This window comes from Suricata suricatta, chromosome 4 (assembly GCF_006229205.1).
Source record: "Suricata suricatta isolate VVHF042 chromosome 4, meerkat_22Aug2017_6uvM2_HiC, whole genome shotgun sequence".
NCBI classification, from domain to species: Eukaryota; Metazoa; Chordata; class Mammalia; order Carnivora; family Herpestidae; genus Suricata; species Suricata suricatta.
In genome coordinates, this window is record NC_043703.1 from 135,897,056 (window position 1) to 135,969,144 (window position 72,089).

The following is a 72,089-nucleotide window of genomic DNA, read 5'->3' on the forward strand; positions in this document are numbered from 1 at the left end:
CCCAAACACAAAATGTTACAACTGATGAGAGTCTTAAAACTTCCCAAAGTTCCTAATTAGTTTCTAATTCTAGCTTTACTACTAACTCACCATCCAGCTTCTTTTCACCTAAGTTCTTAAAGGGGCCACCAAAACCACTGACTGTGACTGACACACATATCTGTGTAACTACAGGGCTATTAGAAAAAAAGAAAAAGAAAGGAAAGAAAGGAAGGAAGGAAGGAAGGAAGGAAGGAAAGAGGAAAGGAGGAGACAGTTTTGAGCCTGGATTTCCCATTTATCACGTAGAGCATGTCTCTGGGATAGAAATATTGGGGTCTCCCCATTGGCTCCTGAGAATCCACCTCTGTTTGTCAGAGAGCACCCATTCATCCACCATTTCTAAAGATTTCAACTACCTGGTCCCCCTCATGCTTTCCTGGAGAGATGTGTATTGCAGAAAGCGACTCCTAGGGACAATGACTTAACCCACAGCAGGAAGAGGTCCCACTGCCTTGCCAAGTTTTGAAGTCCTGGGTCACTGAGAGACTGAAGTTTCCATGCAAATGCAACTGCTGATAATGACGAGGATGAGCTCGGTGTGGAAAAGTGGAAAAGTTGCCTTCATGATCGCTATGAGCCTCTCTATCAAATAGAAGCGACTAAGGGACAGAGAATAAACACATCCATATGAGCACAGGAGTACTATGGTAAGATCATTTAGTTTGTAGTTCAACACTGCTATGGACTAAACTAAGCAAGTGGGGGGGGGGCGGGCAGAAAGAAACCCAAAGTACCTGTTCCTTCCTTCCAGGAAGGGATTGCCACCCCCCACTGTCCACACAGCCCACCAGGCAGTTGCAAAGCCAGGAGACTCAAAGAGAATTGCATAGTTTTTCTTCCATCTGTCACATCCTTCCTAGCTTCTTCTACCCAGTTCCCAGAACACAGGCAATCTCCAGTCAACCCACGCCATGGTCAAGGTGGCCACAGCCTGCAAGGGCCTGGAGGTTAGTAAAAGAGTCTGCCACCTAGCAGCCTTCTACTATTTGTGTTAAGATCCTCTCCACTTATTTCTGGCACAGAGCTCTTCCTCTTCCTTCCCTGGGCCCTTTTGCAGATGATAAAAATGCAAGATAATAAAAGGAGACACTCTGGACCAGGAGAAGGAACACCTAGTCTAGACTTCTTCCTGAGCCAACTAGGACGGGAACAAATCTCTTACCTGGCCTGACCTTTATCAGACGGCTCCTAATTTGTCAAATTGGGATAACAATCAGGAGCACAGTTTACAGCTGCACCCACTTATACTTAAGGGGTTAAACGTGCCGCTCTGGAGTCGCAGGCTTTGAATCTGAGTCTCAGCTCGCCCACTTCCTCGGTAGGTAACCTTGGATTAGTCTCTTGACCCCTGTATGCTTAGGTTTCCTCCTTGGCACAGCTGGGTAATAACATTGTTGTGTTAATGAACTGAAACAATGAACCTGGGAATTACATGCGATAAAGAGTATAAAGTTGTTAGCGTGGTGCCGGAGTAAAAACACAGTGTGTGGTAACCATTTGCATTGCCATCATCGTCACCATCCTCGATGGAGACAGAGGAAGGTGAAAGGGGGTTCAGGTCCCCCTGAGAGGAATCAAATGCTATCATACTATTATTAACTTAGTTTTGATTGCCAGTTCCCAGGTTGATTGCCGTTTCTGAGGTAAAACCACTCTTTCGTCTCTTTGGGGAGCTAATGGGATCTAAGAAATGGACATTTTGCCCTCAAATTCTCCGTGGATTTAGAACAAAAGAAACCTGCAAAGCTCTGATAAATGTGGAACAAAAATCAGAGGTTGGCTCTTTCTTCTCTGAATCTTGTGCATCTCCTAGTGGTGATCTCTTAGCATAACTCTGTGAGCTCTTTCATTGGAAGGAAGTAACCAGAGGAGTCATTCAGAGTTCTAGGGCAACACACCGAGTTTTCAGTTGGGGTTTTTTTCCAGCATTAGTGAGATATAATTGGCATATAACAGTGTGTAAGTTTAAGGTGTACAATGTAACAGTTTGCTGCCCCTTTATATTGCAAAATGCTGACCACAGTAAGGTTAGTTAACACACCCTTCATCTCCCATAACTACCATTTTGTTTTGCCCGTTGTTACGGTGACAACATTAAAGGTCTACTCTCACAGCAGCTTTCAAGTATACAATATAGTGTTGTTAGGTACAGTCACCACGCTGTACAATAGATCCCTAGAACTTAATCATTCCCTAACTGAAAGCCTGTATGCCCTGACCAACATCCCACCCCACCCCCACCCCCGTTTCCCCCAACCCTCTGCCCCAGGCAGCCACCAGTCTACTCTCTGTTTCTAGGAGTCCAATGTTTCTAGATTGCGTATGTAAATGAGATTATACGTCATTTGCTTTCTCTTTCTGGCTTATATCACTTAACATAATGCCTTCAAGGTCTATGATGTCACAAATGTCAGGATTTCCTTCTTTTTATGGCTGAGTAATATTCATATTATACGAAAAAATATATCTTTATCATTCATCAATGAGTATATGGTTGTTTCCATGTCTTGGCTATTGTAAATAACACTGCAGTGTCAAGGACATTCTTCCCTATGGTTTATTCTAGGAATTTTATGGTTTCAGATCTTATATCAAGTCTTTAATCCATTTTGAATTAATTTTTTTGCATATGGTGTTACATAGCAGTCCAGTTTCATCCTTCTGCATGAGACAATCCAGTTTTCTCAGCACCATTTATTGAAGACTATGCTTTCCCCATTCTTGGCTCCTCTGTCAAATACTAATTAACCATACATGCATGGGTTTATTTCTGGCCTCTCTAATCCTTTCCATTGGTCTGTGTGTCTGTTTTTATGCCAGTACCAGACTTTTCTGATTACTATAGCTTTGTAATATAGTTTGAAATCAGGAAGTGTGTTGCCTCTAGCTTTGGACTTCTTTCTCAAGACTGGTTTGGCGAGTCTAGACCTTTTCTGGTCCCATACAAACTTTAGGATTCTTTTTTCTATTTCTATAAAAAATGTCACTGCAATTTTGATAAATTTTGATAAATAAAAATGAATCTATAGATGGCATTAGGTAGTATGGACATCTTAACAATATTAACTTGATCCATACATATGGAGTTATTTGTCTTCAATTACTTTCATCAATTCAAGATACTTTCCTGCTAAAGGGCTAGATCTTAAATCAAGCTTACCTATAAGGGGATATCAAGGAAACTGTGGGCCAGTGAAATCTCACCTCCAGCCTTGTGGGTGCAAGACACAGTGTGTTTTGTGTAGCTTGAAGGAAAACTGACTAACAGTTTCTAGGGCCCTATTGCTGTCTCCCACCCTAATTCATCCCCAGATCCTTTCCCAGGCATCCTCAGAGCCCTGAGAGACATTAACTCAAAGAGCTAAGAACCTAGCCTTTCACATGTGGGCTCCATCCCCTAGTCGGCATATCCCTTAGAGAATATAGTCTCCAACACAGATGTACATATATTGCTGTCAAGCTCTCTAACTATCTTATCCACACTGTACAAAGATGTCCTTGACAGTGCTTCCAGCTATGTCTGATGGAAAAAATATATAAACCTCTGTACTGTCACATGACGGAATATTGTATGCAGCCATTTTAAAGTTTTAAAGAACTTGCTGTAACATGGAAAGTGTTTATGCTATAACAAAGTGTGTAAGGCAGGAACAATGTTTGTGTATGTAGTATAATCACAACAATGTTGGGGCACCTGGGTAGGTCAGTCGGTTAAGCGTCCAACTTCAGCTCAGGTCATGATCTCACGGTTCATGGGTTCTAGCCCTGTGTCAGGCTCTGTGCTGACAGCTTGGAGTCTGGAGCCTGCATCAGATTCTGTGTCTCCCTCTGTCTCTCTCTGCCCCTCCCCTGCCTACGCTCTGGCTCTCTCTCTCTCTCTCTCTCTCAAGAATTAATCAACATTTTTTAAATATTAAAAAAATCACAACAATGTTAACAATGTAAAGAAAGGAGTCTCGCAGGAAATGTACTGAACTATTAATCAAAGTTTTCTCTGGAACATAATATGTGAAGTCATTATTTTCTCTTTCTTTATATATTTTTTCTATATTTTTATTCAAATTTTTCTGATTACAACGCATGAATTTCTTAATAAAAAATAATAAGATAGATTCAGACTTTAAAAGGAACCAAGAAGACAACATTGGAGGCTCCTAGACTTCCCTCCTCCAGTGGCCACACCAAAAGTACAGCTACACGTGGAGTGATTCCTTCTGACTTGAAAATACCAACAGTGTGACACCAGAAATTAATTATAAGAAAAAAACTGGAAAATTCACAAATATATAGAGACTAAGCAACATGTTCCTGCACAATCAATGGATTAAAAAAGAAATCAACAGGGATCTCAAAAAATATATTGATTCACAGGAGACTATAGATGCTGGTGGGGATGTGGAGAAACGGGCACCCTCCTACACTGTTGGTGGGAATGTAAACTGGTGCAGCCGCTCTGGAAAACAGTGTGGAGTTTCCTCAAAAAATTAACAATAGAACTCCCCTATGACCCAGCAATAGCACTGCTAGGGATTTACCCAAGGGATAGAGGAGTGCTGATGCATAGGAGCACATGTACCCCAATGTTCATAGCGGCACTTTCTACAATAGCCAAATCATGGAAAGAACCTAAATGTCTATCAACTGATGAATGGATCAAGAAGATGTGGTTTATCTATACAATGGAGTATTACATGGGAATAAGGAAGAATGAAATCTGGCCATTTTCAGCAACGTGGATAGACCTTGAGGGTGTCAAGCCAAGTGAAATAAGTCAGGCAGAGGACAGATACCATATGTTTTCACTCTTAAGTATAACAGAAGAAACTTAACAGAGGACTTTGGGGGAGGGGAAAGGGGAAAAATAGTTGGGGAGAGGGAGGGAGGCAAACCATGAGAGACTCTTAAATACTGAGAATAAACTGAGGGCTGATGGGGGAGGGGGAGAGGGAAAGGGGGGTGAGGGGCATGGAGGAAGGCACTTGTGGGGATGAACACTGGGTGTTATATGGAAACCAACTTGACAATAAACTATAAAAGAAAAAATAATTTAAAAAATATATTGATTCAAATGAAAAACCAAAACCGATGAGATGCAGCAAAAAGCATTTCCAAGAGGGAAATTTAGAGCAATACATGCCAGTGGTAAGAAAACAAGAAAGAAAGATCGTATGTCTCATAGAACTAGAAAAACAACAAACCTAGCCCAAAGTGGGTAGAAGATGAACTAGGTATGATTTTAAAACAAGTTCCATTAACCCGGAAGCACAAAGCTCTTAGATGAAGTTATACGGGTAAAAATATTATTAAAACAAGTCAGTGGGTTGTCATTCCCATTGGAAACTAGGTCATTTGGCCATTAAAGGATAGAAGAAGAGGAAGGAAGTTAAGAACAGTCCTGACCTCTTCCAGGCTGCTTGCCGCTGGCAGTGGTATGTGTTTGAGTGCCCCAGCACCATGAACCCCATGATGAGAAAACAGCCATATCTTTGCCTACCAGGTGAACAGGATGGATTCCAAACTAAGAAAGCGTCCATAAAGTAGGGCACTCTTCCCACTACCCTGACTCAGAGCCCGGAGGACACTCCGGAAAAGGTCAGTCCTGGAGTAAAATAATTTTGATGTGAACCCAGACTGGATATGCCTGATCCCAAACTCTCTTGCCCACAGTAGGGCCACAAGCCCTCCTGAAGGACAATAAATATGGTCAAAGTACACTGTTTAAAAATTAAAATTAAAAAGTTAATAAATTGTAAAATTAAAATAAACTAAACTTGTTCTCCCATCAAGTTATTATAACTTTCTTTTTACCACTCACTTTTTAAAAACTTGGTCTATGCTGATTCTTCCTCACTAGCGATTCCCAGGGGGGATATTTAAGAAATTTAACAACGGAGATGGCCATTGGAGTGGAGCATGCACCAAGGAGCCTTGCAGAGCTGATGTGGCTCTGTGGGGGGCGCTTCCCTCCCCCACTTGCAAACAAAGCTTCTAGACCTCTACAAGTTGAATTAATAAAAATATTCCATTTAAGCAATGTGATCGTGGGTCACGTGTGCGCACCTTCTCCCTTCCCTAATTCCTCACAGTATTTTTTCAGGTCTTCAAGTTTGTGTCCTGATTTGGAAAGTCTAAGGATCCTCACCCCACTCCATTCTCATGCTTTATGGCCCACCTCCCATTCCCAGTCTGGAAATCCAGAATCATTGTGTGACTTCTCCTTCTCTCCTCCCAAGAAACTGCAGGACGGCAGTTCTTATCAGTTGAGTCGTGTCCCCTCAAAAGATATGTTGACATCTTAACCCCCAGTATCTCAGAATGACCTTACTTGGAAATTGCAGACACAATTAGTTAAGATGAATTCCTAGTGGAGCAGAGTGGGCCCCTGCTCCAATATGACTGCTGCCTTTATAAGAAGAGTGAAATTTGAACAGAGACTCTGAGGGAAGATAGCAACACAGGCAGAGATTGGAATGATGCTACCGTAAGCCAAGGAACACCTGGAGCTACCAGAAGCTTCAAGAAGCAACAATCTCCCCCTGGAGAGTTCAGAGGGATCATGGCTCTACCAACTCTTTGATTTCAGGCTCCCAAGCCTCCAGAACAGAATCTCTGTTGGTTTAAGTTACTTGGCTTGTGGCTCTGGCTACAGCAGTCCCAGCAAACCTCTATAGCAGCCATCTCGAATTCTCTCACACCAGTCACCCTACTAGCAGAGCCCTTCACAATGTCACAACAAAGATTGAACCTTGGTTCTTCTGCTTCCTTTTGTGGCTAGCTGCTTCTTCCCAATTCGACTGAGCTATCTTTTCTCACCTTCAGTCTCCCATAGGGCCTCCCTTCCCCACACAAAAGCTGTCTGAGAGAATCACCCTTTCGCATCTTAAAAACCAACATAGGGGCACTTGGGTGGCTCAGTTGGTTAGACGTCCAGCTTTGGCTCAGGTCATGATGTTACAGTTTGTGGGTTCAAGCCCCGCATCAGGCTCTGTGCTGAAGGTGGGGCCTGCTTGGGATTCTTCCTCTCCCTCTCTCTCTGCCTCTCCCCTACTTGTGATCTGTCTCTCCTCTCTCTCAAAAATAAACATTACAAGTAAAACGAATATAGACATTAAAATGAAAGTCTATTTTTGAATTAGGAGATGACAGATTTGAAAGTTTTTTTTGTGAACTTCTTAGCAGCACATTTCATCTCATCCTGGGGTACTTTATTTGAGGGAACAAAGCCAAATGTACTTCTGCCTTAGAAACTTAGCTAGCTAATAGCTCTGGAGAGATTTCATTCTAGTTCATTTCTACTTGTATTTTATTCAGTATTTCCACCAAACAATTTAGACGTGTTCTGGGCATGATTTCACATAAGACAAAATTTGCAAATTTAAGAAGAAGAAGTTCACGGGGCAGCTGGGTGGCTCAGTTGGTTAAGCGGCCGGCTTCGGCTCAGGTCATGATCTCACGGTTCGTGGGTTCAAGCCCCATGTCGGACTCTGTGCTGACAGCTGGCTCAGAGCCTGGAGCCTGCTTCAGATTCTGTGTCTCCCTCTCTCTCTGACCCTCCTCTGCTTGTGCTGTCTCTCTCTGTCTCTCAAAAATAAATAAAAGACATAAAAAATTAAAAAAAAAGTTCAGCTATTACTGGCTATAAATGATATGTAAACTCTGATAACCTTATTATTAAAGGTTAGTTTGCCTTTATCAACAATATACTAGAGTTGATAATTACAAATTTGCAAATAAAATCAATACCAATGGTCTCCAAATTGTTTTAATTACTCTCCCATCAGTTTAAAAAAAAACAGTTTTGGGATGCCTGGTTCACTCAGTTGGTGAAGCATCTGACTTCAGCTCAGGTCATGGTTTAGTGGTTTGAGTTCAAGCCCCACATCAGGCTCTGTGCTGACAACTCAGAGCCTGGAGCCTTCTTCAGATTCTGTGTCTCCCTTTTATCTCTGCCCCTCCCCTGCTCACTCTCTCTCTCTCTCTCAAAAATAAACATTAACATTTTTTTAAGTTTGTGTAGGCACTCACTCTATGTATATTACTTATAAAATATAAGCATGTGTAGTTTACATTAAAACATACTAAACTCTGAATTTTTAAAGGATGAAATTAAAAATTAAATATAAATAATGGGTTTTTTGTTTTCACATAGGCCATCTTGAGATCCTCACTTTGGACACCACTAGCTTACATAATGTATATGGTATCAGTAAATTATAAAATCCTGAGTTACTTCAGCAGTAATATAAGGATGCCTGGAGGTATTCAAGAGGTGTCATAGAACTGGGCTATGGGGAATCCTTTTCAGGCCCTATTACTCTTATCTCACTTACACAAAACCTTTCCCAACATCGTAGGACCAGTTAACAGGTCAACAAGTACATAAATGGTCAGAACAGATATTTCGCCAACAGAGAATAAATATTTGAGCCAATGATGAGTTGAGAAGAGCAAACCTTAAATTTTGGAATGACATGGATGTGTACCAATAGAAATAATAGAAAAATAACCATATATTGGGAGGCAATATGTAACAGTTAAGGCTCTGGTGTTAGTTAGAGCAGGTTGAGAGGACAGGATGAGTCAAGAATGCTAAGTCATTTCTTTCTTTTCTTTTCTTTTTTTAGTTTATTTATTTATTTTGAGAGAGAAAGAGAGCAAGTGAAAGAGTAGAGGAGGGGCAGAGAGAGATAGAGAATCCCAAACAGACTCTGCACTGACAGTGAAGATGCGGGGCTCGAACTCACAAATGGTGAGATCATGACGTGAGCTGAGATCAAGAGTTGGACACTTAACTGACTGAGCTACCCAGGTGCCCTGTTAAGCTATTTCTTAATTTTAAATCCTTAATACACCCACAAAGTGGAAATTCATATGATTTCTTATATGATTTTTACAAGACCCTGGGTAAATGCCTATTTGGTACATCTTTCTGGATTTGGTATGGATTTTCTCCAGATATCAGTAAGACCATGGGTAAAAGACTTACTTGAGCAATTACATTCTGGAATAAGGAGTCTTCATTGCTGCTCTGATTTATTGAGTGCCTGCTAAGCACTTTACAGATGTTACCCCACCCAACATCTTAGGGGCTCTTTTCTCATCTGCAAACAGTAATAACCACTGTCACAAATAACTCCTCCAGAACTGCCATACAGCAATTAGGCCCCAAGGACAGGATTCCAGGCCAGGGCAGATAAATCCAGTGGGCTTCCCCACTCCTCTTCTGTCGGGAAGAGAGACTGCCTCCTTCCACTTGAGCACAGAAAAGACATCAAACTGTCTTGTCAGCAACCCTAATTACTCCATTAAATCTTCTTTCCTATTTGGCAAGTCAGATAGGACAAAAAATCATTAAGCAATGGGTTACCCCATTCTTGTTTTTATCCTCATCAGCCTCAGATAAGGAGGTGCCTGCTGGAAGGAGCATTGGAGGGGTGTTTATGAGAAGGGCATCCAAAATCTTAACTGCTATCAAAAGAGACATTCTTGAACCTCTTTGCTGTGAGTTCAAGACTGACCAGGTTATTGCTGACATCACTCTCCAAACTGATTATATTGTGATCTTATTTTATTTTACTATATGGATACTACTAGACAGTTTATGGAAGAAATGAACCATTGAGTTGGAGTGCTAAAGATTTTCCCTCAGTTTAATGATTTAAAGCTGAAGCTAGGAAACAGGGTGAGGGTAGGGAGCAAGTCATTTTAAACATCCTGGGCATTAGGGACTAACTGAATAATAAAGGGGGACTTATTCTTATCCAGTGTTATTATAGTGTTATGCAATATTTTTATGAAAAAAAAATTATTGGGGTTTGAAAGGACCCAATAAACCACACTCTCTCTTCTGCCAGAGTTCTGGATTTATAGAGAATGACAAAGGAGTAAAGCAGGGGGAGATCATATTAGCGTCTCTATTATTAATAGAGGTGATGTTGAACAGTGACAGTTTTGCTCCAAAAGGCTCTCAAATAAGCCCTACAAGTTCCATCCACTAAATTGATCCCAATGCCACTTCATCCTAGGTCGAACATTCACTTCCTATTCTATTTTCTGTTTTAAATTAGTCTGTCCACATCATCCAGAATACCCTACCAGCAGTTCTGCAAAAAATAGAACTAACATCATAAAAACATTCCAATGATTATATGCTAAATGTCCTGTGTATAAATTTAAGCCTGCCTACTGTAAGATTTCTAAAGAGACATTAAAATCCTCAAATTAGGTCCCATTATAAATCTAAGACTTAAAAAAGGAAAATTCCAAATGGATTCAAGTATAAAATTAAATTCACTTTCCCTTGTATATTGAAAAGCCTAACTCTCTAAAACTTCTCTTTATGGCAGTATAGGACTAGGTATCATGAACAGCTCCCCTAATAAAAAGCACTTACTAATGCTGAAAAAAATACACAAAGTATTTCTTTCTTTTTTTTATGTTTTTTATTTATTTTTGAGAGAGAGAGAGACAGCACGAGCAGGGGAGGATCAAAGAGAGAGGGAGACACAGAATCCGAAGCAGGCTCCAGTCTCTGAGCTGGCTGTCAGCACAGAGCCCGACGTGGGGCTCAAACCCACGAACCTTGAGATCATGACCTGAGCCGAAGCTAGAAGCAGGATGCTTAACCGACTGAGCCACCCAGGCTCCCCCGCAAAGTATTTCTTTAAGTGCCTAGCAGTTGAGCTGGCAAGAAAGTGCTGGAAATCCTTTAAGGCCAAAGTTGTTTTTTAAGAAAAAATTATAAATCCAGCAAGATAACTAAATATTGAAGACCCCCACCCCCCACCCCCTGGGATCTACTGATCTCTGGAAATTTGCAACTTGAGTTTCAGTGATCCATTGGCAACAAAGCTTATGGCCTGGGGAAAATAGATGCCGGATGAATGACAACTGAAGAAGGATGGCCCCTATAAGATGATATTTTTAGAGAAAGAAAAGCAATAACTCACAAAGATAGACTATAAAGAACCTTGACTCTTAGTTATGAATCTAAAGGGGAAAAGGCATATTCTTTGAGAACTTTTATCCATAAACTGACCCCCAACTTGGTTTAGACTGGAATTTACAGTATGCATGTGGCCAAAACACATCCAAGTTGCAAATTTAAAGTCGTCCCAAATTGGCAGTGCCACCAGTTACACAAAAGAACCAAATATAAATCCTCCCTGAAGGAATGCAACATAATCTAGCTCTCAAAGAATTTTTACAACTTAGAGTTCTCAAGGACATGAGCTCATACTTAAAAATCACCAACAAATATAAAAATAAAGTCAAGAAAACAAGCCTATATGATTGAGAGTTGATAGAAAAAAACAAACCACTGATTCATATCCACAATTAATGCAGGTATTAGAATTAACAGATATAAAATACAAATTATGTTAAATATGCTTAATGAAATGAACAAGTCTGAAATTATAATTAAATAAAAAAGGCTAAGCATTCTTGAAAATAAAATGGCTATTGGAATGCCTGGGTGTCTCAGTAAGTAAAGTGTCTGACTCCTGATTTTGGCTCAGCGTTCCTCATGATTTCCGGGTTCGTGAGATCAAGCCCCTACACTGGCCTCTGTGCTGACAGTGAGGAACCTGCTTGGTATTCTCCCCTCCTCTCTCTCAACCCCTCCTGCAATTATGCACGCTCTCTCTCTCTCTCTCTCTCTCAAAATAAATAAATAAACATTAAAAAAAATAAGATGGCTACTACCTAAAGGGCAAGAGATAACTAATGCAGGCAAGTATACAGAGAAAAGGGGGCCCTTTTCTTGTTGGTGGGAATGTTAACTGGTATAGCCACTATGGAAAATGGAATGGAGGTTCCTCAAAATATTAACATAGAATTACTATATGACCCAGAAATCTCACTGCTATAAATCTATCCAAAAGGAATGAAAACAGATATCATAAAAGCTACCTGCCCTTCCAAGTTCATTGCAGGATTATTCACAATAGCCAAGACATGGAAACAACCTGAGCATCCACTGACTGATGAGTGTATACGTGTGTGTGTGTGTGTGTGTGTGTGTTTATACATATACATATACATACACATATGTGAATATTATTCAGTCATCCAAAAGGGAAATACTATTGCAAAATACATTTGCAACAATATGGGTGGAGTTTGAAGGCATTATACTAAGTAAAATAAGGTAGAAGAGAAGGCTAAATATTATTTCTCTTATATGTGAATCTAAAAAAGCCAAACTCAGAGAAACAGAGAGTAGAATGATGGTTGTATGACTGACTCTTGAACAACATGGAGGTTAGGAATACCAACCCCTCTGTCGTCAAAAATCGGCCTTTAACTTTGACTGCCCAAAAACCTAACTGCTAAATAGCCTAATGTTGCCCAGAAGTCTGGCCAACAATATAAATAGTTGATTAACACATATTTTGTATGTTATATGTATTACATACTGTATTCTTACAATTAAGTAAGCTAGAGGAAAAAATGTTATTAAGAAAATCGCAAGGAAGAGAAAATATATTTATAGTACCTTATGAAAAAATCCACATTCAACTCCATGTTCTTCAAGAATCAACTGTATGTGGGGCGCCTGGGTGGCTCAGTTGGTTGAGCGGCCGGCTTTGGCTCAGGTCATGATCTCACGGTCTGTGGGTTCAAGCTCCGCGTCAGGCTCTGCGCTGACAGCTAGCTCAGAGCCTGGAGCCTGCTTTAGATTCTGTGTCTCCCTCTCTCCCTGACCCTCCCCTGCTTGCGCTGTCTCTCTCTGTCTCTCAAAAAATAAATTATAAACATTAATAATATTTTTTTTAAAAATCAACTGTATGTGACATTTTCTTTATCCATTCGTCCACTGATAGAATTTTAGGTTGTTTCTTGTCTTGGCTATTGTTAATAATGCTGCAATTAATATGGGGGGGGCAGATGTCTTTTCAAGAGAGTGATTTCATTTTCTTCTGATACATGTCCAGAAATGAAATTGCTGGATCACATGGTAGTTCTACTTTTAATATTTTGAGGAACCTCCCTACTGTTTGCTACGGTGGCTCCCCAAATTTACATTCCCACCAACAGTATACAAGGCACTAAGATATTCTGCATATGGTATGATCCCATTTATATAAAATATTCTGAAATGGAAAATCTAAGGAGAGAGGAAGCAGACCAGTGGTTGCCCAGGTCTGGGGATAAATGATAAATAAATGCATACAGGCAGGAGGAATCCCTTTGAGGGTGACGGAAGCATTCTAAAACTGGATTGTGGCAATGGTGCACAACTTAACAAATTAACTAAAAATCATCAAACTGTACACTTACAATGGATGAACTTTATGGTATGTATGTAACTATACTTCAATAAAGCTGCTCTTAGTAGGTAGAGAAAAGACAGTTAACTTTGTTTAAAATTAACTTTTTTCATGGAGCATCTGGATGGCTGGGTCAGTGGAGCATTCGAATTCAGCTCAGGTCATGATCTCACAGTTTGTAGGTTCAAGCCTACAAGCAATGGGCTTTGTACTGATCATGCAGAGCCTGCTTCAGAGTCTGTCTCTCTCTCTCTCTCTCTCTCTCTCTCTCTCTTGCCCCTTTCGTCTCTCAAAAATAAATAAACATTAAAACATCAGACAGATCCTTTAAAAAATGATAGCTTTTTTTCTCTCCCAGTTATTTAATCAAATGGATTTTTTTCCTGTCATTTCCTAATCACCTACTATGAGACAGGCACTGAATATCTTACGTTTACTGCTAGTAATTGTTTAATATTCACTTCAACTCTAGGAAGTGGGTGTGATTATACCCATTCTTTGAGAGGAAGATCCTGAGACATTGAGATTACATAATCAGACCAGGATCAGACAGGTTGGTGGGAGCAGAGTGAGAATCCCAGTCCAGATCTGTCTGACCTGTAGGCACAGGCCCACAGTCCATAAACCACACTGCTGCTCTGCTAAGGAATGAAGAGAGTTTCAGAGAAACTTCTTTTAGCCAAAGAAGGAGGAGTGGTTGCCCAAGCAACAAGGCTCTCAATTTCAAAACATATTATATGCTCTGGGCCAAGGGAACCGACCCTACAGAATTTCACGACCTTTGCTGCTGACATGAAGTGGGGATAGGACAAGTGACTCAAGACTCAGACTGTCAAGGTCAACCCAGTCTCTCTGGGCATGACCACTAGATGGTTCAGTTGGTCATGGAACAGACAAAACGAATGTCTCTCTTTAGTGAACATATAAATCTTCCAAGAAGGTCGTTTAAATGCAAACTCCACATCCCTGCCCAGATACTCTGTTCCAATCGGCTTAGGGCAGAGCCTCAGAATCTATATTTTTAACAAACATAGGAAAATTGTCAAAATTTCAGGCTTCGGAGATACATGTACCTGGGTTTGAATGATGCCGTAAGCCATTTACTAGGTGTAGCGCCTTGGCCAAGTTAACATCTCTGAACCTCAGTTTCTTTATCTAGATGATGGCGTTAATAATAACACCTAGCTCTCAAAATTGTTGTGGATTTCTCATTAGTCTATGCTTTGACAAAGCACTCAATAAGCAGTAGCTTTTTTAAAAAAACATTTATGTGTGGTTTATTTTCTTTTTTTTCCTAGAGAGTCTGAAAGGATGGCGTTTTGCCAGCAATCCAGATTGAACACTTTCTCAGAATTGGGTCAGCAGCAAAGATGCTGTTGGGTTGGGTGAAATCAACTAATGACGGAAGTAAAATAACCAGGCCCACTGCCCTCTGGCACCGTTGATTTGTGTCTCTGGTGGGAGATTTTAACATCTGAAGTTGAATTCCATTGACTTGCAAATTTATTCTATCTCTTGCCTTCCAAAGCAATCCTGGCGAAAGCCGATAAGAGAAGAAAACACGAAGCGAAGATGACACCTACTGGCAGCAAGTGGCCCCAGCAAAGGGCATTTCTATTGCTAAGCCGCTTCCAACACGGATTAATCCTTGCTGTTCCTCCGGCTGCCCTCCTACACAGGAAACACTGTTGTTGTCAAGGAAATAACCAGAGATGTGGACAGAAATTTACATGTAAAAGGTTCTTTTGAAGAAATTTTTAAAGTTTATATATTTATTCGGGGGTGGGGAAGGGCGGGAGAGGCAGAGAGACAGGAAGACAGATAATCCCAAGCAGGCTCCGTGTTGTCAGCTCAGAGCCGGACAAACAGCTCCAACTCACCACCCATGAGCTCATGACCCGAGCTGAAGTGAGCCGTTCAGCTAACTGAGCCACTCGGGAGCCCCATGAAAGTTTTCATCAAGTATCATTTATAAACGTGAGATATCGGAAAGACATAGTGTCCAACAGTGCGACATGGGTTAAATAAATTTTGGTACACGTGCATCATGAACTATCCACCATCCCTTGGAAGCTATGTCCTCAAATCATTTTAATAACGCAGGGAAATGTTCATATAAAGATTTTTTAAGTGCAAAACAAACCATGATAGATAATGATTAAATAAAATCGATGTCTGTATAAGCTTCTGGAAAGGAATCTGGAATGAAACGCAGAAAATATTAATGGTGGTCATTTCTGAGATTCGTGTTTTCTTCTTTGTACATTTCTGCATTTTTCAACATTTCTGCAATAAGCATGTATTATGACCTTACTGAATAGAAAGCAAAGGAATAAAAAATTTTTATATTTTTTACCTTTTTTCCAGCTTTACTGAGATACAGTTAACATTCAATATTGTGTAACTTTAAAGTATACAACCTGATGATTTGATACATGTATATATTGTGACATGATTACCACAAGGTTAGTTAACACTTCCATCACCTCATTTTTATAATCATTTGTGTGTCTGTGTGTATGCATGTGCGTGGTAAGAATATTTAAGATATACTCTCTTAAAAAATGATTTCTTAGGGGATGCCTGGGTGGCTCAGTCGGGTGAGTGTCCGACTTCAGCTCAGTTCATGATCTCAAGGTTTGTGTGTTCAAGCCCGGTATAGGGCTCACTGCTTTCAGCACAGAACCTGCTTCGGATCCTAAGTCTCCCTCTCCCCTCTGCCTCTCCCCTGCTCACGCTCTCTCTCACAAAATTGAATAAACATTTTTTAAAATTATTTATTAAAAAAGAAAATGACATTTTAAAGGAGAACAGGAGCCCAAAACAGATACTGATGGACTAGTGAGGGTCCCGTGGCTCCTGTTAGCAGCCTGATACTGCAGTTCCCTGGACTGTAGAACAACAGAATAAAAGGAGACCATAGCACTGTGTAAGGAGGAGAAAGTGTTTTGTTTCCCCAGTTGAATCATCCCTCTTGCAACTGGCTCTCCTTTTGTGTATGCCTCTAGAGAACTTTCTCATGTGACGACTGTGAGTCAAGGTCTGCCCTGCTGGGCAAGTGAAGACATGTAAATCTCTTCCGTGCATGTCTGGCTGATGCACCTCTTTCTTCCCCCTCCACATGTGGCAAGGCTCCAGCCCTACCACACACCAGCTCTGTGAATCACCTGACTTCTCTGAGCTTCAGCCTTCTCATGAGTGTAATAATGGCGACGGTAGCCACCCAGCTGACTTCCCACAGTTGTGAGCCTTTCACCAGATAAAACATGTTTTGAAAACAATGCTAGGCAACAGCAAAGAAGCCTACATCCTTCACTGAATATTTTGTGTCAGGAACAGGCATTTTCTTGCATATTATGTCACTTAATCATCACAAAAAACCTGTGAGTGAGTATAATCCCCATTTTACCAATGAGAAAACCGAGTGTATCACCTGCTCGCAGTTGGATACCTTTTACCTTGCAGAGCCAAGATTCTAACTCGGTTGGATCTCCACAGGCCAGGCTCTTGAATACCATGCCACATGACTGCATAGAATCTTAGTGTTCAAGAAGACCCAAGAGATTGTTAAGTTGAATCCCGTAGTTTTCATAAGAGGACACAAGGTCCAGAGAAGGGCCATGGTCTGCCTATACAACCAACAAGAAATGCCACAAACCCCACTTCACAGGACACTGAGAGCCTCTGCATCATCTGCCAGCCAATGTGGTTTCTGGTTACTCAAACCCAGGGAGTGGGCTGAGGTTTCTCTTCTCAACTCCGCTTCCCTATTGCTGGAAACCAGAAACTCTTGGATCCACCCTAGTATTCAATGGCCGAATTACATATTCTAAACCGAGTGAAACTTTGAACTTCTGGGGACAGTGGACTTCCACACCATCACCCCAAATATCCACATTTAATCTAGCTTCAGGGAAAGTACTCCAGGCAGAGGGAACGACCTGGGTGGACATGTAGGACCAGGTGTGACACGTTCCCGCTAATGCTGGAGCAGAGTGCTGGAGCAGAATGAGCAAAGGGGAGTACTGGGCAGAGATGAGGTCAGAATGGGGTGAGGGGTGATCACAGAGGCAGATCACAGATCACTCTGAGCAGGAGAGTGACACAATCTGACCTATTTTCTTAAAGTCTTAAAGGATCATTCGTGCTGCTACATTAAGAATAGACTGAAGGAGCCAAGACAGAAGCAGGAGGACTTGATAAGAGGGTAAGAGGGTCTTGCACTCATCAAGGCAGGGTTAATGGTGGCTTGGACTGGTGTGGTACCAATGAAAGTGGTACGAGGTGGTTGGATTTTGGATGCAGTCTGAACATAGACCTTGCCTAGCTATTTCCTGACTAACTGGATGCAGGACACAAAAGAAAGTGAGGAGTCAGGAGTGACTCCAATATTTGTGGCTGAACTGCAGAAAGAATGAAGCCACCGTCCATTGAGAAGGAGAAGACCAAGTGAGCAGGTGTGTGAGGAGAAGACCAGGAGTTCAGTGGCAGGATGTTAACTGTGACTTCCAACTGGAGCCATTCAGCAGACAATAGGATACAGGAGACTGGAGGGCAGGTCAGAGCCCTGTGAGTCTTCAACATACTTGAGGTATTTTAAAGACTTGAAGCTGGATGAGGTCAATAATGGACTAAGTGAGCTAGGGAAGAGAAGAGAACCAAGGACTGAGCCAGGGGGCCCTTCAACATTAGCCATTCGGGAAAGTGGGAGAAATCAGCAAATGAGTCTGAGAAAGAGCCACCAGTGCCCTGGAGGAGAACAGGGAAGTGCAATAAAACAGATTCTAATCTCCAGGGGCATACGAGCCAGGAATATTCTATTTGGTTTTTTGAATCAATGTGAAAAAAAAATCCCGTGCCTCTGAGTGCTTTTGTTCTTTGCACTTAATGCCCAACTGTTCCCAGCCCTCTCCCCGTGACCACTGTGTAGGTCTGGTAGCAGCCAGGGAGGTAGCACTGATGTCAGGAAAATGGCTCAGACAGGCAGCCTGTCTGCTGCTTTGATACGCTCCATGTCCAGAGGGAGAAGTGCCAATCCAAACAGATCCCACAGATTGTGCCCTACCGAACGCTATCAAAACACAGAACGAGAGAATGCTCAAGCCAGCTGTCTGGGAAAACTGTCAAGGTCTCCCGTAGCTTGTGGGAGCTCAACAGCATGGAGAAGATGATGTACAGAGCCCAGGGAAGAAGACAGATAGACCCAGGGGCCCGGAGCCTCGTACAGCTTGACGCTCTGGGCTAATTGCCCCTGCAAGGGTCTTGCTCTAAATCCTTGAGGGCAACGTGCTGAAGTGGCCAGGAATTAATTTCTGCATTTCTGAGAACACAGAAATATCTTCAAAGCTTCAACTCTACAATCTGATTTAAACAGATCCATTTTTGAAATTCCACCATTATCAGAGCTTAATCTCTCGATTCAAAAATGTTTTTCACAAACCCTGCTATCTATCCCTTTCAGCTCAAAATGGAAACACAGAGTTTAATAGAGAGAAACAGGAAGGAGGGGTGGGGGCATGGAGAACCCCCACCCTCAACACCACCGCCACTGCCTCCCAGGGAGGAAGATGGTCCAGAACAGGGAGGCAGAAAAATGGAACCTCACCATCTGGCGTTTCCCCTGTTGACAGATGTGGGAGGGAGTCCCAGGGATGAGTCAGAAACTCTTGGGTTGATGCTTCAGAGCTGCCTCTGCAAATCTTCTTGGGCCTTCTTTACTTCCACAGAGGAAACGCCCTAAAGCATAAGCTTTGCTGGGACCCAGGAGACCACAGGAGATGGAGTGTGACTCTTCTGAGGGGGTGAGGGCAAGCTTCTCACTCAAAGCCTAAGGAGCCTCAGGGCATCTGAGTGGCCTGGTCAGTTAAGTGTCCAACTTCGGCTCAGATCATGATCTCACCGTTCATGAGTTAGAATCCCATGTCAGGCTCTGGGCTGACAGCTCAGAGCCTGGAGCCTGCTTCGGATTCTACATCTCCCTCTCTCTCTGCCCCTCCTCTGCTCACGCTCTTTCTCTCTCCCTTAAAAATAAATAAATACTAAAAAAAGCATAAGAAGCCTCAACTCCCTGCCCCTTCCCTCCTCCGTCAACTTCTTCGGACCTTTTGCCCTTCACTCAAGTCAATATCTCACCCCAAAACTCCACCCAATCCTGAAAAATCCCAAGTCCTGTGATTCTTCATTCCACTTCATTTCATAGCCCATATTTCTCAGCTGCCTTCCCTGTTATTCTCGCTTTCTTTCCATCCCTAAACCTTTTTGCTGATAAACTGATTTAGGTTCCAGAACAGTGACCCCAAATTATAGCACTGACACCTTCTCCTCCTGTTAGCCTAGTCTTTTCTTCCTTCCTTTTGGTCTGATCAGTTACCCATTTCACCATCTAGATTGATCCTGATGCTTTTTACTCAACGCTTGCTGGCTCTTGGTGTCTGTTTTTAATTCGGCCTACTTGCTTTCTTCTTTTTCTGACAACCACGCACACACCTGAGTTTCGATAGCTGCCATTTCAGTGTAATGGAATTTAGGTTTTGGAATTTAGTCCTGATGAAACAGTTGTTGAAATGAGCCCTTTTTGTCATGGGAGATGCTGTTTTATTTCAATCCAGTAACCTTCTAATCCTCTTATAACATGGGGCTCAATTCTTTTAAAGGGCTTTAAATTGAATTTAATTCTGAAACCGGTTTCTAATTTCTTTTCAATACTTAAAATAATTAATAAAGTGCCCAGAAAACAGTTAAAAAAAAAAAAGACTCCAACTATGCTCTAGTCTGATAATAACCTTGAGGGAGACAGGACCTGGCTGGCCCTCCTACATGGGCTTGATAACATTTGGGGGCCCTTGAGGAGTGGTATTTGAGGGGCACCTGGGTGGCCCAGTAGGTTAAGCATCCAGCTCTTGATTTCTGCTCAGGTCATGATCTCACTGTTCATAAGATTAAGCCCCCCATCGGACTCTGTGCTGACAGCATGGAGCCTTCTTGAGATTCTCTCTCTCCTCCTCTCTCTGTCCCTCACTCATTTGGTTCTCTTTCTCTGTCTCAATAAATAAATAAATAAACATTTTTTAAAAAAAGAAAGAAAAAGAGAAACATTTATTTGACCAAAGTGCTGCCTTGAACTCTGATTTTGAGAAGTGCTAGACTAAAACTTCACAGTTGGGGTGCCTGGGTGGCTCAGTCAGTTGAGCATCCGGCTTTGGCTCAGGTCATGATCTCTCAGTTCATGGGTTCAAGCCCCGCATCAGACTCTGTGCTGACCGCTAGCTCAGAGCCTGGAGCCTGTCTTCAGATTCTGCGTCTCCCTCTCTCTCTGACCCTCCCTTGCTCATGCCATCTCTCTTTCTCTCTCTCTCAAAAGTAAATAAAACATTTTAAAAAACTTAAAAGAAAAAACTTCACAGTGAGCCAACAAAGCCTGCCTCCTCCTGCCTTCATGATCTTAATCAGCTTCACAGTCTGTCTGGAATCAGGCAGTGTCTGGACAAGGTCTGATCCATGACTACCAGCCTCCTAGAGCAGAGCAGTTTCACTTTCCTGGTCAATTTTTAAGGATTCTAAAGTTTTCTTGGTTTCTCAGATACCATAGCCTCTCGGTCATCTGCCAAAATGAAATGTTAACAAGTTCAGGTATTCAAAGATGCCCTTCCCTTGAATGTAATTTTCTAAGCTCTATCGACTTGCAGTCTAGGTCTAGAGAAGAAATGCAACAATCCTGAAGAAAATCCAAACTAGGGGAAGCAACTTGGCTTTCCTTGGACAAACTCTCATTTCCAACACCAGGATCCAACTACAAGGAAATGAAGTATGAGCAGTGGGATTTAGAAATCTTCTAATCCAGACTTCAAGCCTGAGGCATACTCTAGTCTTATAACTCCTAGACTCCTCTTCCAAGATTTTGACTCTATATTTTATGAACTTTGATAGAGAATCAAGTATGTCTTCATCCTAAGAGATTATATAATGCCTCATCCTATGCAAGATAAGAATAAAGGCAGCATGGGACCAGCCCTAGGATTGAACATAAGCCACCTAACTCACTTGCTTAATGTGATGACCAGTTGTTGTCCTCAACTATACAGCAACCTTTCTCTAAACCTTCCTTCAGGGAACCACCTCGCCTTCATCGCTGTGGTTTGGTGAAGCTAACCCTGCTCCCATCCATAGGGTAGGCATGAGCCACAGGCCAAATTGGTTCAGTGCATTCCATTCCCCAACCTAGAGACTAAGTCAGGAATGGACCTGCAACCCAGCTGGGGCTAATGGCAAATGGTAGTGTTGGACAGGAGATGGATACTCTTCTTTCATTAAAAGTAAAGTTAAGGGATGGGGGCCTGGCTGGTACAGTAAGTGGAATGTGTGACTCTTGATCTTAAGATTGTGAGTTAAAGCCCTACATTGGGTGCAGAATTGCTTTAAAAAATGTTTTTTACATCCTTAAATAAATGAGTACATCTCCTTTATAAATAAGTAAAAATGAGAAAGCATATGGAAGCTCCTACTGTTAAACATAAAGTTAGGAGGATATAGGCCTGGGGCCAGTAGCCTCCTTCTTGCCCCCTGGATAAAAAGCTATTCTAAGTTTGGAGCCTATTCAGATGATGGAAGAGAAGGGAGTTAAGAAGATATAAGATTCTGGATTCAGTTGTGTCTGAAACCAGAGGCATGAAATAAACTTTCTCTTTTGGCTAGATACGTTTGAATTGGGTTTTCTGTCACTTGTAACCAAAAGAATCATAAATGATCCATCTTCTCTAGATCTTGATATCTGAGCCTTTAGAGTGAGAATGTTTAAAACTAGTCAGTGTTTCTCCGTGGAGGCACTGATAGCACTTGGTGGGACAATCCTGTATTGTGCACACCATTCTGAACATTAATTTTTTTAATGTTTATTTATCTAGAGAGAAAGAAAGAGCAAGAACTGAGCACAAGTAGGGGAGGGAGAGAGGAAGAATCCCAAGCAGCCTCCATGCTCAACATAGAGCCTGATGTGAGGCACGAACTCATGAACGTGAGATCATGACCTGAGCTGAAATCAAAAGTCAGACACTTAACCGACGGAGCCACCCAGTTGCCCCTGTTATGAACATTCATTTTGCCCCTGCCCACAATTCCAGAAACACCTCTCAATTATTATGGCAACCAAAAAACCCACCACACACACACACACACACACACACACACACACACACACACACATATTTCCAAATGGCCCCTGTGGGCATGTATTTCCCAAGTTGAGAACAAATAAACTAGAAAATCTCTAAGTCCCTCTCAAACAAGCTGAAATTAGCCATGTCATGTACCAGAAATCAAGTTCACTAGAGTCTAGTCTTAGCACCAACTGAAAATAATATAGTTTCTGCATTCACTTATTCTTAAAATGAGGGTAAACAACTATAAGGGTAAACCTATCAAGGGATTATTGTGATAAATTACTCAAATGAAGTAAATCTAGTATAACCTAAAATGGATCCATAACATTCCCAAGGGAAACACCTTAAACATTTTTTTCCAAGTCTATATGGGCCACAGTTGATGTCCTATTCATTTTCCGAAGGACATTTTGATTGCTTCCAAGTTTTGGCAATTATGAAAAAAGCTGCTATAGTATCTGTGTGCCGGTTTTCGGGTGGACATAAGCATTTAGCTCCTTTGGGCAAGTAACAAGGAGTCTTAATACTTTTGAACACCATTGTAGCTTATAATTTGTCCATAAAAACAATAACTTTTTAGGGGCACCCACCTGTGCTAGGTATGGAGTCTGCTGAAGATTCTCCTCTCTCTCCTCTCTCTCTCCTTCTCTTTCTCTCTCGCAAAAAAAGTAAAATAATTCTCTAAACTTTGAAAGTTTATGGTGATCTTTTCACACTCTTAACTCACCTATCTATAAAGAGTTAAAATCACTTCTACAGCTACCCTGTGTTACCATCATTTTTCTAGACCTCTTTAATTGCATCTCCAGCAGGAGAAATTGGCTTAGGAAGTGTCATTTAATAAACAGATGGGTTTCATTACTTCCCTAGTGTTCCAGCAGGATCGCCCTAGAACAACAGTGAAGTTGATGGCTGGCAGTCAGCTAAACTCATTCACTTCTTCACACCCATCTCTCAGTTCCTTTACCACCTCTCCTTCTTTGTTAAGCCAAACCCACAAACATTAAATCCTTGAATGCCAAGGACCTCCTGTAGCCCATAGTGCTCTGCAAATGGAAGAGGATCAAGTTTTCAGCGCCTTTTCTAAGTCATCGGTTTGTAAATCGATTTTTTTTTTTGTGGTACCTTTCTAATCTTTTCTTGTTTTTCTTTTCTTGGCAAGCTTGCATTCTGAATATTAATTCTCAAACAAATGGCCTGAGCTCTCCACTGGCCAGTTCAGAGATGTCGGGAGAGTGGGCTCCGTTGCATGTGCTGCCTTTGAAATCTGAGCACAGTTAGATGACCTCACACTGCGTGAGCACAGCCCGCCAGCTCCAGGCTGAGGGGTACGGCCACCACAGACAGTGCTCCCCTCTCTGCTCTCTTCAAAACGGCCATAAATATTGCTGTTGAAAATAGTGCCGGGATCCTAGGGCCAATTTTCAAGTTTAGGAGGATTTGAGGGGTAGTCTATACCACTGCTGGCTCTCCTCTCTCTCCACCTCCTCCCTTTCACAAAACATGGCGGCGACTTGACAGACCGGTACTTGCCCCTTGAGACGAAGCAGGAGTGTAGCTACTTGAAGGCTAAGAAAGACACACCACAGAAGCAAAAAGAGTGAGACAGGAGAAGTAAGGGGAGGCAGTTAAACCACTTCAAAACCACTTTTTGACTCGCAGGCTGCATAGAAAGCAGCCCTGAAACTCAGAATGTAACCTCAACCTTTTGCACATTCATCTTTGAAGCCAAAAGTTGGTGGGAAGGCTGACTGTGACAGCACAGCCCCACACTTCCACGAGCAGCAGGTTTAAGCAAGTCCCCCAAATTTCCTATGAAACTATTGCTGCGGGTGCTGTAAATACTCATCACCACCGTGTGTCCTTTGCTGTCATTGAGGGTTCGCGAAGAAACTGAGATTTCATTTTCAGCAGAATGTGATGTGACCAAGCCCCTTGTGGGGCCCTCTGTCCATTAGAGAAATGGACGCGCCTTGTGTCTTGTCCGTCCCTCCTTCATATGAAGGAATTACCTCCAGCTGGGCCAAGTTGATTGAGCAAAGATTCGATTTTCACATGATTTTGCTGCAGCGCCATAATGAATGTACCTCTTTCATGAAAGAAAGAAGGTCCGTGAAAGAAACAGTTCAAGGATTTGGAGCAGGAGCTGAAAACATGGGCTGCTTTGTTCTAAAACATTCTCCCGTTTTGAAGGTCTGTCTTTTCTCTTCCAGCCGCAACCCTCAAGCTACAACAGACTCATGATTTTTTTTTTTGATGCCAAGGTTATGAATACTCTTTCATGAATATTATCCTTTGAACTCATTTTTCTTGAAGACAAAAAATAGCATCATGTACTGCAGGGCTGACAGTAATAGATGAAACATAAAAATTGTTCTCTTAGGGGCAGTAAAATGCTCCAAAATGCACATAGAAAAATTCCAAATACAACATACTGCTTTTGGAGCACTGCCCTTGCAGCTATAATTTTTAAAAAGTAATATTTCTGACTGGCATGTATTACATAGAAAGTATTTCAGAGATTAATATCAAGATTAATACCTTAAAATGTCTCCCTTTACGGCATTGTGATTACTTTTCCCATATCACTGCAAACTGTTAGTGAATAGCTTTTTAGGATGTGCCATTTGGAAGGAAGGAAACCTTCATTGAATTAAGCTACTTATGTTTTATTTTTCCTTTTATCTCATTTCAACATATCCTCCGACTTCCTCCTCTAAAAATAACTCAACTAACGCCAACATGACAGACTATAGCAGGTTGATTAATTTCATTCTGCCTCAAAAGGAAGTGATTATTGAGGCTCATAATTACATATGGAGTACTGTCAACTAACGTGTACGTTCCTTGTTAAAACTTCTTTTCATTCTGTGTTAGTATCATCAGTGAAATCATTTCTTTTCTGGTGTTAAAAATAGATGTGTTGTCCCTGAGCCCCTTTCAAAAGTTTTATCTCATCCAAAGGTGAATCCAGAAAACAGCCTCCCTTAATCCTGCTTTGGGACTTAGCTTCTTTCGCCCTAGAAGCATTTGTGTTGATTTCTGTTATATCCACACTGGTGTAAAAACCCTTGCTCTGGCAGCGAAATAATTCTCCATGCAGAGGATGTGCCCCTTAAGCCTAACATTGTCAGGTGAACTATGGCTAGAGGGACTTCAGAGTACTTCTCCAGGGGTGCCTGGGTGGCTCTGTCAGTTAAGGGTCCAACGTTTGGGGCTCCCGGCTGGCTCGGTCGGTAGAGCATCCGACTCTTGATCTTGGGGTCGTGAGTTCAAGCCTCACCATTGGGTGTAGAGATTATTTATAAAAAATATTAAAAGGAAAACCAACTCTTGATCTCAGCTCAGGTTGTGATCTTGCGGTTCATGGGTTCCAGCCCCGTGTTAGGCTCTGCACTGACAGCGTGACGCTTGCCTCTCTCTCTCTCTCTCTCTTTCTCTCTCTCGGTCCTTCTGCTCTCTCTTTCTCAAAATAAATAAACTTTAAAAAAAAACACTTCTCCAGACTGAGTGAATGACCTAAAAAAATTCCAAGATACAATTGTTGCTTGGCATTGGCATTAAGAATATTCTACAAAGCTCTTTTCATGTGAGAGGCAGTACTCTACCATGGTTCAGAGCATGAGCTTTAGAGCCAGACTGCTTTGGTTCAGACCCCATTGTTGCCACTTACTAGCTGTGTGATCTTGAAGTAGGCACTTAACCATCAGAATCATAAAATAGGGTTAATTATCCCACCCACCTTTTAGGATTGTGGTGAGGATTAAGTTGGTAAAAACATATAAAACACTTGGGCCGCTAACCGACACAAGGCTGACACCCAATACGTGTTAGTTCATAATATCATTCAACTCACAAGGCATGACCTCCTTTTAAATAACTTTAGAAACAGATTTGTAAAATAAAAAGAAATCTGAGAAAAATCTAATTCTGTATAATTTACCAACATGAAATTATAAATAGATAATATTATAAACATGATTTAATAAAACTCTGGCTATTCTTTTGTATAATTATATATAGTCAATAGTGAAAAATATATTCATCTTTTTTTTAACCTAGAAAAAATATTTTAATAAGTAAATTCCTTTCCCTATGACTTCTTTTGTCACGGAATTAAAGCTGTCATTGTTTCCTCATTCAGCTTCTCTGTCTCACATCCTACCCGGCCCCCACACATTAATTCAGCGAGTATTTCATAAATATCTGCTCAAAACAGCACCACATGAAGAAGAGGGGCTCCAACCAAATATTTAATTGATCAAGTTTGCTTTCTAGATAATTGTTTCCTGTAGCTAAAGAAAAATCTATGAATTCCTATGTTTTTCCAGCCTAAACAATTTTGCTTCCATGAATCTCTGGAAAGAAGTATGCTATAATTAATCAAAATTGAATGCCATATAACTTAACTACACAAAAATGATCCTAAAGTGCTACACTACTATGTTACCTTAGTATTAACTCTAGGGGTTACACTCAAAAGTCTTCATATTCATCTCAACCCATGATCAAAACAGCAAATAAATATCTGGTGTTTATATAATTTAACAAGGGGGAAAAAAGGTTAAAACATCGTAGATACAGTTTGATTATAATCACATATTTTTAATCTGCATTGAAAATATGTGAGGTTGGGGTGCCTGTGTGGCTCAGTCAGTTAAGCATTTGACTTTGGCTTAGGTCGTGATCTCATAGTTTGTGAGTTCGAGCCCCGTATCAGGGTCTGTGCTGACAGCTCCGAGCCTGAGACCTACTTCAGATTCTTGTCTCCCTTTCTCTGGCCTTCCTCTGATACAGTCCTCTGACAACTTACACCATCTCTCTCTCTCAAAAATAGACAAACATTAAAACAAAAAAAGAAAAAAAAGAAAACGTGAGGGAAAACTAATGAGTGAATGGCAATCCTATTGGTATGAGATTGTGGTTTTCTCCATTTTCTGTTTTTTGACTGACTATATTCTTTTTACAATAAAAATCTTAAATTTGTAAGACTCTATCAAAATTGAATATAGGAGTAGCTGGCTGGCTCAATTGGTCAAACATGTGACTCTTGATCTCAGGGTTGTAAGTTCGAGCCCCACATTGGGTGTAGAGATTACATAAAAAATAAAATATTTTTTAAAAACTTGCACTATAAATTATATGAAATTTTCATTTATGTATAAAAAAAGGAATTCACGTGGCATTTAATTCTGATTTAATTTTTACGAAATAGAACCTACGAAGTGTTCTCAAAGAAATTTGAAGGTCTTCAAACTGCATCTGTTTTGTATTATAACTGAAAGATTCTCAATATTTAAAAAAATCATAAAACTAAGGTTACACGTTTCACATCACCATCATATTTAAGTACAATTTAGAAGACCATGATACTATATATATCAATCTGATTTAGTTTTGTAGTTTCTTATCTAAAAGAGTTTTCTAAAGATATTTGTTTTCTGTTTTCCTAACATTTTTCTTTCTTTATCTCTCAATGAAAATTAATGAGCAATTTAGGACATGATGTAAATCTAGGGTTTATTGATCACATATTCAAAGATACCTATGAACGAATCTATAAGATGGAAGTTCCACATGGCATTTCTCTGGAGTGAGATTATTTTAAGTGTGCCTTGACTTCTGAATGTGAAACTAGAAATGATTACCATAAACTAAGACAAGATAATTATAAATGAAGATACTCTAACACAAAGACTTGTATGATTTTGTTTAGATTGTCAATGGTTGTTTCATCCAAATTTTCTTCATTGTCATCCATGGTGTGCCACACTTCAGGGAAAGGAGATGGTATCAGATGCAGGACTGGAACACCTAGAAAGAAAGAACCAACTTGTAACTAAGTGCTTATTTCCAGGGAGTAAAGAAGAGAGTATCATTCTTCAAGCACCAGTCTGAGTGAGAGCTCTATACCATTTAAAGACAGCTGATAATCCATGATTTTCTGTGTACCTCCTTGTATATTACCCTTTTACTCCAAAGTCATTCATTCATTCATTCATTAAACAAATGTTCATTAATTCAGTAAATAATTATAAAGCACCTCCCATGTACTAGTCCTATTCTAAGAGTTGAGATTTCATCAGTGAAAAGATCAAGCCCTGCTCATATGGAGCCTGCATTTCAGTAAAGAAAGAAGCAAGGAAACAAATATAAATATAATTTTAGAAAATGATAAAGGTTCTAAAGAATTAAGCAAGGTAAGGCAGTAGAGAATGAAGGGCAGACAGCCGGGGCAAGAAAGATGTATTTAAAGTCAGGGAAGGCTTCTTTGAGAATCTAAATTTAACTAGAGACAAGCAACAAAGGAGAAAGCAAGCAGTACAAAGATCTGGCGATGAGCATTCCAGGCAACAGTACTAGCAAGTACAAAGGTCCTGAGGTGGGAGTGTGCTTGGCCTGCTTGAGGAACAGCAGGAGAACATGTGGCTGGATCAGAGAAATAATTGGAGGGAAAAGCAGAAAGAGATGCTGGAGAAGAACACAGTCAGAAAATGGAGGCCCTTGTAGGTCATGATAAAGACTTTGGGTCTTATTCTACATGAAGGCAAGCTACCAGAGCCTTAAAGTAGGAAGAAACAATATTAGATTTACATTTTTAAAAGATAACTCTAGCTCCTGCATAAAGTATAGGGAAGCAAAAGCAAAAGCTAGAGACCAACTGGGAGGCCTTAGCAAGAGTCCTTGAGTTGATTTAGACTTCCACCACCGACATCAAAGGATACTGCTTCCCTATTAATCAAAAAACACCAGAGTCATACAAGTATAAAGATATAGTCCTGCTCTGTGAATGAGAAGGCAAGGTCTGTAGAGTATGAGCTTTTACAAATATTCTAGAAAGGAGGTGGGGCCTCAAGGATTTAGAATGACTTTCATGAAAAAAATAGAAGCTGTAAGATGCTTAGTAGATGATTATTTATCAAGTAATTAAGTGTAGTGGCTCCTTGGGGCGCCTGGGGGGGCTCAGTCGGTTAAGCATCTGACTTCGGCTCAGGTCATGATCTCATGGTCCATCTGTTCGCGCCCCACATTGGGCTCTGTGCTGACAGCGAGCTCAGAGCCTGGAGCCTGCTTCGGATTCTGTGTCTCCCTCTCTCTCTGACCCTCCCTGCTCTCACTGTCTCTCTCTGTCTCTCAAAAATAAATAAGCATTAAAAAAATTTTTTTTAAGTGTAGTGGCTCCTCATCCTTCTAGATTATTGAGAACACACACAAAATGCAATAAATACAAATAAGTAAAAAAAATGCATATGTGCATGCACATTTACACACACACACACACACACACACACACACACACACACATATTACCTCTTCTTAAAAATGGAATATGGTCATCTTGAATGACACCTCCGTAACCATAATTCTGGAAATACAACCTCTCCAAAGAGTGATCCTTGAGCAAACCTAATTTGTGGAGTTCTTGTTCTGCAGGAAATAATTAGACAGTAGATGATTATCTGTTCTTATCTGATCAATACTCAGAATGCATAAAGAGTTTGAAATCTCAGCACATGCGGTCGTTTTTTAAACAAAATACAGAAGTGGGCATGACTACAGCCAGGACAATAAACATCTGGGCTGAACTTGGGCATGGACGCACAGTAGTAGTTCCAAGGAGAGGAGAGTCACACCAGGCTCTAACGTTACAGGTGAGAACCTCCTGAGAGGTATATGCTGAGTAGGATGATGGAGAGGAACAGAGAATGAGAAAACCAGAGGAAAATGGCGGTGGGGGTGGGGATACACAGGTTTACCTGAAACTCAGGTAAAAGCTTCTCTTATAATATTCTAGATTTGGATATCGGCAAATTCTGAACTCACAGCAAAAGTATGAATTGAGATGGTGGAGTTTTTCTCACTGCTTAGAAAGAATACAACTCTTTCCTGCTCCAGGAAGTCCATGCAGCTACTAAGGAATTCCTAGCCTGAAGTTCTTGCCTCAAAAGTAGGCCTTCTTGCTTGGATTTGATCATAAAGATCTATCTCATCTATTTCATCTCGCCCTGAGGCCAATTGGCTATTTTTTATTGACGTGTGTGTGTGTGTGTGTGTGTGTGTGTGTGTGTGTGTTATGGGGTAGGAAGGAATAGTGGAGGTACGAAGGGAAGAAGTCACTCCCCTTTTCTTTCCTCAAGGCCCACACCTCTGTGAGCCATAGAGATTTTGTTTCTTTGGCTGCCCTGGCTTGACCTGGTCTGGACTAGTCTACTCTCATTTAACTGAGACAAAACTGCCTCTAAAATGACTCGAAGGATCTTGGCTTTCTCTTGCATCCCAATCTCTTACTTCCTTAGAAAATAGAGATGGTTCTACACTTAAAGGAAAATCGTGTCTGAATAAGGCAGGAAATGGAAGATAGACAAAGACAGAGATTTAAAAAAAAAAGAAAAATTAAAGACTATTTTTTGGTATCATAAAAACATGACATTCATCGTTAACCAGCACGCTTTGCTGAGTGAAGTTTTGCCGAGACATGCATTCCATATGCTGCAAAATGCCCTGGGAAATTTTTTCAAATCATTGCTAAGGATGTGCAAATATTAAGTGTAGCATTATATGTTTCCATTTCCAAATGCAGTCTCATGCAGGGAGATAAAGTGAACCTACCAAAAAAAAAGATAAATAAGAACAATAAACTGATAATCAACAAAGCAAGAAAAAGCTAGCAAGTATATTATATATTCCAATCACATATTTAAATCATAACTTTTGAATTTTAAAATGTAGTGTTGGTACTAAGTTGACTCTCAGTGACAGTGGTGCTTACCAATTGCTTCAAGTCTATCAAACCATCTGGCAGAGTTTGGGAAAAAATTGGGAAATGTTGGGTTGGGAGCTCCAATTAAATCCAATAAGACCAATAAATCCTAAGGGAAAAAAAACATTGTTTAATCACTGTCACCAAACCACATTTCAGATTCACCAGTGGAAATAAAAAAACAGTCAAAACTAACTGTCCTTTAACAATTGAGAATAACCGAGAGGGCTGTATAAATGAGCAACAAAAGGTTTAATAACATTGTAAGCTAATTATTTTGAAGAACTTTCCAAAAATCATCTTGCTTATGCGATATGGACAAATGGCAAAGTATAGATTGTTTGTGTCTGTAACCCCAGAAGGATATCACTAAAGATAAATTAGAAAGAGAACATTTAGATATTTTATATAGATATATTATAGATTAGAAAAGAATAGTTATCTTTATTTTTAAATGGAATTCCAGGGGTGCCTGGGTGGCTCAGCCGGTTAAGCGTCTGACTTCGGCTCAGGTCATGATCTCACGGTTCGTAGGTTCAAGCCCCACATTGGGCTCTGTGCTGACAGCTAGCTCGGAGCCTGGAGCCTGCTTCAGATTCTGTATCTCCCTCTCTCTCTGACCCTCCCTGCTCATGCTCTTTCTCTCTGTCTCTCAAAAATAAATAAAAAATATAAAAAAAATTTTAATGGGATTCCAAGCCTGTCTGATCATCTATTCCACTCTAATCTTTATATCCTTAGTCTGTATTGAAACAGCTGCTTATAGGAAAGCGCTTGGGTAGTAACTATTTATTCCTCAAGGCAGCATATAGGAAAAATTTCTTGACTACGAGCTCTGTGACCTTCTGTCTCTGGATCTCCATTTCCTTTTCCATCAAACCAGAAGCTCCAACCTGCTGGTCTTTAAAGGCACCTTCTGATGATAAGCCTCCATCATCGCTCCAGCGTTTCTCATCTGAGCCATAAAACATCAGCAGGCTTGAGGACTCCCTGAAGACTACTCCCCACATTAAGAACTCCTGATTTATGTAAGCAAGATAACATGTGGGTAGATACGGAGCATAGATCCTGACACACAGTAGAGAAATATTTGCAGAGTGTATGTGATTCTAAAAACATAAGATCTATTAACTTTATGAATAATGATTAAATATATTCACTGGGGAAAAATAGTTTGCTTGAAATAAGAGCATATTTACAAGGTAGGACAAGCTACTAAGAGTTTTCCCCCCTTGAGGAAGAAAAACAGTCTTAACCATCGCTATGGATTCATATATTTGGACTCATAAATAACTTTGTTCCTTCTACTGATCAATCAGGACTCTCTCCTCCTCCTCTGAACCCTTTTTGGCCACTTGGTCCAAAGGACTGAATGAGATGCCAACAATATTCCCCTGATCCATTACAAGCTGCCAACAGACCACAGGATGGAGAGAATACCAACATGAGTGTTAGAGCCACAGAGGACACTCAACATGGCCAGTTGGACTCACAGGGTGAAGGTCAGGGATATGGCAAAGGACAGGGATGAGTGGAAGGAGTTAGAAACAGGCTTTCAGTTCACCAGGCAGAGATGGACGAAAGCACAGGGAAGCATGGAGTCACAAGAGTAGCCTGAGGTTCCCAACTGGGATTAGTGAGGATGTAAGACTGAGTGAAGATCAAATATGGGAAGAGAATCAGAGTGGAAAGAGAATTCAAAGGTGGGGTAGGGGACTAGGAATGGGCTGTGGGCCCAGAAGTGAATAAAAATGGGGCCATGTGCTGCACTAATTACTTAATAATAAGAACAGGGTATTAAGGCAGCATCAAAAATGTTTGCATCCCCATGGCAACATGGCAACAATATTACACCAAAACAGACACATCCAACACAATGTCCCATACACATTTGGAGTCATCATAACACTTATGGCCACCAATGAAATTCTTTACTCCCTAAACCTTGTCTCACTCCCCTTCCAGTTCCCAAGACCAAGCCTCCTCAGGCTTTGCAGAGACGCCTCAAAGAAGGGATTTGCTCTCACCATCTCCACACAGAACTAGGGAATGTGCTTCCATTGGACCGAACTGAATCAGGGATGTTTCTTTAATCTAACTGTTTTACATCATTTTAATTAAGCTCAAACATAACTTCTAACCCAGAATCATTCTTTTTAGCTCTGGGATTCCTCAAAAGCCCAATGCTTGCCAAAGAATGTTCTATAATAAACACTCTGTTCCAAGAATGCCATGGCATTTTTAGGTCTTTAATTGGCTTTAGGTTTGACTTCCCTTGACGCAGAGCCCACAGCACCATGAAAATTCCCCAGACTGACCATGCCGTGCAGTTGGTTGGTGTCTTTTGCTCCAGGTGGGTGTGGAGTCGATGCCATCTTGGGAGCTAGGTGCCGAGATCCGTACAGAGAATCTCGAGGAGACCAATGAAGAAAAGCCTCTTCTCCGTCAAAGAAAATCAGCTGGAGTGAGAGATCTGGCTTGGAGTCTGAAACATTCTGGTAAAAAGAATATTACAAAGCTAGCAAAATACTGTGAGGGTTTAAAACATAGCATGCGTTCTTTTTAACTGGGCAAAAAGACAGATATGCTGTGAAGAAAAGGAAGATACCAAACCAAGTGAGAGTATGCCAAAATGTATTTTGTACCACTTTGCCTCCAAAGATCATCTCACTCCCCATGGTCTTCACCTGTGTAAGTCTCACTTTCTCTTACTCCCTCTGAAAATTGATGTCTTATATAGTTTTTTCTTACTCCTTAGAGAACTTTGAGACTATGAAACTGTCGTGGCAGACACAGTGACATCCACCCAGTTCCCTTCCAGAAGGATATGTTGCCTGGCTACCAAGAGAGCTGTCACGCAGGTCTTCAGCTGTTGGTCCTTTTAGGGATTGCCTCAGCCATGGGGGTGTCCTATATCCAATAACTGATCCAAGCAGGTCCTGGCAGCGCTATGGGGCCACTCCACCTCCAGAGCTCCCCAGGATTGGCTGAGCCTGTTGTGGAACCTGTGGTGACTTCTGCCTCTGCCTAATCCCATTTCTCTCCCCTCCCTGCTGCGGGTGGTAAACCAGGGCCACTCCCTCAGGAATGGCCTAAATGCTGAACTCCACATCACTGTGCATCCCAGGGAATGGAACCTGAAACAACTGCAGTCATCCTTGCTTTCACCTTATTTGAGTCTGCAATTTTTTCATTGAGTCTAGGCTCAGGGAGGTGCCTTAGGAAAACAACAGGGACACAAAGAATAATAATTCCAGCCTCTCTTTTGAAGGAGACTACACTTCGGTTGGGTTAGGAAAGATAAAACATATCCATGGGCAGGCTACCATGTGCCAAGGGTCACGCATGCAACATAAAACTTTTGTGGAACTGGATAGAAAGAGAGGTCAGATCTCTAGGGTGTCAAGGGAGACTTTATGAGCCAAGATTCAAGCAGAACTTAGAAGAACCAGGAAAATTCTGATCTATTTTATACTTTTCACTGTCCCCTCTCACTTTTCAGATTAGTCTTTCTGGTACCTTAACCCTCACAGTCCTTCAGCCCCACTGAAATCCTTGACCTGTTGAATCCTTCACCTGTTCACAGTCCTTCACCTCCATGAAGTCCTCACTTCACTCCGTATTCACCTTAAATTCCACAGCCAATCATTCTAACCACTCCCTTGCATACATGCTCAGCTCCCTGGCCTCTCTCTGCCTTGACCAAACTCACATGGTGAAAATATAACCTCTAGGTCTACTCTGTGCCTGAACACAGCCGGAAATGCCTGGAGAAAGATACACAACCATTTGTTCTCTCCACCTCAATATAGCACTGAGGGACCTGCTCCCATCAGACTGAACTGATTTGACATCTCCCTAATCTCTTACTGATATAACGTCTCCTCTTATCTCCCTAAAGATATTTAAAATAGCATCCCTTTAAGTTATCGCCTGTTCCTTACGCTCTATTTTCTCTGAGTTCATTTTTCAATTCGTATTGTTCTACTCTTTCTTTCATGCTGGAGACTGTCCTCAAATGTCTGGTCATCCTTTGTGTTCATTCATCAGAGAATAAGGTACTAAGACAACTGTTTAGAGACACAGATTGGTTGGCTTCACTGCAGGGCAATCTGGTGCCTCACTGGTGTTTTTCACTGAGAACCTCTGGATTTGGGGTCTTTTTCAGGAGGTGGTTCACATTCCCCAGAGAAGGAGCATCCAGGTTCCTCTCTGAGGGGTGTACGCCATGTGCTGGCTTTCTCATGTTGAAAATGAGGAAAGGCTGGGGACCTCACTGTTCAATGTGCAGACTTTCACCTAATCTCCTTGACTTCCATGGGAGACTTCATTCCTACCCTCCTCGGTGTCTGGTGTCCCCACCTCAAGAACGCCCTGGTTTCATTTCTCCAGAAAAATTATCCTGTTCTCTCCTGCATGGCTACAGATAGCATATTCACCCATCTTCCAGAGATGTAGTCAGAACCAGTCTATCCACGTGGCCTTCATGCAGACGTACAAACACTCCCCTCCCCAGCCCCTGGCTTCACTCTCTCCACCAATCCCTGAGCCACTTCAGGATTTTGTCAGGGGACTACTGGTTTTTTCATTTCCTTCTTGCTCTGAAGACTGTGACTTCTTTCTACTTGGGTATGTCATTTCCCGTTTCTCCTTTTACCTTCATATTGTGGTTCCCATTAACATATGTTCCCTAGTTTCTTCAAAGATGGGATTTTCCTGATTGTTTTAGGGTGATTTCCTGAGATGGAAAAAAAACGTCTTTACCGTCTGAAAACTAAGTTATCTTTGTATGCTAATCATTGCAATTGTTTGAATATTGCCCTTTAATTAGACCCCAAGGAAAGAACAACTTACTATACTTTGAGTCTCTCCATAACTCTTGACAGTGTTAAGCACAGGATGTGTTTTGTCTGTACAACACACTCAGGGTTTAATAACTACTAAGTAATAAAACAGATTTTCTCATTGGCAAAGGTGTAAGGTACATACTTCAGTGGAGACATGCTAAGCTTCCAGTTGTTTAAAAGCCCTCAACTGGTTCCAAAGTTCTAGTTCCAAATCAAACGCGTAACAATGAAACACCAGCTCAGAATAGATTGCCAGGGACCACAGACATCCTGATCATGCTGGGACAGAGGCAAAAGCAGGTGGTTTTCATATTCTATAGGCTTGAAGGTTCAGATGCGTCCCTGAAATTTTAATTGCTGAGTGATTCCAGAGGCCAGTGTAACAACCCACTTTCTGTTCTCCTAGCATTTGATCATTAAGACAGGGGTAGACCGTGTGGATGGTGATCCTGAGTCCTGTGAGACATTTTGCTCTTTTTGCTTCTTTCCAGGATTAGCAGGGAAAAAAAAACTATAGCCTTCCATTTTTGGCAACTCAGTCTAGCACCTTGGATCTAGGAAAGTCTGTGTGGCCTGATTTGTGAGGGTCCTTCAGTCCTTCATGGTAATGTGATAAATGTCTAGTCTCCAGTAGCAGCATAGTAGGTGAATTATCTGCATGCAGCCTTTCCCCTCCAAGGCTGTAGCAGCTAATGCCATAATAAGAGGGTGTAAAACCCACCCCAAACCCAAGTGGCTTAACACAACACTCATGTGTCCTCCCGGGTCTGTAGGTCAGCTGGAGGACAATTGATCTAGGCTGGTCGGAGGAGTTCTGCCTCACCACGCAGTCATGAAGGTTGGCTGGTCTCCACACGTCTTATCTTCCCCCTGGGACTGGCAGGCCAGCCAGGGTGTGCCCTTATGGTGTGGCAACGGCATGAGAGAGCAAGCCCAATTGCACAAGTGCATTTCCTTGTATCACATCTACTAGCATCTCATTGGCCAGGACAGGTCAAATAGCCAAGTCCAGAGTCAAGGAATGAGAACGCACCACCTGCTACAGTGGGGTCACAAGGGAAAAGATGGGAATGTGTAACTGTAATCTTATTCCTGGAGGGGTGCACAGAGTAGGAACAATAATCCAGTCTATTCTGCCGTCCTCACTCCAGTCACATTCCACTCCCATGTACCCCGATCCATGACAGCTGAAGAGCTTCAAATAACCCTTACTACAAATTTAGTTAAAGTACAACTGGAAAAATGAATCCAATACTCTTCACGTTTCCATCAAAAGTGGTCTTTTTTTTTTTAACTGCCCACATCACTGTTACTTCTATGAGAAAGAATAATTAAGAGAATGTAGGCTGGGTGGCTCAGTTGGTTAAGCATCTGACCAGCTCAGGTCATGATCTCATGGTTTGTAAGTTCCAGCCCCATGTCAGGCTCTGTGCTGACAGTGTGGAGCCTGCTTTGGAATCTGTCTCTCCCTCTCTCTCTCTGCTCCTCCCCTGATCGTGCTCTGTGTCTGTCTCTCAAAAATGAATAAACATTAAAAAGAGAGAGAGAGAGAGATAATGTGTGTGTATTTTTTTTTTAATGACGATGTCCAACTAACCACCAATTCAGCCCTTTCTGTTTCTGGTCACTATAGGCAGGTATGAACTACACAGAAAAGGTAAAAGAGCTCATCCAGAGAAAACACACCCACGATACAGACTGTGCCTTTCATTTAATGTCCTTATACTAGAATGTAAACATGGAAAATTAAACTTTTATATCAGCTTCTGAACTCCCTCACCCAACTGCTAGGGAAGAGTCCTAGTTAAAAGCAGGACAGAGGATGGGACAAAGACATTATAGAAGGTTCAGGAAACAAAACAAAACAAACCCCAAAAAATAGTGAAAATGATACCAAGAGGTTACAAACAATTCTTGCTTTCTTCAAGTTCAACATATCCAGCAAAAAACAGAACCAAATATCTCTATTCCTTCCATTACAAGATAAACCTTTTACTTCTTTACCCCCATTGTAGCAAAGGCTGGCCCCTTCATAAAGCTCTGAGGGAGAAAAAGGCATTTGCTGCCTGTGAACAAAGTTTTTGTTTTCACTTTGTTGTGTTTACTTGGTTATGAGTGATATCTGAACAAAATGTCTTCATCTAGCTTAGCACTTTTTTCCAATATACCCTTCAGAACACAGAGACTGAAATAACATCTGAGAGTCCCAGAAGTATTTTGAGCTGAGAACGTAACAAAAGCTCTGCTATGCTACATAAAATTGAGCCGAGATTCACAGATGATAACAATAATGCATTTCTGCTCCAAGTTTTTCATCTTGATATGTCTGAATTACCCACTTTCTCCTTGAGAACCACTTTACAGCAACCCCTTCCCCCGCCAATTTAAGAGCCGTACCTCTCAGATGAGGATGCTGTGATGTTTCATAGCTACATGAACAAGAAGAAATAAACATAGTTCTTATGCCTACACGTATACCAACCGTTCACTGTCTTCATTTTTGGGAAGAAATGTTGCACTTAATGTGTATGCAAAATTAAGCCAGTAAGTGCCACAGAATAAATTCACTGTCATGTATCTTAGGTTTATTGTCCATGGTTGACATTTTAAATAGTGTAATCTTCCAATTAATATTCACTCAACCCCCCTCCATCATCTTGCAACAAAGTATTAGAAAAGTTACTGCAAATCTACATTTCTAAATGGCTTTTTCACTCCCCCAAGGATTTTAGAATTCACTCTGCTTTCTTCTAATATGTTTTCTTCCCAGAATGTCAGAGACACAAATACCTTCAAGGAAAGCAGTTGCTTGTCCAGAGCCCGGGCAAGCTCCAACAGCATCGCACACGGCACAGCTGAATCAGTTGCCCCCACAAACACCCTGTTGTCCCAAGGGGGAAAGTACTTGGAGTCGTAGTGACAGGCGAGGACCAAGTGTCGTTTGGCAGTGGGATTGAGGGTGCTGATAATATTTGAGAAAGACCGGTACCCATAGGGTGTCTGACTCAAGAAGGTGTCTACTTCCAAGACCCAGTCGGCTTGAAGTCTCTGAATTCTCTGCATGATGTGCTGATCAAAACAGAAACCAAAATTTTAGATCTAGACAGTTTCCATTGGTTAACTATATACATATATACATATATATTTTTTTAAGTTTACATGATGTCTTTCAAGTTAAAAATGCAATACGTGTTTGTGGAATTAACAGCAAGGATGACTAAAAGGAAAGCTATCTCTCTCCCTCTCCCCTAACCATCCACCTGCCAAGCAATCCCAATGAACCACCAATATTAACTATTGTTAATAGTCTGATATATATATTTCCACACCATCCTTATTGTTTATATGAACATATACCAGCACGTGATCATGCATTTGGTGAAGGGGATGTGTTTTTATAGGAATAGAACCTACTTTATACATTATTCTGCCCCTTGCTGGTATTTAACAATATATTTGGGTCATTTCTACATGTCAGGAGACAGAGACCCAGTTCAGTACGTATTAAAGTCCACTTTGAATACTTCTAGGAGGCTAAGAAGGCATCTTCAGAAATCAGATATGCCAAGGTCCTACAGGTTTCAACTTCTACCCTAAGGTCTTTGAGAGCAGGAACAGCAAATGGTAGCTCTTTTGTCCCAAGAGCATTGTATGTGCCCCACGTTCAGCAAATACTTCAAAATGTAACAGACACTAACAAGATATACTGATGGTATAACGTAGTCCCACAAGGGGATGGCTGGGGGATATCTGAGGTCCTGCCCACTTTAAGGATCAATAAGCAACTCTGAACCACAATGACATCCCGAGCAGTTTTCTTTTGCACCAAAGGCGGACTCAGAGCCCACCACGAATGGTAAAAGTAAAAAAGAATCTATTTTCCCATCTCTCCTCGTCAGCTGGGAACTTATAAACAACCCCGCGGCTGATAGGATGCAGATGGAAAAGAAACACCACTTCCGACACTGGCAGTGTCTTCCTTAAGAGTCTAGAATGTACAGTGTGAGAAGTTCCAGCAAGTTCACTATGGCTCCATTCGCCCTTTCTTGTCTTCATTTTTACTTCACCCTATTTTTCTCAACTAGGCTTCATTTATTTTATTTTATGTTAAAATATTGTATACATTTTTGTAAGTGTGCCTTAAAGGATCCTAAAAAAAAAAAAAGGCAGAAGACAAACTAACCATCAACAGGACTGGCAATTTATTGAACCATGAACATCCAGTAGGGATGGACGTCGAGGTGATAACTGGAAACTCATAATAACTGGAAAAGAATGGAAGCGTTTCATTTTTGGTTGTTTTCTTCCCCCAAGGAAATACAAGATTTTCTAGCCTAGCCAACTTTTGTGTGGCCTGTCCTAACTAATGTGACAAGACACGTAGGCAAAGGCTTTGGAAAAACTGTGGCATGAAGCTTCAGGAAAATAACCAAACCAGAAAGAGGACAGTGATTCCCCACTGGATTCTGTAAAAGCCAAATAAACAAATGATTCCCTGATGTTCACTCTCTGCTTTCTGTAGTGACATGGACTTTGGCCACAATAGCATGTGTACTCAGAGTCCCGTACCTTTCCTATTACAAGTTTACAAGTTCTCTTTCCAAATAACAGAAAGAAAGGTTTATAAACTTTAAATAATTTTTTAAAATCATCATTCATATCTCATTCACTTTGTTTTCATCCACAATTCTTACTACTGGGCTTTGCTCACAATGGGCTATCGCTAAATATGGGCTGATTATAACTAGTAAGTTATTCTCAATGAGAACACATAAAATCACATGGTATCAAGCATTAGTAGTTTGAATAGAGACAAATCACTGTGCATCGAAAATTGGCTTTCCACAGAATATGAAAATAAGTCATTCCCAGACTTTAGGGAAGAGAAATTTTTCCATAAAGGGGTCATCTTTAAAAAAAAAAAAAAGGCATATATTCCAGAACATCTGGTATCCAGATGATGAACCAACCAAAACCAATAGCAGCCCATATGCTTACAGAAATATATTGAGATTAAAAAATAGATATCTGTTAGCTTCATTCGGCTGAAGTCTTATGCACAGACTCATTTCCCAACTACTAAACAGGTTGTGGACATAATTTCTGATATCTTGCGTTGACACCAATATCCACAAAAGCATCAGCAAATGCCCCCAAAAGAGTCCTCCCTGAAGCAACCTTTTTTTACTCAGTATAAATATTTTTTTAATTATCTTAGCAACGAATTTCTTTATAAACAATCGTATTGGCTCCATAATCTCATTAGGTCACCAATATCCCTTGTTGTGCTTTTGGCTTTCAGACTTAGTCTCCAAGTTCCCACTGTAGCTCTCTAGACTAGATTCCTCAAACCACTGGTCTACTCGCTAGAATGCCCTGAAACCAAGTGGGGGAGTGTTCCTGACACCAGGTAACAAGAACTCGGGCCTGCCGGAGGGGCAAAGTGCAGTTCAGAATATAGATTTCATGTTGGATTATTCTAGATTTATTTTTTGGACTGGGGAAGGGAGAAGAAGAAAGGGGGAGAGAGAAAGAAAGAAATGGACAGAGACAGAGAGAAATGAAGACAGAGATAGATGGACATTGAGTAGAGCCAAAAAGAAAAGGATACAAAGATAAAGGTAGAGATGAGGAGAGAGACAGAGAGTGAGAGGAAGAGAAACACATAAATATGACATTCTACTTGCGGGGGGAAGGCCTTGGGCATTTTAGGTTAACATCAGCAAATGATCCTGGGTCTAATTCAATTTCATCTAAATGCTTATTTCCAGCTTCCAAGAAACAATAACACTAGCAGCAGATTTGGACGTTTGTTTGGAGGAGGCAGATTCTACGGTATTTGCCCCAAGTCTACAAACAGGTCATTCTCAGGATGCTGATTCCTCATACTGGGGACTTAAGGTACCTCTTCTTTCTTAGGCATGTTGGCCTATCAGGCTCCATGCTGAGCGCCCTTCACCCGGGACCCTCCAATCAGCCATAGCCATACCTTCAGCTGACGAAGCCCAGCTTCCGTTTCTCACATGGGATTTAAACCCTGCAGTTGCAGTTTGCCTCTTTTAGGCTAAGTTTATGGCTTGCTCCTTACTAAGACTTTATCATACTGATTTTTAGATTATTTTTTTATTCCTATCTCAGGTAGAAATTGCTGAAAAAAAAACCCAAATTTCATGCCTTCAAATTAGTTATTCTACAAATAAATTATCTCCTAAAAAATAAAACTTCTAAAATTCCAATAGGCATCTTTAGGCTCACTGATGAGAGGTAATAAAAATGGAGACTCTGGGACACTGTTCCCATATTATTCTCTGAAAAAGAATCTACAGCAATGCACAACTTTATTTTTAACTGCAAAGGTCAATTCAATAGCAAATTTTATACCAAGTCCACACACCTTTAGAGTTGAGTCTTCTCTAGCTACGACCCTGGAACTCCATTAAGTATAAAACATCTAATCCAATGCTCCAAAGGGCCTCAGGAAAAAAAGTAGATCTTCCACCATTCCTGTTTGAACTTAGTTCTGAGTAACAGGTACTGATCCTGGTCAAACTGAGTGCATTCGTGTAACTCCCTCATCAGAACCCAAGTGTTATCTATCTCATCTTTTTTTTTTTTTAAGTTTATTTATTTTGAGAAAGACAGCTCAAGTAGGGAAGGAGCAGAGAGAGGAAAGAGAGAGAAAATCTTAGGCAGGCTCTTCATGTCAGTGCAGAGTCCAATGCTGGGCATCAGGGATTGAACTCAGGAGCCAGGAGATCACGACCTGATCTGAAGTTGGAGGCTTAACTGACTGAGACACCCAGGTGCCCCTACCTCATTTTTTGAAGCTTATTTTGAGGGAGAGAGAGAGAGAGAGAGAGAGAGAGAGAGAATCCCAAGCAGTGTGGCTCTTCACTGTCAGTGCAGAGATCAACCCGGGGCTTGAACCCACAGACTGTGAGATCATGACCTGAGCTGAAGTCAGATACAACCAACTAAGCCATCCAGGTGTCCCCACCTCATCTTCTAAAGTAGAAACCTTTAGCTTTCCACAGCTTAGGGAGCAGCTGTTTTAATACTCGTGATTTTCAGGGCACCTGGGTAGCTGGGTAGATTAAGCTTCTTGCTCTTGATTTCAGCTCAGGTCATGATCTCTTGAATCACGAGATTATGCCCTGTATCAGGCTCCATGTTGACAGCATGGCACCTGCTTGGGATTCTCTCTCTCCCTCTCTCTCTGCCCCTCCCCAGCTTGTACTTGCTCTCTCTCAAAATAAATAAGAAATAAACTTTAAAAAAAAAAAGAAAATAACTTTGGAGATGAAGTCCAGGAATATCACAGAAATGAGTGGTATGTATCTCATGCTCCAACTCAAGCAAAAGAAGATCCAGAGCTGGAAATGTGTATGAACACCCACTGGTGCCTCCCGGCCAGGGCTCTGTGATAGGATTGTGACGTCAAGCAGATTTGGGTCCAAATTCTGGTCTCATCACTATTATGTGTGTAACCTTGAACAAGTTAACTCATATACCTAAACTTCTGCAGCACTAGGATAATAACAGTACCTACATGATAGCATTGCTGTGAGGACTGAATGAGAAAGCCCATGCAAAGAGCTCCATAAAGTGCTTGACTTCAAAAAACGATGCTCCATGAAGGTCAGACATCACCAGTATTACACCTTGCCCTGCCTAAAGGTTAGAAAGAACTAAGGTGCTCTTTGGGTCTCCACCATCTAACTCCTTAGGAGAAACAGGTGCTGTTTGGTTGGAAGACAAGAACCTACTGGGGCAGCAGACAATGGCTATGTGAGTTGGATGTGAGAGGCTTAGCCATCTACTGGGTAGAAAGGATGAGCCCAATAGCTGGGTTACTGGCTCTCAAAGGAGGACTGGAGGGGCCAGTCTCTCCCCATTTTTTTCCGAGCTGCCCCTTGAAATGGGGCTATTTTGAAAAACATTCATTCAGAGGTGGGAGATCAGATTACTTAGGAAGACTGGCACCAAGGGGGCAGAGACAGTCAAGGTCCAGCCCAGCTATGGTATAATTTACCCTCTACAGCAGAGCCTTTCAAACCGCAGTGGTAAAATCAGTGAATCTTGAAATCAGTTTACTGGGTCATGACCAGTATTAAAAAAACAAAACAGAACAAACTAGTAAAGTAGAATTAACAATATCAGAGTAAACTGCAAGCAACGTAGGTAATAAGAGTGTGATGTTTTTTACATTTTGGTTTTTTCCATGAAACATTGGTGTCATCTAAATATATTTTTATGTTTGTGTGTGCAAACTGTAAATTTTTAACTTTTCTATTTTTTTTAACATGGATCAGAGTCAGAAGTTTGAGAAGCACTACAATGTGGAGAGTAGTTTATAACTGATCTTAACTTTCCCTCCAGGGAGAATTCAATTTCCTAAGAGGAGTGAAGGCCTTATAGGACAGTCACCCACTCTTGGCCAGGAACTGTCAGGCAAGGACTGCTTAGAGCTGTTGAGGTTGAATGGTTAGGGTCCAAGAAAACGTGGCTGGGGGCCTGGGAGTGTGTTATAGAAATGACCAAGAATACTTGACCACTGAATACTTAGTACCCTATCTCATGTTGTACCCGACAGATTTCACAAAGAAATTGATTCAGATTAACATGTATCACTCAGTTCAGAACACACATTAACCCTCAGTTGTTTGGTTTTCTGGATTGTTTATTTTGGTGGATAAGAAGATGAGATGACAGATCTGAATATCAGACAACTCAGAACTTGGGACATAATATTCTCTCTCATGTGCAAGCAAAGTGTCCAACAACCTCCAGGCTTGGGGGCTGGGTCCTCACCTGGCGAGCCGCGTAGCTTCCTGGAGATCCCGGATATCGCTCTATCAGCAGCGGCCGTAAGTCATTTTGCCACATTGCTGAAATACTGGTGCCTTCTGCAACTTGCCGCAGAGATGACGAATTCAAAATGGCTGGTTGGTGATAATTCTGAGGATTAAGTAACATTATTTAACTGGCTATCATTTCATAAAATGGTCAAGACTTATCCTGAGGCATTTGCAATAGAACACTATTTCCTTTGAACCTCAAACTAAAGAGATAGCTCTTAAGTCATAAAGTAAGTTAAACTACTCAACTTTAAAATTGGCCCCTGAGAGCTAGAAAGTTAAAGTGTCTGGGCAGCTTATTTCAAAAACAAAATGGCAGTGCCTGGGTGGCTCAGTTGGTTAAGTATCCGACTCTTGGTTTCTGCTCAGGTCATGCTCTCACGGCTTGTGGGTCTGAGGCCCACATTGGGCTCCACACTGACAGTGCAGAGTCTGCTTGAGATTCTCTTTCTCTCTGTCCCTCTCCGCTTCTCTCATTCTCTCAAAATAAATAAATAAACTTAGAAAAGAAAACCCTAAAGTTACATATGCACATCTCATTATACATTTTTATAAAACTGCTCTAAACTAGATGATCACTGAAATTCCTTTCAGCCAGAGTTTGATGATTCTATAACCCATTAAATAGTACACTTTTTATCTTCAGTTAAAATTATTTAAAAATTCTATTAACACTCACATTCATAGGAACGTTTACATATGAACTGTTACCCTTAACTGAAAGAGCTAAAGAAACATAAAAATCAAATTTTGTTTTTTTAATGAATATGTATATATACATATTTTTTTGAGAGAGAGAGGGTGTGTGTGTGCACATACACACACACTCAATGTGCAAGCAGAGTAGGGGCAAAGGGAGAGGGAGAATCTCAAGCAGGCTCTGTGCTGGCAGCACAGAGCTCAACATGGGGCTCAATCCCATGACCCTGGAATCATGACCTGAGCCAAAATCAAGAGTTGGTTCCCTCAACCACCTGAGCCATCCAGGTGCCCCTCAAATTCGTACTTCAGATATAACCTTACACACTGTGTTCTCTTGTGACACTAATAATGATGAGTCATTCATTCATTTCCTGTTTCTCAGGCACTCGGTGATGGAATGTGTTGCTCCTCCCCCAGGTAAGTGAGCAATTGATTAGCTGATTTCCTCCCTCAGGGGAATGATGAAGGTCACATAGGATATTAAATTCCTCAGAATGCAACACAGAAGCTGGAGGAGGCTTGGTCTCCTTCACAGTTCTTTCCAGGACCAGCATTGGTTGAACCCGTCTCAGTAATTACATAGGTATTTCCTCCCCAAGTAGCTGGTGGGAAACTCTGGAATTAAAGAATGCTAATTGCCAAATTACTTACACTCATCTACACTTTGCTATGTCTCAACATTACTCTCCATTGTGATCATGCAGAGAACATGGGCTGTGGGTTCAGACAGACCCTCCCAACTCAGCGCTCACCACTCACTCACTGTTATTCTGGTGAATTACTTCACCTCTTTAAGGCTCAGTTTCCTCATCTGTAAAATGGAGGTAATAACACCTACCTCCTAGAGCAATTATAACTAAGTGAGCTAACATATATAAGCTGCCATAGTAAACATTCAATAAGTTTTCATTCTATTACTTTCTATCAAACACGAAAAAGGTATAGAATTTAGAGCTGGAAAAACCCCTTAGAGATGATCTAGTCCAACCTCCTGGATTTATGTCAGTCATAGAGAGCAGGTGAGTTTCCCAAGGTCATAGGAGAGGGCCACGTAAGTCCATGAAAAGATCTGGGCTTCATGGATTCCCTATCCCATGCCCTTCTGCTCTGCCTCCCCACCTCATCTGTGAACCTCCAGTTACCCCCAAATGTGGATGCTGTGCTCAAATATCTTAATATTTATCTCTGTTTACTGATAATACATTTTTAAGTATACTTCATAAAATTGTCATTGCAGCCCTTAAATTCCTTGGTACAGTCAGGATCTCAGTCTTTATGTTAACTCTCAGACAGCACTTGGGAGTAGAAAGCTGAAGCGAACAGACAAAACAACAGAAATGTGAAAAGGGCAAAGAAGAAACTGGAGGCAAGAAGTGGGAAGGTTTCTATGGTTAATTACTATTTAACCAGGCCAACAGGAGCCTGTCTGGTCTCTCCTGCCGCCTCGCCGCCTCCAGGCAGGGCCACTCGCCCCGGTGCACCATGCTTCAGTCACCCTGGCCTCCATCCAGGTCCCAAAGCAGTGTGAGACTCTGCCCCATTGGAGCTTTTGCCTCTGCCGTGATTTCTGGCTTGCAAGCTCTTCCCTCTCTCTTCGCCTAGCTCCTGCTTACTCAAGGTATAACTTGAAGACCACATTCTTGTATGTTTACTTGTTTAACATCTGATTTCATATTGGATATCCGGGAGGGCAGAAACTATCTTTACTTTCCAGCCCTTCCCAGGGCCACACAGTGCCCCAGTCATATTGAGTACTTGAGCAATATTGGGCGAACTCATCAAATAAGGGATTGACAGGGGAACTCTCTCTCAAATTGTCTTCACAAAGACCGTGCTTATATAATAATAAAGTAAAATGGGCATTATAAATAGCAAGTCAGCTAAATGTACAAGCATTCATAAAGACAGGAAAACAAGAAGGGATGCAAAGGGCCAGGAAGTGCTATGATTCAAGTTTTGTGATCTTTGCTCTTTTTAAATTTCTAACAGTCAATGTTTGTGATGCTTTAGGGTTGGTTTCGGCCCAGGGCAGTCTCTGTGATAACCAAGAACTGTTGTGTTAGGAAGGCTGTCTGACCAGTGACTCCTTTTCTGTTTAGTGTCCATTACTCTATCCCAGAGCCTACCTGGTCACTGTGGACAAGGTCCTTCACTGCATCGTCCACAGCGGGAGGAAATCAAGCTCATGCTAAAATGGGCAGTTTATGGAGACTTTAGAGAGTTCTTAAGGGATTTGAGGAAAAACAGAAACAAAATAAATAACCCTCCAGCATCACTAGCTGTAGCAGATACAATACATGACATAGAGTTGAGAAACAGCACCAAAAATGCTTTATGGATGAATGAAGACTAAGTCCAACAGCCTTACCCAGAAAGGCCCACAGATGCTCCTCAACATAGAAAGTTACCAAGAGTTATATATGTTGTTCCTCAATCACCTGAGGTCAACCATTTAATTAACATGCTTTAATAAAGAATCACCCCCGTCCCCCGGCCCCGCTGCCTGTCTCCCTGGGAGGAAAGACGCCCCTGTGAACACAAACAAATTAAGTTTCCCAGTCAGTGAAGGACAGAGAAGGGGAAACAATCACACTCAAGTTAATTATTTAAGCCCTTCCTAGTCCTTCAAGTCCTGTGCAGAAAAGCACTGGACTCTTCCAACCAAAATGGTGCCCGTTCAACTTTCACAGAGCCTTCCTCTCAGAGCCCAATAAACATGCAAGTCTCTGCAGGGATCAGAGGAAGGAATGAGAGGAGAAACCTCGGCAGAAAGTGTGGGCTGGACATGAGGAAAGTAAATGAGGCAAAAACAGTGTTGAGTCTAGTGTTCAATGTAAACTCCCAATAAGTTTAGGGTTATTTCAGTTAAAAGGCACATAGACCAGTTCCTTTGGTTTCTTTCTCAGAGCAATGAGTATTACATTGCCTTGTCTTTTCAGCCAGGCAGAAAGGACAATAGGTCTGCTTTGGGTGACAAGACTCTTTCAGCTAAAAAAGTGTGAACCAGATATCCTGTAACATCTCCTTTAAGCCTATCACATGATGCCAGGCCAAAGAGGGTTTTAATTACATAATTTGTAGAGCAGGCCCCACTTGCAGGGGGATCTGAGGTCCCAAGCCATTGAATTAAAGGGAGATCATTACAGTAGCCCAGTGATTTCAATTCAAGTTCTCTTCCCATATGAGTGCCTCCCAGATAGCACTCGGATTAACTCCCGTGTCTACCAGTAAAGTCAACCCCGCTGGCATTTACAGAAATCCTTCCAGTGTGTCCGATGCCCCTGGCATGACAAACGCAGTTGTGGAGAAGTTGAGAACCAAATAAGGTAAAGTTCTGCCTTCTTTCACTGCAATGAGCCCTCTAACTGAGAGAAAAGCAATGTAGGCTTTGAGACAATTCAGAGTCAAGTCCCAGGACCCTGACTCACTAGCTGTGACAAGGAAAGGTTTACTTATCCGCAAGGAGGTCAGAGAGCTCACCTACAAGGTGGTAGAAGCTCAACAAAGGCACCTTTTGTCTTTCTTCCCCTATCAACACCCAGCCTGCCACTGACCTCCCTGTCCCCTGCCTTGAAGTCTCTTGCTGCTTTCTTAAGAATCATGGCGAGTAGATGGGAGAATGGCTAGGAACTTTTTAAAATCATGCGAACTTAAAACCTCAGATTATGTGTGACTCCAGGTGCAGAAGAATGTGAAGTGCTGAAGACAGCCATAGCAGCTTGCCAGAGATGACCATGGATGAGGGACATGTTGGTGAGGCCAAGCCTCCTGTATGCGGTTCCTCCCGTCACAAAACCTGCCCCTCCACATCCAATACGACTTGAAATTTTCTACTTCACCTTTGTTAAAATAAAGATCCTACCAATACAGTGGTTCCCAACCTTATGATAGAGAAAGTTTGGAAGCAACCTAACTCTCTAACAGTGAAAGGATAGTTAGATTATGGAATGCAGATGATTTTGCAATCATCAAGTGATGTTTTCAGTGAATTTTATCGGCTCAAGGAAATACTCATACTTTTAAGTGACATACTAAAATATAAAGCCATATATGAAGCACAATCTCTAGTAAGAAATAAGTTTTCAGGGGCGCCTGGGTAGCTCAGTCGGTTAAGCCTCCGGCTTTGGCTCAGGTCAGATCTCACAGTTCGTGGGTTCGAGCCCCAGGTCGGGCTCTGTGCTGACAGCTAGCTCAGAGCCTGGAGCCTGTTTCAGATTCTGTATCTCCCTCTCTCTGACCCTCCCCTGCTCCAGCTGTCTCTCTCTGTCTCTCAAAAATAAATAAAAAACATTAAAAAAATTTAAAAAAAAAGAAAGAAGTTTTCATATTGTTATGCCCAGATTTTAATATCGCCCCCCAAAACTAGAGACCACCAGGGAGACCGAATCACGCATGCAAAAGCAAAGGGCTTTATTACGGGCTTATATAAGCACGTGCTCACAGACTCCGCCAACACACTGGATCCACGTGGAGCAAGCCCCGAGCATAGAGGGGCAGGGCCTTTTATGAGTTTGGGAAGGGGGAGTTACAGGAAATTGTGACACAGGTACAGGGGTCCAATCATTATAGCATCACATCATTGACAGTAACTTTAACCAGTTACAGAGTGGACCCAGGACCCTCACTTGGGGCGCGACTAGGACCCTCATGTAGGGCATAACTAGTCTTAACCTCCATCTTTAGGCTCGCCCTTAGAAATGTTAAAGGTGTTAGCTGGTCTTTCCTGATTGGGTGTTTCAAGGGTTGTCTGAGAAGCTGACACTTAGGCCTCCAAGGTCAGAGTCAGTTTGATTCACAATATCCCTTACAATATGTGTTATTTTAAAAATAGGGGCGCCTGGGTGTCTCAGTCAGTTAAACGTCCGGCTTCGGCTCAGGTCATGATCTCACGGTTTGTGGGTTCAAGCCCCGCGTCAGGCTCCGTGCTGACAGCTCAGAGCCTGGAGCCTGCTTCTGATTCTGTGTCTCCCTCTCTCTCTGCCCCTCCCCTGCTCACGCTGTCTCTCTCTCTCTCTCTCTCTCAAAAATAAATAAAAAACAGAAAAAAAATTAAAAATAAATGATTAGTCTTTATTGAGCATTTACCACATGGTAGCATTGTGCTGAGTGCTTTACATGCATTGCTCGATTCTCACAAAAACCTACGAGATTGACACAATTGTTGTCCACTTCTATAAATAAAAATATACATAAATATACATGTGTATATGTGTATGTATAAACATGATATATATCTATAGAAAGAAAGAGGGAAGGAGAGAGAGGGGGCAGGAGAGAATGACAGAGGGAGAGACAGAGAAAGAGAAGAACGTACTAGGAATAAGAACATCAAAATGGTTAAGAGCAATTAGCTGAATGTGGGATTATGGTCACAACAGCTTTCTTTTTAGTATACTTTTCTGTGTTTTCCTACTTTTCTAAAATGGCTACATGTTAACTTTATAACTGAGAGACTTCAATAGAAGCCATACTTTTTAACTAACAGCTTCCTTAAAAAAAAAAAAAAGAAAAGAAAGAAAGAAAACATGCAACCTTCCTAATGGCCATCTGTCTTTCACACCTGAAGGAGGGTTGATTTAACAAGATTCCTTTTAACAGTCAGTTGATGAAGTTGTACCAAAGGGATGGGTCTATACCAAAGAAATAAAATTGGGGATCAAGGATGGGACAGGATTCCAGAGAAGTAGTTTTGGAATAAGGCCCAAGCCCCAGAATATTAACCGTTAAGCTTTATGAGGGAGATCAGGAAAGGGGGAAAATAGGGAGAGAAGATTCCAGAAAGAAATGATCTATTTTGGAATTCCACTTAAGAGCCACTCTGATCCAGAAAAAGAGAAATAAGCTCTTCTTCTGGCCCCCCAACCCTCCCACCAGCCCCATCCTCCCACACTCCCTGAACACCATCCCTGAACCATCAGCTAGGACTCATCTACCCTAAAGAAGAGAGCAGAAGAAGAAAGATGAAAGCTCTTCAGTTCGCTGGTGTAGCCGTAGTCCAGTGTCCTCACCTGTAAATTGGGAATGAACCTTCTCTCCTCCGAGGAGCACTGTGAGGTTTAAGTGAGATGGTTTGAGATGAGAGTCCTGGAACCCAGACGCCCATGCCTCTAAATAGACACCTGGGGGCCACCTGAGAATCTCACCGTTTATAATACTGCCTTCATGGGAAAACGCTTGCAGGTTTCAAACAACCCAGTTACAGTCCTCTGAGCTCAACCACCAACTAGGGTTGGACTGTTTTTACGTATGAGATGCCACCGAAACAGACACACCTTTACTTCAAAGCAAAGAAAACAGATTTCAGAATCAATGTTTTCTTTACCTCACTTTCTGGCACACCTCAATGATGAAAATAGATAAATGTCATATATGGCAGGAAGGCATGTATTTTAGTATGGATCCATTCACTTCCCAGGCTGCATGCTGTACTGGACATCTGAAGGACTTTCTGGAGGCCTTCCGAATAAGGGAGGAAGGAATCAGAAATTGAGAATCATCATGGTTGATTTTGTCATTTGCTTACAACATTTGAGTGCACTCTTTTTTTATATATATACTTATTTACATTTTTGAGAGAGAAAGAGACAGAGTACAAGCAGGGGGAGGGACAGAGAGACAGAAATAGAATCTCTGAAGCAGGGTCCAGGCTCCGGCTGTCCCACAGAGCCTGACCCGGAGTTCGAACCCAGGAGCCGTAAGATCATGACCTGAGATGAAGTCAGACGCTTAACCAACTGAGCCACCCAGGCACTTGCTTACACCACTTGAAAGTATCCAGTTTCCTGGTAGAACAGTGTTTCGAAGCTTCTTAAAAGAAATGCAAAAGGGATTTGTGCTTTTAAAAGACTTTTCTCAAAAGTTAAAGAACAGCTCATTCAAATACTCCCTACCTCACTTACTCACCCATTCAGATGTATCAGAAAGACACTTTTGGTGTCTTTGCCCCCTCCCCAATTTCTGACCAGGAAGGAATCCAGGGTGAAGTGAAGAAGGAAAGGATTTACGTATGTAGTTCAATGTCCCCTAATGGACATTACTCCTTCTGAATGCTCAAAGAAACTTTTTCTTATAATGCAGTTATTCTTGAGTTTGCCTTCCCACATCCTCACCAGGTTCCCTGCGCCTGGTGGTCTCCACGTGTAGGTGGGGGCACATGGTGGTGACTAAATGGCCCCCAATTAAGCTAAGTAAGCATAACCCCGAGAACTCAAGTGGACTATTCATACGCACACTGCACACGCTCGCCACTGGGTGCAAGTCCGCCTGAGACCACACAGGGCCTGTGCATTCACCAGTGCGCCCTGTATTCCCAACGTGTGAGTAAAAACAAGCAAACTGTAAGCATTGAAAAGATCTGTTCAGCAACACGGTCAAGGTTTATAACCCTTTACTGCTTTTTCTTACTATTTTTAAGGGCATACCATTTTACTCCGATATCATTAACATATGCATAATTCCCTAGCAATATCGTGATTTCAAAACTGTTGAACAAGAAAAGGAAATAATTTTGAAACTGTTTACTTCACTCAGAGGAAGCTTGCCTCCTAAGTTCCTTCTATGAATTTCCACCTACAACCAGATACGTTGCTCTGACTATTGCATTGACTCTCTTAAGAAAAAAAAAAAACCAAGTATTTTAAAGTGAAGCTGGTCTGCAGTTAAGAGCTGCTCCGCTGAAAAACCTAAAACAAGCGGTAACACACGTCTGTCTAGAGACTGCGTGGAAACTCCAACGTCCCGAGGGCGTCGGCAGACGCGGTGGTGGGGGAGCAGGAGGCACACCCCCAGGCGCGCAGGGCACCCCCGCGGCCGCCGAGCGCCGCCACCGCTGGCCTCCCGGGTCCCGAGTGGGCGGCGGCGAGGCGATGCGCCCTCACCTCCCCACTCGGCCGCCGCCAGCTAGACACACTTCCTGTGCCTATCACTACCCGCATCAGACCGCAGCCGAGGGGAGGCTGGTGACATCACTCAGCTCCCGTGGCTTCTGCAAAGCAGCCCCGAGGCCAGCGAGACACCCCAACGAGGACGCAGAGCGCCGATTCCTCCGGGTGCCCGCCGCGGGCACGGCTGCCTGGGCCGGGGACCGCGACTCTGCCCGCCTCCCCACCTCCCTTGCGAAAGTGGGGTCGCCCAGCCCCGGGTCCCCGCGCGCGGCGCGAGCCGCCCAGGTGCGGTCACGCAGCGGCAGCCGCTCACCTTCTCCTGGGTCCAGTCTGCGGCACCTCGTCTGACCCCCCGGGCAGCCGGGGGCAGGGCAGCCACCAGCAGCAGCAGGTGGAGAGTGCCCACCGCGCTCCGGTCCCCACCGCCTGCCATCTCCGAGGCTGTCTAGGCGCCGGCTCCCCGGGCCACCAGCGGTCACGAGCCCGGGAACGCGCGTCCTTCGCCGTCCCCCTTCTCCACCCTTGGGTCGACTGCGCCCGCCTCCCCATCGCCTCCCTGTCGTCACCCCACTGCGCAGCGCAGGCCGGAGACGCAGCTCTCCTCCCCGCCCCCCACCCCCCACCCCCGACCTTAGCAACCCGGGGGCTGGGCTGTCCTGGGAGGCAGAAGCTTTGGAACCAAGGGAAGGGAGCCGGCCACTTCCTTGTCTTGGAGAGGAAGAAGGAAGGAAGGAAGGAAGAAAAAAAGGAAGGAAGGAGGGAGGGAGGGAGGAAGGAAGGAAGGAAGGAAGGAAGGAAGGAAGGAAGGAAGGAAGGAAGGAAGGAAGGAAGAAGGATGGAAGGAAGGAAGAGGCAATATGATCTCCAGTGCGGTAACTGGGAATAGAAAGGGGAGGGACGGTACCCTGTGGGGTTTTGAACTGTTTACCCACAGCTCTACAGGAAGGGATGGACAGGGAACCTACATTTACTGTACCAGGCACTGTCCTAGGTGCCTGACTCTTCCGATGCTCCCTTATGGAATCTTCATAACTAACCACCTTCTGTAGGTTACAGCTGAGAAAACCAATACTCGTCCTGTACAAAGCCTGAACTAGAACCCTTAAAGTATTTCCTTTACCACAGCCCATTGTATCTTTTTTCACAAATAGTTGCCTTGCCTTACAGGCAACAGATGGTCATACTCACAAACTGAGAAGTTCGGTTGAAGTGAATCTCTGAAATAAATAAGATCAAAAATGTTCAGAGTGGCTCTTTACGTAGTCACCTTCCCCAATGCATGCTCCCAAAATGAAAACCTAAACACAACTGTATTTACTTTGTAATATCAAATATCACTGTTACCAAGATAAGCTTAGGGGAAAAAAACCCACAAAATATTTATTTCATTTTGTCTGTAAGTATGTAGTCTAAGTTGTCAGGACAATTATTTCACCATCCTCTTTTTCCATAGTGAAGATCAGGGTATGACTGCCTGAGTCATCTTCCAGTATTACATAGATTCCAGAAAAATCAGAACAAGGACACTGAAACAGACAGATTTCCCAGACATCAAAGGTCTGAAGGTAATGGAGTCAGCCAGAAGACTCACCTGCTCTGTCTCCTACACTCTTAACAGTGAGTTCAAAAAATAAGGCATGCTTGGGAATCCACTGTTCTGCCCTCCTCTGGAGCAATAGGGGAAGACAGGATGGAAGTACCTTCTTTCCTGTTTTTGTTCAGAATTACTAATCCTATTCAGGTCTGAGACTTCTAAGTAGGTGTTGAAATCTTTAGGCTTAAAATTAAATAGCTTCCTTATTATATTCTTCCAATAATCAGACCACTTCAGAACTTTCTGTTAGTTTAATATTCAGAACGAAAGCACTGTCCCATCTCCTAGTGTGTTTAGCCACCTATTGCTTAGGCCAGCCTTGAAATAGCGGATTTCCTGAATGGTAGGGTCGAGAAGAAACCACTTAATTGTTTTTCTTACACTGTTACCTTTTTATCTTTCCACAATAGGACTCTTGTAGGAAAGGGAAGGTAGAAAAAGCAAAATGATAGGAAACAGTATGTTAAAGATAATATCATGCTCTGTGTAAGCAATTTAAAACGAGAGACAAGGAAACCCTTGAGTTGAATGTTAACACATAATTTTATGATGATTTTCCGCCCCCAAGCGTTCTCCAATTTTCTTCCATGTTGGTTATATTTCAGTCAGTAGATGCTGTTTGTAGTTTGGGATCCACAGGAAGCTGACCCTGAGAGAGTTGAGCATTCAGGATGTGTCTGAGGGAGTGCCCTTGGGACAACCTCTGAGGCAAGGAGAGGGAGAGACAGGACTGGGCAGGGGAAAAGTTAGCAGAGAAGTGGGTCCTCCCTCCACAGTCTCAGTCAACTCCTCAGGGAGCCCTGGAGCTGAGAGCTGGGTCTGAGCAGTGAGCCAAAATGTCTAGGGCTTTCTACCCCCACCTCAGAGGAGTGACTTGCTGCAAGCAGCTCTCAGCTGCCAAAGGAGCTGACAGCTTGCCGCAGTCTGCCAACGGCACTCCAACAGCTGGAGCAGAGTCCTTCCCTGAAGGGGCATTTAAACAATGGCTCTCTGCATCCCCCACAGATGCAGTCATGTGATGTATCTGGTGCAAATAAGCGAAGCTGATTTTACTAAACCGTTTCTTACACATGTAGGCTTTTCTGACAACTCTCCATAAAACTGCAAGCCTCTGTATATCCCTACCTTCTTTATTCGTATCTTTTCTTGTGCCTTAGACACTAAATATAAAGGGACTTTACATAAAGATACTAAATATAAAGGGACTTCTTCCCTTTTCCTTCACTCATTCTTCTTTTCTCCCTTCTTGCATCCTGGAAACTGTCAGAAATCCCTTGTGTCCACTGTTTTTCCCTGTTGCAGCCTTTCCTTTCTACACCTCTTCCTATGGAAGAAAGTTCATGATTATTATATCCAATCAAATCATTTCAAGCGCTGTTTTTGCTCGTGGAAAACAATCAGTTGTGTATGCAATGATACTACTAGTCACAAGTGGGGTGGTTGTCATCTTTATTATGGCCTAGATTCTGTACTGTGATTTGAACATGTTAAGGTACCAACTGCTATAAAAGATCATATCCCTGAAGTTGCCATGGTAGGATTTTCATACTGTTTTAGTCTCACCATTGGACTAAAGAAGCCATGACCACAAAGTTTTGTTAAAGCAATAGTTCTCAGGTGCCTGGATGGCTTAGTGGGTTAAACATCTGCCTCTTCGTTTTAGCCCAAGTCATGATCGCACTGTTTCATGATTTTGAGTCCCGCGTTGGGCTCTGTGCTGGCAGAGCCTGCTTGGGATTCTCTCTCCTTCTCTCTCTGCCCCTCCTCTGCTCACACTGTCTATGTCTCTCTCAAATAAAAGAACTTATATTATTAAAAAATTTTTTTATATTTATTTATTTTGAGAGACAGAGAGAGATAGCACAAATGGGGAAGAGCCAGAGAGAGAAAGAGACACAGAATCCGAAGCAGGCTCCAGGCTCTGAGCTGTCAGCACAGAGCCCAACGTGGGGCTTGAACTCACAAATTGTGAGATCATGACCTGAGCCAAAGTTGGATGCTCAACTGACTGAGCCACCCAGGTGCCCCCTAAAAATATATATTTTAAAAAATAAAAATAAGTAGTTCTCAAAATGGGACCAATGGACCCCTGGGGATTCTTTAATACCCTTTTGAATGATCAAATCAATATTTGTTTTTTTTAAAACAAATTTTTTTTAATGTTTTTTATTTATTTTTTGAGAGACAGAGAGAGACAGCATGAGCAGGGGAGGGTCAGAGAAAGAGATACAGAATCCGAAGCAGGCTCCAGGCTCTGAGCTAGCTGTCAGCACAGAGCCCGATGTGGGGCTCGAACCCACGAACCATGAGATCATGACCTGAGCTGTGCTTAACTGACAGAGCCACCCAGGCACCCCTCAAATCAATATTTGTAATAATACTAAAGGAAAATTAGCCTATTTTACTATATTAACTCTACACTGATGATGCAAAACTGCTGGTAGCTTAGCATTTCTCAAGACGGCACTAAACTGTACTAATGAAAAAAAACCTGTTTACTTCAAAGTCATATTATTCACTGCTGCACAATAAAAAAAAAAATAAAGGAAAAGAACAGACAAAAGAAAACAAAAGAGCCAATCTCACTTAAGAATATCACAATGAAGGGGCACCTGGGTGGCTCAGTCAGTTAAGTGTCCAACTTCAGCTCAGGTCACGACCTCACAATTCACAACTTTGAGCCCCTCATGGGCTATGTGCTGACAGCTCAGAGCCTGGAGCTGCTTCAGATTCTGTCTCCCTTTCCCTGCCCCTCCCCCACTCACTCTGTGTGTGTGTGTGTGTGTGTGTGTGTGTGTGTGTGTGTGTATCTCAAAAATAAACATTAAAAAAATAAAAAATAAAAAATATCTCAATGAAGCCATACAAATTGAGGTTATTATGAAATCTCAACGCTTGAGTTCAGGTCTTTTTTTTTAACAGCTTTATTGAGATACAATTAAAATACATTAAATTATACAAACTCAAAGTATATATTCTGATGAGTTTTAACATATGTTTACACTCATGAAACAATCACCACCATCAAGAAAATGAAAATATCCATCTTTTACCCATTGTTTATTTAAATTGTGTTATTTAGTTTCCAAATACTTGAGGATTTCCATAATAACTTTTTGTTGTTGATTTCAAATGTAATTCCATCATGGCAGGGAACAGACTCGATATGGATGAATCTTTTAAAAATTTTTTGAGAATTGTTTTATAGCACAGAATATGATCCCTCTTGGCAAAAGTTCCTTCTGCACATGAAAAAAATATGTATTCTGCTGTTATTAGGTAGAATGTTCTATATCAACTGGATAAGGTAGTTGATAATGTTCTCTAAATCTTCCAATTAATAACTGGTTTTCTTCTACTTGTTCTATTGATTATGAGGGGCTGCTGCGTAACTCTCTGAATATAATTGTCGATTTGCCTGTTTTAGTTCTATTAATTTTTATAGCATGTATTTCTAAGCTTTCTTGTTTTGTGCATACATATTTAGGATTGCAATATCCTTTTGACAAACTTACCCCTTTATCTTATGGAATAGCCTTCTTTATACTTGGTCATATTCTTTGCTCTGAAACCTACCTCCTTTTTCCTAATATGAATGTAGCCACTCCAACTTTCTTTGATTAGTGTTAGCATGGTCTATCTTTCCCCATCCTTTTAACTTTTATAATAGTTTCTTATTTACATATAAAGTGGGTTTCTTGTAAGCAGCATACAGTGAGGTCTCACTTTTTTTAGCCAATTGGACAATCTCTGACTTTTAAATGGGGATGTTCAGATTATGTATATTTAATGTGATTATTGATATGGTCAGATTTAAGTGTACCACTCTAGAGGCGCCTGGGTGGCTCAGTGGGTTGAACATCCAACTTTGGCTCAGGTCATGATTTTCTGGTTCATGGGTTCAAGCCCCACATCAGGCTCTGTGCTGATGGCTCAGAGCCTGGAGCCTGCTTTGAATTCTGTGTCTCCCTCTCTCTCTCTGCTCCTCCCCTTCCCATGCTCTGTCTGTCTGTCTCTCTCTCTCCAAAACAAACATTAAAAATTTTTTTAAATAAATAAGTAAAATAAATTTACCACTCTATTATTTTTTATTTGTTCCATCTGTTCTTTGTTCACTTTTTACCACTTTTTCTGATTTATCTTGGACTAACATATTTTTTATTATTTCACTTATCTCCTTTGTCAGTTTGTCAGCATACCTTTCTTTTGTTTTTACTGGCTGTTTTTAGATTTATAATATACATCTTTAATGTATTACTGTCTACCATCAAGAATTATTATATATTACATATATATATTACAATATATATATATTGTAAGATTAAGAATCTTATAATAGCATACTTCTATTTTTCATCTTAGTCTTTGTGCTTTAGTTGTCAGATATTTTACTTCTAAATATTAACCTCAAGATACACTGCTATTATCTTTGCATTAAACTACTACCTTTCAAAGAAATTGTTAAAATAAGGTTTTTTAAAGCATTGTTCCTTGACCCACATATTTGCCATTTCTAATACTCTTCTTTCCTTTGTGTAGGTACATATATCCACTCATATTCTCCTTCTGCTTAAAAGACATCTTTAACATTTCTTGTAGTGCAGGTGTGGTGGCAATTTTTGTATGCCAAAAAAAATTTATTTTGCCTTCATTTTTGAAAGACATTTTCACTGAGTGTAGAATGCTATGACTTTTTTTTCTTTCAGTACTTTAAAGATGTTGCTTCAATGTCTTCTTGCTTGCTTTGTTTCTGATGAAAAATTGACTCATCCTAATCTTTGTTCTTCTGTATGTTAATGTGCTTCAGTCTATCTTAAGATTTTCCCTTCATCATAACTTTTAAGCAATTTGATTATGATATTCCTTGGTGGAATTTATGTTCTTGTGCTTGGGTGCACAGAGTTTCTTGGATTAGTGGATTTTAAGTTTTCATCAAATTTGGAAAATGTTTACTATTATTTCTTCATGTACTTTTATCCACCTCCTCCATTGGGGGCTCCAGTTATACACATATTAAATTGTTTGAAGTTTTCCCACAGTTCACCAGTGCTCTGATAATTTTTTTGTCTAGCTAATTTGCATATATAGTTTCCATTTCTGTATCTTCAAGTCCACTTATTTTTTTTGCCATGCTTAGCATGTTATTAATTCCATCCTGTTATTTTTTTTCTTTATCCCAGACATTGTTGTTTTCTCTCTCTAAAGGTTTAAGATTTTTCTTATACCATCCATGCTTCTCCTTAACATGTTCAATCTTTCCTCTACCTTCTTGAACATATGGAATATAGTTATGTTATGACAATGAGTATGTTTTATATTAATTGATTTTGTCTTCATAATGGGTTGTATATTGCTACTTCTTTGTATGCCTGGTCATTTTTTGTTAGATATCAGATGTTGTGAATTTTACCTTTTTTGGGTGCTGAGCATAGTTTTTTTTCTTTTAAATATTCTTGATATTTGAAAGACAGTGGAGTTGGAAACAGTCTGATCCGTTGGAGGCTTGCTTTTAAATTTCGTTAGGCTGGAGCAGAGCAGCTTATAACCTGGGTATAATTTGAGACCCCCAGCTGAAGCAATACTCTCTGGCATTTACTTTTGCCCCTTGGATGTTGGGATTTGTCCACTATGACTAGTGAAAACACGAAAATATTCCTGACTCCATCTGTGTCCTGGGGCTTATTATGCCTGCTCCTTTTTGTTAGTTCTTTCCTCCACCTTGGGTGGTTTCCTCGCCTGCACGTGCTGATCCATACTCAGGTGAAGACTTACGGAGAAGCCCTAAATGATATCTGAAGTACTTTCTCTCTCCTCCACTCTGTCCTGCAAATTCCAGCCATGTTCCCATGTTCTCAACTCTGTTCTTTAATCTCACAGAGACAACCTCGTTTTGTTGGGATTCCTCTTACCAACACTGCATCCTGGAAACTCTTCAAGGAGGAAAGTGGGGAGAGTGCCCAGCTCATTTCACTTCCTTTCCTTCTGCCATCACTGTTCTGTGATGTTTGCTTCCCAATATTGGAACATCATTGTTTGATTTTTGTTTTTCAAGATGGGAGGTGCAAATGCAAATGCAGTACTCCTGCTGCATAATGAAGGACCGCTGTTGTTTCAAACAAAGAGAAGCACTTGAACGATTGCTTGAGATGCATAGTGAAAGATCTGCTTTTTCAGAAAATTCTACTTTCACCGGGAGAATGATAAGTGACTGATAACCTATGATTATTCAGGGTTGGATATTTGGCAGACATCTGTTTAAAAATGAATAGAGCATAGGGGCACCTGGGTGGCTCAGTTGATTGAGCATCTGACTTTGGCTTAGGTCATGATCTCATGGTCTGTGGGTCTGAGCTCTGTCTGGCTACGTGCTGATAACTCAGAGTCTGGAATCTGCTTTGGATTCTTTGTCTCCTTCTCTCTGCCCCTCCCCCTCTCATTCTCTTTCTCTCTCTCCCTCTCTGACTCTCTCCCTCTCTCTCTCAAAAGTAACATTTAAAAAAATGAATAAAGTGTGCTTATGCCTTCAAGGAAACTTACTGGCAATTTGTTTATCACCAATGATAAAACTAGATCTTTCAAATAAAAATTTGAATTTGGAAAACTTGTATATGCTACCATAAGCCTAACAGTTTCCTTATATGTGACAACTTTTCTGACAAAGTCAGCTATTTTAACAAATGTAATTTTTAAATAATATATAATAAAATTTCAACATTTGGAATATCTGTATAACTTAGCGAACCAATATTTTCCAAATGTTCAGTGCCCAATCACAGAGAAAAGATTTAAAGTATAACAGAGACCAATAGATTTTATTTCTTTTAGAACTGCTTTTGCACCTTTATTCTTCATTCAGATATAAGAATATTAAGAATAGCATACACCGTTCAGAATATTATATGTATAAGAAGGATATTATAACCTTAAACCAGTCTAATTTAACTAAAATAATCAAGATCAACAGATTTTAATGTAATGAAATAAAATTGTTTAGTTATGTGGTCTTAAATTCCACTTTACATTACCTTTCATCATGTTTTGATTGAATAACAAAGATTATCCATAATTATCTGAAGAGGTTATTACAGTACTTCTTCCTTTCCAACTATATGTCAGCATGAGGCCAAATTTTCTTCATATCCTTCAACCAGAATAACATATTTCGGCAGATTGAATGCATAAACAAATGCAATTATTTTCTGATAGGTCAGACATTAAAGAAAACTTTTAAATATTCAAAAACGTTGTTCTTTTCACAAAATTATTTTTGTTTTTAAAAACAGCAGTTTTCCATAAAAATGTGTTATTTAACATGTAATGCTTGTGTCGTTTTTTAAGTAAGTCATGATTAAGTATTTATAAAATGCCTGTTTTAATTTTCAATACAGGAGCTATCATTAGATAATTCACACAAGTGAAAGCTATTTGTGGTCCTCAATAATTGTTACTAATGGACAGGAGTCCTGAGACCAAAGTATTTGAGATCTGCTGTATTAAAGCTATTTTACCTGGGAAAGGTCATACATTACGCCAATGGTTCAATGGTTTTAACTTGAGCTGCATAGTGAAATCATGTAGAAAGCTTTTTTTTTTTTTAATCATGCTTGAGTACCACCCCCTACAGCTTTTGATATGATTAGTCTGCTGCGTGGCCTGGACATGAGGTCTCTTTAAAACTTCCCAAATGATTCTAGCAGGGCTAAGAACCATCCATTGCGTTAATCAAACGCTCCGAGAAATACATTAGCAAAAAACATATAATCAGATTAATGATAACATTAATCATCATGATGTGAAAGCCCTGAGGGAAATGGTAATAAAAGAAAAACAATTGGTAAAATGGGACAATCCTAAACAAATCGAGAAGTAGACAAGTTTATATATTTTTTCTATTTTTTATTTTATATAGAGAGAAGGTACAAGCAGGGGAGAGGGGTGAAGGGAGAGAATCTTAAAGAGTTCCATGCTCAGCATGGAGGAGCCCAATGCCGGGCTCCATCCCGCAGCCCTGGGATCATGACCTGAGCTGAAATCAAAAGTTCAACTTCAACCTACTGAGTCACTTAGGTGCTCCTGTGGTAGACAAGTTTAGATCCAATCTTTCACCTTTCCCCTCATTTTTTGCTGTGCACAAGCCTCACACTAAACCTTGCCCTTTGTTCTTGAATTGCCACAGAGACTATCAAGATGTCCACATTACATCCCTGCCCAAATCTGTCCACCCCAGCTTTAAATAATGGAATGAAAAATTAGAATGTTTGCTTCCGCAGTACGGAGTCAGACCTTTGCTGTTCTTTAGAAATCTCAGGAATCCAGATTTCCTGTAAATCTTCCCAGCTCCTTTCACCTTATCAGAGGTCAGGTCAAGGTGGCAATAAAAATCAGGAAAAAAATCTCCTTTCCTCTGGTTTTCTAGTCCTCTCCCTTCCCAGCCCTTTAGAATAACAACTCACTCTCCTCTCTGAGAAGGAGGAGAACGGTCCCCTTGAGCCCTGATTCCTTTCACTGACGCTCATCTTGCCCCCAAACAAAATTCCTCTTACTCCTTTTTAAATTTATCCTGCTTTTTAAAATCGATGTTTCTCTGCAAGCTCTAAAAACCAAAAGCCTCTCAGATTCAAAGAAATGAATTTCCAGTAATTTTAATCTACTCATCAAAAGATGAAGAAGCAAAAAAACCCTGCAGGTCTTTACTACTCACAGAATAGACAGCTCAGATCTGCACGGTACCAACACTGACTGTGTAGCTTCAATTAACCGACTGTTATGAAGAGTATCTATACATACAGTGTATGTTTTTGTATCTTAGCCTGCCCAGGTGCACACAAGTCCAGCTCAACTGTAGGTAGTGCACTTTTATTGTAATCCATGGGCTTTTCCAGTTTCAAATGAGAAAATTTAAGTAGTTATAAAAACAAAATTTTAATATGCTAAGGTAAGCTTGTCCTGAATGTAAAACCAGACACCTTTGAAATTATTTTATTTCCAAGTGTTAAGCAGAATTCTCCTTTTGTATTGCTTTCTCTCCTTTCATCAGATGTCGAATACTATACCTATTAGAAGGTATATTTCCCCTATTAGAAGGGGAAACATGAATTTTTTCCAAAAAAAAAAAAAGACCACAACATAAATTCATACAATCTAAACTCAGGCGCCCCTGAAGTAGACAGGTTTGGATCCAAACCTCCCACACTTCCCTTCACTTTTGGCTCGTGCACAAGCCTTCCACTAAAACACTTTGCACTTTGTTCCTGAAATCACCACAGAGACTATAAAGATGCCCACATTATGTCCCTGCACACATCCGTCCACTCCAGCTTTTAATAATGGAATGAAAAATTAAAAGATTTGCTTCCTCAGTACAGAGTCAGACCTTTGCAAAGACTAAAGCACTAGGTTGTCTTTTGCTTTGGGGTCATTTATGGATTTTCTAAGGTGTTATATTTGATTTATTTATGTTCTAATGATAGGACGTTGTGAGGATTTTCTACTGATCAGGCCGCACTCTCTGTAATCAGAGGTAATTGTAAAAGCACTTCTTCCTTCTGTTTTGTAATCCTGCTGCAGTACTAATCGGGATTGTTATTAAGCCCTTTCTGACTTTTCACAAAAGAACAATAATTCCAAGAGTAATTTTCAAGTCATAAGCAAACAAACAAATCGTTTTTAAGATCCGGTTAGGCCCAGCAGCATCATATGAAATAGAAAGGAGGGCTCTAAAATCTATTTTTACAGGATTCAAAAATAAAATGTTAAGAAAGCAAGTAAATATGATACAAATATACAGAAAATGGCAAGTCATTTTTAAAAAAGCCAAGTTGACAATGCCACCAGAGCTATTAATCATAATGATAAAAACTTGTAACGTAATACCATAACCCAAATTCTGCCTTGGACTACGTATGTTCCTAACTATATCTTAGTTTTTGCTTAAATTTAGGATGAATATATTATGTTTGTTGTATTTATATATCTGAAAACATTAGCAAAGTATTTCAAGTGTTTTAATAATTTTAAAACCGCATGGGCTGTGGTCATAAAGAAAGCCTTTCAACCCTACAGTCTATATATCCACAACACTGTTCAGACCATAATAAATTAGATGAGCTAATTCACCTTCAATTTTAATGTTTGAAAACGCATTTCAAGAGAGCTACCATTAACACGAGGCCAAAAGTAAACCTGACTTTCCCTTTAAAAGGTTAAATTACGGAGCATAGTTTTAGTAAAAGTAATCTTCTCTGTCACTGATCAACCCCTGATTTTTTGTGTGTGGTTCTTACTACATTAAGTCCCATGCCTATTATAGGGAACAATAAAGTTTGAATTTAGAGATTCATAGAAAGGAAAAGAGATTGAATAATTACCTTTCATAATATATTTGCTTAGTCTTCCAAGAAAATCTTTCCAACAGTTTAGCCTTAAGTCTGTCTTACAAATTAGGAAGAAGCAAAGCTGTAACTTTGGAAAGCAGGCTGGGAGGAAATTTTGCAAGCAAAGGAAGTGACCAAAGAAGAATTGTGCATCTTCATCCCACTGTGAGGCAAAATGGTCTTCTTTCAACTCTACTCTTAGATGAGAGAAAATGAACACCAATCAGAAAAGCTGATGGCTGAGACAGGAAATACACGACATTCAGGACCATCCCATAAGCATAGGATATAGTGAAAATTATTATAGGATTTTTAGAGACTAAAAATATGAAGGAAACGTGGGATGGTGGGTGGTGATAGTCTATCCCACATGTCTCTGTGTGTTAGTGTTTCACATATTTATCTTTATTATATTCCGCAGCTAGTTATATAATACTATTATTTTATACGACACACAGATCTTTAGCATATGCTTTCCATGTGTAAAAGGCTTTCTAACGTAATTCTTACAAAAGCAGGGACCTGGAAGCATACTAAATTCTCAGTAAAACATTGAATGTCTGAAAACAAACACCTCATGATTATTCAGAGTAGTGCCTCCCAAAACATATGAGGAAATATTTGACTTATCATAGTGCATGATAGCACAGCCTAACAGATAACAACAGGCAATGATCTTGCTTCGACCCTGCTATCTTTAATGATTGCCCTCTTTCCTTTAGCTTCCATTTTTATTTTTTATTTTAATTTTTTAAATTTTTTAAAAATTTATTTTTGAGAGACAGCGCAAGCAGGCGAGGGTCAGAGAGAGAGGGAGACACAGAACCCGAAGACAGGCTCCAGCCTCTGGGCTAGCTGTCAGCACAGAGCCTGACGCGGGGCCCAAACCCATGAACTGCGAGATCATGACCTGAGCTGAAGTCAGACGCTTAACTGACTGAGCCACCCAGGCACCCCTAGCTTCCATTTTTAATTTATTAACACCATTAGTTCCCAAATGCCAGTTCCATATTAACACTTGTCCATGACTATCCTTAATGAGAAGATTAAGAAAAATCTGTTTTGTCCATAAGGAAACTGTATTTAATACTTATTATTATACTATTCCTTCATATTTGATGTTAAATATTTTTGAATTAATGCAATAGTTGGTGTAAGTTCCTGAGTTAGTCTTGCTCTGTTATTGTTGTTGTTGTTTTTAATTGAGGGAAAATATACATGGCATGAAATCTGCCATCTTCACCAATTTTATAAGTAGAGTTTAGTGGCATTAAGTACATTCACACTGTTGTGCAACCATCACCACCATCCATCCACAGAACTTGTCATCTGGCAGAACTGAAACTCTGAATTCACTGAATAATAACTCTCCACTCACTCTTCCCTCCAGCCCTTGGCAACCACTATTCTACTTTCCTGTCTCTGTGAATTTGACTACTCTACATACCTCACTTAAGGGGGTATTTATGTTTTTGTGACTGGCTTCTTTCACTTAATATAACGTCCTCAAGTTTCATCCATGTTGTAGCATGTGTCAGACTTCCCGTCTGTTTCAAGATCAAACAATATTCCATTACATATTAACCACATTTTGCTTTTCCATGCATCTGTCACTGGGCATTTAGGTTGCTTATGCTGCTGTGAACACGGGTGTACAAATATCTCTTCAAGACTTTTTATTTGTGGGGCCCCTGGGTGACTCAGTCGGTTAAGCGTCCAACTTTGACTCAGGTCATGATCTCTCGGTTCATGGGTTTGAGCCCCGCATCGGGCTCTGTGCTGACAGCTAGCTCAGAGCCTGAAGCCTGTCTTCAAATTCTCCCTCTCTCTCTGACCCTCCCTTGCTCATGCTGTCTCTCTTTCAAAAATAAATAAAACATTAAAAAATTAAAAAAAAAGACTTTTCATTTGTTTTGGTTGTATTCTCTAAAGCAGAGTTTCTGGATCATATGGTAACTCTATTTTTAATTTTTTGAGAAACTGCTATACTGTTTTCCATAGCAGCTGCACCATATTATATTTCCATCAACACTACCCGAGGGTTCCAGTTCCTCCACATCCTTGCCAACACTTGTCATTTTCTGTTCTTTGACAGTAGCCATCCTGATGCGTGTGAGGTAGTACCTCATTATGGTTTCGACTTGCATTTCCCTAATAATTAGTGATATTGCAGTCTTGCTTTATTTTAATGTTCTTAGTTGGTAAAACAAGAAGTTGGCAACGTGGCTAGTCTCTCCAGTTCTTTTTTGTAAATGTCTTGGTCCTTGAAATCTGAACATCTGAGAGCCATCAATGTACTCTCCATCTTGTCATCTTCCATTTACTTCCTCAATTCATCACAGTGCAGCTTTAGCCCCAAACTTCTCCTGACAACTCTGTCACCAGAGTCAACAAATGATTAACTTATCATTGCCAAAAAGAATGGATCTTCTTCTGTCCTTATATAATTAGTGAAAAGCATAGAAGCGCTAGAGTCAAACCTTAGGATGCTGTCTCCTTCAGCATAATGGGACCTCAATAAATGTAATTTCTACTCCTGGTCTTCCTGCAGGATAATTTCATCCCTTCCCATAGTTTTATTCTCCATCTTATGCGCTGACTATCAAATCTCAGTGGATCAGTAGGATGGGGCAAAGCATACTACAAAGAAAATAGGGATGAGTTATATATGGTGCCTGTTTTCAGGAGCTTACAGTTGTTTGTTTGTTTTTATGTTGAGAGAGAAAAAGAGAGAGAGAGAGCACAAGCAGGGGAGAGGAACAGGGAGAAGGAGAAAGAGAATCTCAAGCAGATTCCAGACCCAGTGCAGAGCCCAATGCAGGGCTTGGTCTCACAACCCTGAGATCATGACCTGAGCTGAAATCAAGAGTCAGATGCTTAACCAACTGAGCCACCCAGGTTCCCCAGGACCTTACAGTTTAGTAAGAGAGAGAGAGTGGTATGATAAAATGTCACAGGTGTTACGGACGCAGTTGTCTGGAGCACAAGGAAAGGCATGGTGATTCCCAGTCTGCCTGAAATGGATAGAAAAGACTTCATAGATAGAATTTGAACTGAATAAGTTTTGGTTACCAGGTGGAAAAGGAGGAGACAAGTATCACAGTAGCAAAAATACAGTGGGAAACTGTCAGTAGCTCACCACTGCTTGAGGTGGTAGGTATGCGAGGAATGCGGGGTAAAGTATGAGAAAGCAGGGAGAGGCACGTTAGGCACCATGCTCAAGTGTTTGCCCAATGAATGCATTGGTTAGCTGCTGAGGGGTTTTAGCCAGAAGGAATCATATTAGAAAATATTTAATGTTCTATTTGGTGGCAGAGTAGAGAGTGGGCTAAAGAAAAGATTCAACCAAGGAGGGAAATGCCTTAAAAATCTCTTACGGTCATTTCAGTAAATCAGCTGAGAGTTAATGGAGGCCTGAATTGAGACAATCATAGTGAAAAAGAAGAAGAGGAATACAACACTAGAAACAGGATGGTATGAAATTGGTGGGAGTTGGTCACTAATTGGATTTGAGAACAAAGAAAAAGAAGTCTAGGCTGACCAAGAAGTTTCTGTCTTAGATGACTAAATCGATGGTAATACTGTGCACTAAGATTGGAAATACAGGAAGAAGAAAAGGTTTTGAGGAAAAGATGAGTTTAGTAAGGAACACTTCGAATTCGTGATCTTTCTATGGAACATTCAGGTGGTTATATAGATATAGATAGAGATAGAGATTTGTACATCGGTGGTTGAAGCCACGTGAGGCAAACACAGCAGGTGTCCTGCCCTATCATCCTCCCATTCACTAACCTGTCCACCCAAAGGCTTCCAACTGCAAGCACCTTTGACTCCATCGGGAGCCCACTGGGTAAGCCAGCCAGCTCTGGTGGTCCTGGGCAGTGACTGGTAATGGATATGGAATTTCTTATAGGGGGTGATGAAAATATTCTGAAATTAGACAGTGGTAATATTGCATACCTTTGTGAGTTAGCTCAAAACCACTTTAAAAAGATCAATTTTTATAGTTTGTGAATTATATCTCAATTTTTAAAAGACTGTGTGAGGACTGTCTGGTCCTGTGGCTCAGCCTAACTAAACTATTTGGCTCACAACTGTGCCCCACGTTTCATACCTATGTGCCTTTGCTCACTGTTGCTTTCTCTTGGGATTTTCTTCTTTTTTTTCCCCAGTACCTTCCCCCAGATTTCCAAATCCTACTCCTTCTTCAAAGCCCAGCTAAAATCCTCTTTGTACATATGTTTAGCCTTCCCCAGGTCAGACATGTGCCTTGTATTTCTTTGCCACCTTCTAACCTTTTGTTTTGCCTCCTACTTATTTTTTACTCTTTTCTCTGTATGATAGATTTTGACATACCTTATTATAAACATTTGTCCCCCAAGAACAGCAATTTTTTCACCTATAGATCCTATCCAATGCCCAGCACATAGCAGCCTATCAAAAATGTTTATTGAATAGGGGTGCCTGGGTGGCTCAGTCTATTGAGCCACGGACTTCAGCTCAGGACATGATCTCTAGGTTAGTGGGTTCGACCCCTGCATCAGGCTCTGTGCTGACAGCTCAGAGCCTGGAGCCTGCTTCGGATGCTGTGTCTCCCTCTCTCTGTGTCCCTCCCCTGCTCACGCTCTGTCTGTCTGTCTGTCTGTCTCAAAAATAAACATTTAAAAAATGTTTATTGAATCAATATGTCAAGAACTGTAAATTCTTAAGGGGAAGCTAGGAAAAAAGGCATGCAAGCCAAATTAACCTCCACTAGACTTCAGCTGCACCCTTCATCATCATTTAAGGAACTATGAGTTTAAAGTCTAGGGTTATATAGTCAGAATTCTTTCTGGAGGTACCTGAGATTGTGAAATTTGAGGTGTATGATCCGAGTACAAATTATAGTAAAATGTTCAGCTCAGTATAGTCTGGTTAACTTTATTAAAAACCAGGGTGGCTAAGTGGCCCTGTCGTTAAGTGTTCAAGCGCCACATCGAGCTCTTTGCCTTCAGCATAGAGCCTGCTTCAGATCATCTGTCTCCCCCTCTCTCTGCCCCTCCCCTGCTTGTTCTCTCTCTTCTCTCTCAAAATAAATAAACTTTAATAAGTAAATAAAAACAAAAACAAAACCAACAAACACAAAAATGTTTAGTGATTTTATCCTGGATGAGACACCTGAAGCTATTAGTGGGCAAAGTGATGGCTTCTGGTGCAGTAAGATCTTCCTTTGATGAAGTAAAAAAGGACTTTATTCCATGGTAATAGGGATTCCTGTGTCATTTAAAGTCTCGCCATTATTTTAAATTTCCCTTCACAGACTCAAGCTTATTAACTTTTCTCCCTCTGTGCTGCCAGGAGGAGCTGTGGCATTCTGAAAAGCTCTACCTCTTAAATGCAATAGCTAACATTTATTGAGCATTCACTGTGTGAATTTCTAAGAGCGTCTTCCATGTGTTATGTCATTTAGTTCTTGCACAACTCAGGGGGTAAGGACTGTTATCATCCAAATTAAGTGATGCTGAGTCGGAAGCTCACTGAGTTTGGCGTGCCCACGACCACACGGCTGTTCAGCAGTAGAATGGTGATGTGTTCCTGGGCAGCCCACCTTCGATGCTCACTGCAGGCGTGGCACACTCAAGCTCTCTTCATTCTCCCAACTCCACGGTGCACAGGATTATCTCTCCTCGTTTCACAGGTAAGAACATCATTTCTTAGTGAGATTGAGTGGCATGCACCTGCAACCTGGCAGGGCCTAGGTTGGATAGTGTCTTCTAAGTGCCATCCCAACCCTTTTCTAAGTGGCTTTTTAGGGCCGGTGCAGTTTCCAGGCTGTGAGTGAGGGAGCCCACTTGCCTAACTCCTTTGCTCTGTCCAGTGTTGGTCTGAGAATTAATTTTAGTACTGGCTTCCTACCCAGGTCCGTAGCACCTGTGCTCTCTTTCTCAGTTGGCTTTTAAGATATATTATAACCAGATCACAGTATTTCAAAAGAGAGGTTTTTAATGAATATTTAATTAAAATGAACTCCAAAACCAAATTCATGCATTACTTTATCCTTTTTGGAGAAATATATTTTGCAACCACAAAGATAAACAGGAATTACTGGGGAATGAGCAAGGTGATTGGTTTTTGATTACAAATTATCTGACTATTAAATTTTAGGGACACCATATGATATCCTGGGTGGAGTATATGCAGTAGCTTCTCTTTATAGTTACCCAATTTTTCTAATCCTCCCTTTAGTTGGACAATCCTATCCATGATTCTTGGCTTATATACTATGTTCTAATATTTGTAGATATAAACATGAATATATTTACAGTTTATTTCTACAAATATATTTAGAACATAGCATATAATCAAATAGTAAATTACATAAAGCTAAACATAAGTGCATCTAAAGAAAATGGAGGTGTTATGCATTATATACAGAGAAGGCAATATAAAAAAATGGATGCATGCGACTGGCCTGGAGCTGATGTTCAATAAATGATAAATATTACTAGCCTTTATATGCATGCTCTTCTACAAGTTCAGTAGGGGGAAAGATACATTCCTCCTTCCTATGAAGGGGGAATCCAGGTGGATCTGATACACACTCAGTTAAAGAAATTGTAC

General features: G+C 41.1%; 1 protein-coding gene across 2 annotated transcripts; it reads right to left on the reverse strand.

Moving 5' to 3' along the window:
• Window positions 1-27,965: 27,965 nt before the first annotated feature.
• Window positions 27,966-54,071, reverse strand: QPCT (glutaminyl-peptide cyclotransferase). 2 transcript variants are annotated; one of them, XM_029937933.1, is made up of 7 exons: window positions 53,836-54,071; window positions 44,891-45,037; window positions 38,870-39,148; window positions 33,551-33,727; window positions 31,242-31,341; window positions 29,783-29,899; window positions 27,966-28,285 (listed from the first exon to the last, which is right to left on the reverse strand). In XM_029937933.1, exons 1-7 carry the CDS (start codon window positions 53,953-53,955, stop codon window positions 28,140-28,142), a joined length of 1,086 nt encoding a protein of 361 aa, XP_029793793.1. In that variant the 5' UTR covers window positions 53,956-54,071; the 3' UTR covers window positions 27,966-28,139. The 2 variants fall into 2 exon arrangements, with proteins under 2 accessions (XP_029793793.1, XP_029793794.1); XM_029937934.1 differs by lacking the exon at window positions 53,836-54,071 and adding an exon at window positions 51,648-51,761.
• Between the last annotated feature and the right edge of the window lie 18,018 nt (window positions 54,072-72,089).

Bases quoted from the DNA above. Each gene is read 5' to 3' on its own strand.
- QPCT (XM_029937933.1), bottom strand. From the start codon at position 53,955: ATGGCAGGCGGTGGGGACCGGAGCGCGGTGGGCACTCTCCACCTGCTG. The intron at 33,728-38,869 runs GTATTTGTGTCT...TCTTTTTACCAG, and splicing joins AGCAACTGCTTTCCTTGAAG to AATGTTTCAGACTCCAAGCC. The intron at 31,342-33,550 runs GTCAGTCTGGGG...TTTTTCCCTTAG, and splicing joins CCAACCAACTGCACGGCATG to GATTTATTGGTCTTATTGGA.